General features: G+C 36.6%; 2 protein-coding genes across 2 annotated transcripts in view; one reads left to right on the top strand and one right to left on the bottom strand.

Annotated features, from left to right (window-relative positions):
- The first annotated feature begins 31,735 nt into the window (after positions 1-31,735).
- Positions 31,736-59,232, top strand: LOC140144482 (pentatricopeptide repeat-containing protein 1, mitochondrial-like). Its single transcript, XM_072166293.1, has 9 exons — positions 31,736-31,819; positions 46,834-47,431; positions 47,818-47,952; positions 51,311-51,451; positions 51,836-52,159; positions 53,223-54,005; positions 54,557-54,673; positions 55,867-56,049; positions 57,970-59,232. Exons 2-9 carry the CDS (start codon positions 47,354-47,356, stop codon positions 58,144-58,146), a joined length of 1,938 nt encoding a protein of 645 aa, XP_072022394.1. The 5' UTR covers positions 31,736-31,819; positions 46,834-47,353; the 3' UTR covers positions 58,147-59,232.
- Positions 59,233-64,374: 5,142 nt separating this feature from the next.
- The window catches only part of LOC140144481 (N-sulphoglucosamine sulphohydrolase-like), a 21,692-nt gene continuing 13,977 nt past the window's right edge, over positions 64,375-72,089 (bottom strand). The window contains exons 4-5 of the mRNA XM_072166292.1: positions 70,849-71,087; positions 64,375-68,798 (exon numbers count right to left, since the gene is read on the bottom strand). Of these exons, the coding sequence (XP_072022393.1) occupies positions 68,020-68,798; positions 70,849-71,087 (1,018 nt within the window). The 3' untranslated portion in view covers positions 64,375-68,019. The remainder of the gene's footprint in view (positions 68,799-70,848; positions 71,088-72,089) is intronic.

Here is a 72,089-nt window from a genome sequence, read left to right as displayed (position 1 = left end):
GACTGGTTATCATTAAAATTCTCAGAAAGCGCCGAAAAGGCCTCAAAACGAATAAATAAAACTGGTGTTTTTACACGTATTTCAATGGGACGATTATTTAGTGGTGTGCGCCCTTCGAAGGGCCTAGGAGTAAAACAGTGCTTTTCAGAGATTCAGCCCAAATTGAAATGGCTGTTGATTAAATTGCAGTTTTTTCGATTTGAATAGATGGTTTACATGTTAGTGAACATATTTAATGCGTTTTAGATGCAAGTCGCGTTAAGATTATTCCCTCAGAGGCCTTCAAAGTTCAAGAAATTGCCACAAATTACTCAAATTGTGTGAAAACGAGATTTCTTGGATTTTAAACAATTTGGGCTTAAGGTGACAAATCGGTGCGTGCCTTTTAAAGCTTCTAAATATTGGTTTTATATGGCGGGGGGGTGATTGTTATAAATCATTAAGAGTAGACCCTTGCAATTGTGAAACGTGATTTACTCTCATTTAAAACCGAATTTCATCTGGTAGAAGGTCAAAAACTATCGAGAGAATTGGAATTTAATGCAAAATATAGAAGAGTAAGCATGAATGGTCAAAAAGTTGAAAATTTGCCCATTTTCGGAATCCACCATATAACTTTGAAAGGACATTTCTCTTGATGTGAATGTCACAGAGCACTTAAATTTCGAGTGTTTTACTCAAAACATTTTATATTTCAAGAAAAAGATAAAAGAACTCAATTTTATGAACATCAGAAACCCCTTGAAGGGAGCACACCACTAAATCAATGCGCCATTTGTGCAACCCTACTAAGTTCCGGTAAAATACAGAAAGTTTTTGAGGTATTATGGACTGCTGTTTGGACTAATAATCAGAAAGAGTAGCGAATTATAGCTTAAATAAAAGTGTAAAGCCTGTGCATGAATTTGAATCACTAAAAAGTCGCATTTTATAATTATCGAGAAAATAGGTCCGCGTATTAAAAAATGGACAGAAACGGGTTTACAGTCATGAGAGCATGTCAAAAACAGTGAGGGCGCTGTTTAGCGGCTCCTACCGGGAAAACGAGGTGGAAGACTACCCATACATTGAAACATATGTTAAACTTTCATCGATTTGCAATCGACTGGTTATCATTAAAATTCTCAGAAAGCGCCGAAAAGGCCTCAAAACGAATAAATAAAACTGGTGTTTTTACACGTATTTCAATGGGACGATTATTTAGTGGTGTGCGCCCTTCGAAGGGCCTAGGAGTAAAACAGTGCTTTTCAGAGATTCAGCCCAAATTGAAATGGCTGTTGATTAAATTGCAGTTTTTTCGAGTTGAATAGATGGTTTACATGTTAGTGAACATATTTAATGCGTTTTAGATGCAAGTCGCGTTAAGATTATTCCCTCAGAGGCCTTCAAAGTTCAAGAAATTGCCACAAATTACTCAAATTGTGTGAAAACGAGATTTCTTGGATTTTAAACAATTTGGGCTTAAGGTGACAAATCGGTGCGTGCCTTTTAAAGCTTCTAAATATTGGTTTATATGGCGGGGGGTGATTGTTATAAATCATTAAGAGTAGACCCCTTGCAATTGTGAAACGTGATTTACTCTCATTTAAAACCGAATTTCATCTGATAGAAAATAAAAAACTATCGAGAGAATTGGAATTTAATGCAAAATATAGAAGAGTAAGCATGAATGGTCAAAAAGTTGAAAATTTGCCCATTTTCGGAATCCACCATATAACTTTGAAAGGACATTTCTCTTGATGTGAATGTCACAGAGCACTTAAATTTCGAGTGTTTTACTCAAAACATTTTATATTTCAAGAAAAAGATAAAAGAACTCAATTTTATGAACATCAGAAACCCCTTGAAGGGCCTAGGAGTAAAACAGTGCTTTTCAGAGATTCAGCCCAAATTGAAATGGCTGTTGATTAAATTGCAGTTTTTTCGATTTGAATAGATGGTTTACATGTTAGTGAACATATTTAATGCGTTTTAGATGCAAGTCGCGTTAAGATTATTCCCTCAGAGGCCAAAGTTCAAGAAATTGCCACAAATTACTCAAATTGTGTGAAAACGAGATTTCTTGGATTTTAAACAATTTGGGCTTAAGGTGACAAATCGGTGCGTGCCTTTTAAAGCTTCTAAATATTGGTTTTATATGGCGGGGGGTGATTGTTATAAATCATTAAGAGTAGACCCCTTGCAATTGTGAAACGTGATTTACTCTCATTTAAAACCGAATTTCATCTGGTAGAAGGTCAAAAACTATCGAGAGAATTGGAATTTAATGCAAAATATAGAAGAGTAAGCATGAATGGTCAAAAGTTGAAAATTTGCCCATTTTCGGAATCCACCATATAACTTTGAAAGGACATTTCTCTTGATGTGAATGTCACAGAGCACTTAAATTTCGAGTGTTTTACTCAAAACATTTTATATTTCAAGAAAAAGATAAAAGAACTCAATTTTATGAACATCAGAAACCCCTTGAAGGGAGCACACCACTAAATCAATGCGCCATTTGTGCAACCCTACTAAGTTCCGGTAAAATACAGAAAGTTTTTGAGGTATTATGGACTGCTGTTTGGACTAATAATCAGAAAGAGTAGCGAATTATAGCTTAAATAAAAGTGTAAAGCCTGTGCATGAATTTGAATCACTAAAAAGTCGCATTTTTATAATTATCGAGAAAATAGGTCCGCGTATTAAAAAATGGACAGAAACGGGTTTACAGTCATGAGAGCATGTCAAAAACAGTGAGGGCGCTGTTTAGCGGCTCCTACCGGGAAAACGAGGTGGAAGACTACCCATACATTGAAACATATGTTAAACTTTCATCGATTTGCAATCGACTGGTTATCATTAAAATTCTCAGAAAGCGCCGAAAAGGCCTCAAAACGAATAAATAAAACTGGTGTTTTTACACGTATTTCAATGGGACGATTATTTAGTGGTGTGCGCCCTTCGAAGGGCCTAGGAGTAAAACAGTGCTTTTCAGAGATTCAGCCCAAATTGAAATGGCTGTTGATTAAATTGCAGTTTTTTTTTTTTGAATAGATGGTTTACATGTTAGTGAACATATTTAATGCGTTTTAGATGCAAGTCGCGTTAAGATTATTCCCTCAGAGGCCTTCAAAGTTCAAGAAATTGCCACAAATTACTCAAATTGTGTGAAAACGAGATTTCTTGGATTTTAAACAATTTGGGCTTAAGGTGACAAATCGGTGCGTGCCTTTTAAAGCTTCTAAATATTGGTTTTATATGGCGGGGGGTGATTGTTATAAATCATTAAGAGTAGACCCCTTGCAATTGTGAAACGTGATTTACTCTCATTTAAAACCGAATTTCATCTGGTAGAAGGTCAAAAACTATCGAGAGAATTGGAATTTAATGCAAAATATAGAAGAGTAAGCATGAATGGTCAAAAGTTGAAAATTTGCCCATTTTCGGAATCCACCATATAACTTTGAAAGGACATTTCTCTTGATGTGAATGTCACAGAGCACTTAAATTTCGAGTGTTTTACTCAAAACATTTTATATTTCAAGAAAAAGATAAAAGAACTCAATTTTATGAACATCAGAAACCCCTAGAAGGGAGCACACCACTAAATCAATGCGCCATTTGTGCAACCCTACTAAGTTCCGGTAAAATACAGAAAGTTTTTGAGGTATTATGGACTGCTGTTTGGACTAATAATCAGAAAGAGTAGCGAATTATAGCTTAAATAAAAGTGTAAAGCCTGTGCATGAATTTGAATCACTACAAAAGTCGCATTTTTATAATTATCGAGAAAATAGGTCCGCGTATTAAAAATGGACAGAAACGGGTTTACAGTCATGAGAGCATGTCAAAAACAGTGAGGGCGCTGTTTAGCGGCTCCTACCGGGAAAACGAGGTGGAAGACTACCCATACATTGAAACATATGTTAAACTTTCATCGATTTGCAATCGACTGGTTATCATTAAAATTCTCAGAAAGCGCCGAAAAGGCCTCAAAACGAATAAATAAAACTGGTGTTTTTACACGTATTTCAATGGGACGATTATTTAGTGGTGTGCGCCCTTCGAAGGGCCTAGGAGTAAAACAGTGCTTTTCAGAGATTCAGCCCAAATTGAAATGGCTGTTGATTAAATTGCAGTTTTTTCGATTTGAATAGATGGTTTACATGTTAGTGAACATATTTAATGCGTTTTAGATGCAAGTCGCGTTAAGATTATTCCCTCAGAGGCCTTCAAAGTTCAAGAAATTGCCACAAATTACTCAAATTGTGTGAAAACGAGATTTCTTGGATTTTAAACAATTTGGGCTTAAGGTGACAAATCGGTGCGTGCCTTTTAAAGCTTCTAAATATTGGTTTTATATGGCGGGGGGGTGATTGTTATAAATCATTAAGAGTAGACCCCTTGCAATTGTGAAACGTGATTTACTCTCATTTAAAACCGAATTTCATCTGGTAGAAGGTAAAAAACTATCGAGAGAATTGGAATTTAATGCAAAATATAGAAGAGTAAGCATGAATGGTCAAAAAGTTGAAAATTTGCCCATTTTCGGAATCCACCATATAACTTTGAAAGGACATTTCTCTTGATGTGAATGTCACAGAGCACTTAAATTTCGAGTGTTTTACTCAAAACATTTTATATTTCAAGAAAAGATAAAAGAACTCAATTTTATGAACATCAGAAACCCCTTGAAGGAGCACACCACTAAATCAATGCGCCATTTGTGCAACCCTACTAAGTTCCGGTAAAATACAGAAAGTTTTTGAGGTATTATGGACTGCTGTTTGGACTAATAATCAGAAAGAGTAGCGAATTATAGCTTAAATAAAAGTGTAAAGCCAGTGCATGAATTTGAATCACTAAAAAGTCGCATTTTTATAATTATCGAGAAAATAGGTCAGAGTAAAAAAAAATGGACAGAAACGGGTTTACAGTCATGAGAGCATGTCAAAAACAGTGAGGGCGCTGTTTAGCGGCTCCTACCGGGAAAACGAGGTGGAAGACTACCCATACATTGAAACATATGTTAAACTTTCATCGATTTGCAATCGACTGGTTATCATTAAAATTCTCAGAAAGCGCCGAAAAGGCCTCAAAACGAATAAATAAAACTGGTGTTTTTACACGTATTTCAATGGGACGATTATTTAGTGGTGTGCGCCCTTCGAAGGGCCTAGGAGTAAAACAGTGCTTTTCAGAGATTCAGCCCAAATTGAAATGGCTGTTGATTAAATTGCAGTTTTTCGATTTGAATAGATGGTTTACATGTTAGTGAACATATTTAATGCGTTTTAGATGCAAGTCGCGTTAAGATTATTCCCTCAGAGGCCTTCAAAGTTCAAGAAATTGCCACAAATTACTCAAATTGTGTGAAAACGAGATTTCTTGGATTTTAAACAATTTGGGCTTAAGGTGACAAATCGGTGCGTGCCTTTTAAAGCTTCTAAATATTGGTTTTATATGGCGGGGGGTGATTGTTATAAATCATTAAGAGTAGACCCCTTGCAATTGTGAAACGTGATTTACTCTCATTTAAAACCGAATTTCATCTGGTAGAAGGTCAAAAACTATCGAGAGAATTGGAATTTAATGCAAAATATAGAAGAGTAAGCATGAATGGTCAAAAGTTGAAAATTTGCCCATTTTCGGAATCCACCATATAACTTTGAAAGGACATTTCTCTTGATGTGAATGTCACAGAGCACTTAAATTTCGAGTGTTTTACTCAAAACATTTTATATTTCAAGAAAAAGATAAAAGAACTCAATTTTATGAACATCAGAAACCCCTTGAAGGGAGCACACCACTAAATCAATGCGCCATTTGTGCAACCCTACTAAGTTCCGGTAAAATACAGAAAGTTTTTGAGGTATTATGGACTGCTGTTTGGACTAATAATCAGAAAGAGTAGCGAATTATAGCTTAAATAAAAGTGTAAAGCCTGTGCATGAATTTGAATCACTAAAAAGTCGCATTTTTATAATTATCGAGAAAATAGGTCCGCGTATTAAAAAATGGACAGAAACGGGTTTACAGTCATGAGAGCATGTCAAAAACAGTGAGGGCGCTGTTTAGCGGCTCCTACCGGGAAAACGAGGTGGAAGACTACCCATACATTGAAACATATGTTAAACTTTCATCGATTTGCAATCGACTGGTTATCATTAAAATTCTCAGAAAGCGCCGAAAAGGCCTCAAAACGAATAAATAAAACTGGTGTTTTTACACGTATTTCAATGGGACGATTATTTAGTGGTGTGCGCCCTTCGAAGGGCCTAGGAGTAAAACAGTGCTTTTCAGAGATTCAGCCCAAATTGAAATGGCTGTTGATTAAATTGCAGTTTTTTCGATTTGATTAGATGGTTTACATGTTAGTGAACATATTTAATGCGTTTTAGATGCAAGTCGCGTTAAGATTATTCCCTCAGAGGCCTTCAAAGTTCAAGAAATTGCCACAAATTACTCAAATTGTGTGAAAACGAGATTTCTTGGATTTTAAACAATTTGGGCTTAAGGTGACAAATCGGTGCGTGCCTTTTAAAGCTTCTAAATATTGGTTTTATATGGCGGGGGGTGATTGTTATAAATCATTAAGAGTAGACCCTTGCAATTGTGAAACGTGATTTACTCTCATTTAAAACCGAATTTCATCTGGTAGAAGGTCAAAAACTATCGAGAGAATTGGAATTTAATGCAAAATATAGAAGAGTAAGCATGAATGGTCAAAAAGTTGAAAATTTGCCCATTTTCGGAATCCACCATATAACTTTGAAAGGACATTTCTCTTGATGTGAATGTCACAGAGCACTTAAATTTCGAGTGTTTTACTCAAAACATTTTATATTTCAAGAAAAAGATAAAAGAACTCAATTTTATGAACATCAGAAACCCCTTGAAGGGAGCACACCACTAAATCAATGCGCCATTTGTGCAACCCTACTAAGTTCCGGTAAAATACAGAAAGTTTTTGAGGTATTATGGACTGCTGTTTGGACTAATAATCAGAAAGAGTAGCGAATTATAGCTTAAATAAAAGTGTAAAGCCTGTGCATGAATTTGAATCACTAAAAAGTCGCATTTTTATAATTATCGAGAAAATAGGTCCGCGTATTAAAAAATGGACAGAAACGGGTTTACAGTCATGAGAGCATGTCAAAAACAGTGAGGGCGCTGTTTAGCGGCTCCTACCGGGAAAACGAGGTGGAAGACTACCCATACATTGAAACATATGTTAAACTTTCATCGATTTGCAATCGACTGGTTATCATTAAAATTCTCAGAAAGCGCCGAAAAGGCCTCAAAACGAATAAATAAAACTGGTGTTTTTACACGTATTTCAATGGGACGATTATTTAGTGGTGTGCGCCCTTCGAAGGGCCTAGGAGTAAAACAGTGCTTTTCAGAGATTCAGCCCAAATTGAAATGGCTGTTGATTAAATTGCAGTTTTTTCGATTTGAATAGATGGTTTACATGTTAGTGAACATATTTAATGCGTTTTAGATGCAAGTCGCGTTAAGATTATTCCCTCAGAGGCCTTCAAAGTTCAAGAAATTGCCACAAATTACTCAAATTGTGTGAAAACGAGATTTCTTGGATTTTAAACAATTTGGGCTTAAGGTGACAAATCGGTGCGTGCCTTTTAAAGCTTCTAAATATTGGTTTTATATGGCGGGGGGGGTGATTGTTATAAATCATTAAGAGTAGACCCCTTGCAATTGTGAAACGTGATTTACTCTCATTTAAAACCGAATTTCATCTGGTAGAAGGTCAAAAACTATCGAGAGAATTGGAATTTAATGCAAAATATAGAAGAGTAAGCATGAATGGTCAAAAAGTTGAAAATTTGCCCATTTTCGGAATCCACCATATAACTTTGAAAGGACATTTCTCTTGATGTGAATGTCACAGAGCACTTAAATTTCGAGTGTTTTACTCAAAACATTTTATATTTCAAGAAAAAGATAAAAGAACTCAATTTTATGAACATCAGAAACCCCTTCGAAGGGCCTAGGAGTAAAACAGTGCTTTTCAGAGATTCAGCCCAAATTGAAATGGCTGTTGATTAAATTGCAGTTTTTTCGATTTGAATAGATGGTTTACATGTTAGTGAACATATTTAATGCGTTTTAGATGCAAGTCGCGTTAAGATTATTCCCTCAGAGGCCTTCAAAGTTCAAGAAATTGCCACAAATTACTCAAATTGTGTGAAAACGAGATTTCTTGGATTTTAAACAATTTGGGCTTAAGGTGACAAATCGGTGCGTGCCTTTTAAAGCTTCTAAATATTGGTTTTATATGGCGGGGGGTGATTGTTATAAATCATTAAGAGTAGACCCCTTGCAATTGTGAAACGTGATTTACTCTCATTTAAAACCGAATTTCATCTGGTAGAAGGTCAAAAACTATCGAGAGAATTGGAATTTAATGCAAAATATAGAAGAGTAAGCATGAATGGTCAAAATGTGGAAAATTTGCCCATTTTCGGAATCCACCATATAACTTTGAAAGGACATTTCTCTTGATGTGAATGTCACAGAGCACTTAAATTTCGAGTGTTTTACTCAAAACATTTTATATTTCAAGAAAAAGATAAAAGAACTCAATTTTATGAACATCAGAAACCCCTTGAAGGGAGCACACCACTAAATCAATGCGCCATTTGTGCAACCCTACTAAGTTCCGGTAAAATACAGAAAGTTTTTGAGGTATTATGGACTGCTGTTTGGACTAATAATCAGAAAGAGTAGCGAATTATAGCTTAAATAAAAGTGTAAAGCCTGTGCATGAATTTGAATCACTAAAAAAGTCGCATTTTATAATTATCGAGAAAATAGGTCCGCGTATTAAAAATGGACAGAAACGGGTTTACAGTCATGAGAGCATGTCAAAAACAGTGAGGGCGCTGTTTAGCGGCTCCTACCGGGAAAACGAGGTGGAAGACTACCCATACATTGAAACATATGTTAAACTTTCATCGATTTGCAATCGACTGGTTATCATTAAAATTCTCAGAAAGCGCCGAAAAGGCCTCAAAACGAATAAATAAAACTGGTGTTTTTACACGTATTTCAATGGGACGATTATTTAGTGGTGTGCGCCCTTCGAAGGGCCTAGGAGTAAAACAGTGCTTTTCAGAGATTCAGCCCAAATTGAAATGGCTGTTGATTAAATTGCAGTTTTTTTTTTTTATTTAGATGGTTTACATGTTAGTGAACATATTTAATGCGTTTTAGATGCAAGTCGCGTTAAGATTATTCCCTCAGAGGCCTTCAAAGTTCAAGAAATTGCCACAAATTACTCAAATTGTGTGAAAACGAGATTTCTTGGATTTTAAACAATTTGGGCTTAAGGTGACAAATCGGTGCGTGCCTTTTAAAGCTTCTAAATATTGGTTTTATATGGCGGGGGGGTGATTGTTATAAATCATTAAGAGTAGACCCCTTGCAATTGTGAAACGTGATTTACTCTCATTTAAAACCGAATTTCATCTGGTAGAAGGTCAAAAACTATCGAGAGAATTGGAATTTAATGCAAAATATAGAAGAGTAAGCATGAATGGTCAAAAGTTGAAAATTTGCCCATTTTCGGAATCCACCATATAACTTTGAAAGGACATTTCTCTTGATGTGAATGTCACAGAGCACTTAAATTTCGAGTGTTTTACTCAAAACATTTTATATTTCAAGAAAAAGATAAAAGAACTCAATTTTATGAACATCAGAAACCCCTTGAAGGGAGCACACCACTAAATCAATGCGCCATTTGTGCAACCCTACTAAGTTCCGGTAAAATACAGAAAGTTTTTGAGGTATTATGGACTGCTGTTTGGACTAATAATCAGAAAGAGTAGCGAATTATAGCTTAAATAAAAGTGTAAAGCCTGTGCATGAATTTGAATCACTAAAAAGTCGCATTTTATAATTATCGAGAAAATAGGTCCGCGTATTAAAAAATGGACAGAAACGGGTTTACAGTCATGAGAGCATGTCAAAAACAGTGAGGGCGCTGTTTAGCGGCTCCTACCGGGAAAACGAGGTGGAAGACTACCCATACATTGAAACATATGTTAAACTTTCATCGATTTGCAATCGACTGGTTATCATTAAAATTCTCAGAAAGCGCCGAAAAGGCCTCAAAACGAATAAATAAAACTGGTGTTTTTACACGTATTTCAATGGGACGATTATTTAGTGGTGTGCGCCCTTCGAAGGGCCTAGGAGTAAAACAGTGCTTTTCAGAGATTCAGCCCAAATTGAAATGGCTGTTGATTAAATTGCAGTTTTTCGATTTGAATAGATGGTTTACATGTTAGTGAACATATTTAATGCGTTTTAGATGCAAGTCGCGTTAAGATTATTCCCTCAGAGGCCTTCAAAGTTCAAGAAATTGCCACAAATTACTCAAATTGTGTGAAAACGAGATTTCTTGGATTTTAAACAATTTGGGCTTAAGGTGACAAATCGGTGCGTGCCTTTTAAAGCTTCTAAATATTGGTTTTATATGGCGGGGGGGGGGGTGATTGTTATAAATCATTAAGAGTAGACCCCTTGCAATTGTGAAACGTGATTTACTCTCATTTAAAACCGAATTTCATCTGGTAGAAGGTCAAAAACTATCGAGAGAATTGGAATTTAATGCAAAATATAGAAGAGTAAGCATGAATGGTCAAAAAGTTGAAAATTTGCCCATTTTCGGAATCCACCATATAACTTTGAAAGGACATTTCTCTTGATGTGAATGTCACAGAGCACTTAAATTTCGAGTGTTTTACTCAAAACATTTTATATTTCAAGAAAAGATAAAAGAACTCAATTTTATGAACATCAGAAACCCCTTGAAGGGAGCACACCACTAAATCAATGCGCCATTTGTGCAACCCTACTAAGTTCCGGTAAAATACAGAAAGTTTTTGAGGTATTATGGACTGCTGTTTGGACTAATAATCAGAAAGAGTAGCGAATTATAGCTTAAATAAAAGTGTAAAGCCTGTGCATGAATTTGAATCACTAAAAAAGTCGCATTTTTATAATTATCGAGAAAATAGGTCCGCGTATTAAAAAATGGACAGAAACGGGTTTACAGTCATGAGAGCATGTCAAAAACAGTGAGGGCGCTGTTTAGCGGCTCCTACCGGGAAAACGAGGTGGAAGACTACCCATACATTGAAACATATGTTAAACTTTCATCGATTTGCAATCGACTGGTTATCATTAAAATTCTCAGAAAGCGCCGAAAAGGCCTCAAAACGAATAAATAAAACTGGTGTTTTTACACGTATTTCAATGGGACGATTATTTAGTGGTGTGCGCCCTTCGAAGGGCCTAGGAGTAAAACAGTGCTTTTCAGAGATTCAGCCCAAATTGAAATGGCTGTTGATTAAATTGCAGTTTTTTCGATTTGAATAGATGGTTTACATGTTAGTGAACATATTTAATGCGTTTTAGATGCAAGTCGCGTTAAGATTATTCCCTCAGAGGCCTTCAAAGTTCAAGAAATTGCCACAAATTACTCAAATTGTGTGAAAACGAGATTTCTTGGATTTTAAACAATTTGGGCTTAAGGTGACAAATCGGTGCGTGCCTTTTAAAGCTTCTAAATATTGGTTTTATATGGCGGGGGGGTGATTGTTATAAATCATTAAGAGTAGACCCTTGCAATTGTGAAACGTGATTTACTCTCATTTAAAACCGAATTTCATCTGGTAGAAGGTCAAAAACTATCGAGAGAATTGGAATTTAATGCAAAATATAGAAGAGTAAGCATGAATGGTCAAAAGTTGAAAATTTGCCCATTTTCGGAATCCACCATATAACTTTGAAAGGACATTTCTCTTGATGTGAATGTCACAGAGCACTTAAATTTCGAGTGTTTTACTCAAAACATTTTATATTTCAAGAAAAAGATAAAAGAACTCAATTTTATGAACATCAGAAACCCCTTGAAGGGCCTAGGAGTAAAACAGTGCTTTTCAGAGATTCAGCCCAAATTGAAATGGCTGTTGATTAAATTGCAGTTTTTTTCGATTTGAATAGATGGTTTACATGTTAGTGAACATATTTAATGCGTTTTAGATGCAAGTCGCGTTAAGATTATTCCCTCAGAGGCCTTCAAAGTTCAAGAAATTGCCACAAATTACTCAAATTGTGTGAAAACGAGATTTCTTGGATTTTAAACAATTTGGGCTTAAGGTGACAAATCGGTGCGTGCCTTTTAAAGCTTCTAAATATTGGTTTTATATGGCGGGGGGTGATTGTTATAAATCATTAAGAGTAGACCCCTTGCAATTGTGAAACGTGATTTACTCTCATTTAAAACCGAATTTCATCTGGTAGAAGGTCAAAACTATCGAGAGAATTGGAATTTAATGCAAAATATAGAAGAGTAAGCATGAATGGTCAAAAAGTTGAAAATTTGCCCATTTTCGGAATCCACCATATAACTTTGAAAGGACATTTCTCTTGATGTGAATGTCACAGAGCACTTAAATTTCGAGTGTTTTACTCAAAACATTTTATATTTCAAGAAAAAGATAAAGGAACTCAATTTTATGAACATCAGAAACCCCTTGAAGGGAGCACACCACTAAATCAATGCGCCATTTGTGCAACCCTACTAAGTTCCGGTAAAATACAGAAAGTTTTTGAGGTATTATGGACTGCTGTTTGGACTAATAATCAGAAAGAGTAGCGAATTATAGCTTAAATAAAAGTGTAAAGCCTGTGCATGAATTTGAATCACTAAAAAGTCGCATTTTTATAATTATCGAGAAAATAGGTCCGCGTATTAAAAATGGACAGAAACGGGTTTACAGTCATGAGAGCATGTCAAAAACAGTGAGGGCGCTGTTTAGCGGCTCCTACCGGGAAAACGAGGTGGAAGACTACCCATACATTGAAACATATGTTAAACTTTCATCGATTTGCAATCGACTGGTTATCATTAAAATTCTCAGAAAGCGCCGAAAAGGCCTCAAAACGAATAAATAAAACTGGTGTTTTTACACGTATTTCAATGGGACGATTATTTAGTGGTGTGCGCCCTTCGAAGGGCCTAGGAGTAAAACAGTGCTTTTCAGAGATTCAGCCCAAATTGAAATGGCTGTTGATTAAATTGCAGTTTTTTCGATTTGAATAGATGGTTTACATGTTAGTGAACATATTTAATGCGTTTTAGATGCAAGTCGCGTTAAGATTATTCCCTCAGAGGCCTTCAAAGTTCAAGAAATTGCCACAAATTACTCAAATTGTGTGAAAACGAGATTTCTTGGATTTTAAACAATTTGGGCTTAAGGTGACAAATCGGTGCGTGCCTTTTAAAGCTTCTAAATATTGGTTTTATATGGCGGGGGGTGATTGTTATAAATCATTAAGAGTAGACCCATGTAATTGTGAAACGTGATTTACTCTCATTTAAAACCGAATTTCATCTGGTAGAAGGTCAAAAACTATCGAGAGAATTGGAATTTAATGCAAAATATAGAAGAGTAAGCATGAATGGTCAAAAAGTTGAAAATTTGCCCATTTTCGGAATCCACCATATAACTTTGAAAGGACATTTCTCTTGATGTGAATGTCACAGAGCACTTAAATTTCGAGTGTTTTACTCAAAACATTTTATATTTCAAGAAAAGATAAAAGAACTCAATTTTATGAACATCAGAAACCCCTTGAAGGAGCACACCACTAAATCAATGCGCCATTTGTGCAACCCTACTAAGTTCCGGTAAAATACAGAAAGTTTTTGAGGTATTATGGACTGCTGTTTGGACTAATAATCAGAAAGAGTAGCGAATTATAGCTTAAATAAAAGTGTAAAGCCTGTGCATGAATTTGAATCACTAAAAAGTCGCATTTTTATAATTATCGAGAAAACAGGTCCGCGCATTAAAAAATGGACAGAAACGGGTTTACAGTCATGAGAGCATGTCAAAAACAGTGAGGGCGCTGTTTAGCGGCTCCTACCGGGAAAACGAGGTGGAAGACTACCCATACATTGAAACATATGTTAAACTTTCATCGATTTGCAATCGACTGGTTATCATTAAAATTCTCAGAAAGCGCCGAAAAGGCCTCAAAACGAATAAATAAAACTGGTGTTTTTACACGTATTTCAATGGGACGATTATTTAGTGGTGTGCGCCCTTCGAAGGGCCTAGGAGTAAAACAGTGCTTTTCAGAGATTCAGCCCAAATTGAAATGGCTGTTGATTAAATTGCAGTTTTTTTTTTTTTATTAGATGGTTTACATGTTAGTGAACATATTTAATGCGTTTTAGATGCAAGTCGCGTTAAGATTATTCCCTCAGAGGCCTTCAAAGTTCAAGAAATTGCCACAAATTACTCAAATTGTGTGAAAACGAGATTTCTTGGATTTTAAACAATTTGGGCTTAAGGTGACAAATCGGTGCGTGCCTTTTAAAGCTTCTAAAGATTGGTTTTATATGGCGGGGGGTGATTGTTATAAATCATTAAGAGTAGACCCCTTGCAATTGTGAAACGTGATTTACTCTCATTTAAAACCGAATTTCATCTGGTAGAAGGTCAAAAACTATCGAGAGAATTGGAATTTAATGCAAAATATAGAAGAGTAAGCATGAATGGTCAAAAAGTTGAAAATTTGCCCATTTTCGGAATCCACCATATAACTTTGAAAGGACATTTCTCTTGATGTGAATGTCACAGAGCACTTAAATTTCGAGTGTTTTACTCAAAACATTTTATATTTCAAGAAAAAGATAAAAGAACTCAATTTTATGAACATCAGAAACCCCTTGAAGGGAGCACACCACTAAATCAATGCGCCATTTGTGCAACCCTACTAAGTTCCGGTAAAATACAGAAAGTTTTTGAGGTATTATGGACTGCTGTTTGGACTAATAATCAGAAAGAGTAGCGAATTATAGCTTAAATAAAAGTGTAAAGCCTGTGCATGAATTTGAATCACTAAAAAGTCGCATTTTATAATTATCGAGAAAATAGGTCCGCGTATTAAAAATGGACAGAAACGGGTTTACAGTCATGAGAGCATGTCAAAAACAGTGAGGGCGCTGTTTAGCGGCTCCTACCGGGAAAACGAGGTGGAAGACTACCCATACATTGAAACATATGTTAAACTTTCATCGATTTGCAATCGACTGGTTATCATTAAAATTCTCAGAAAGCGCCGAAAAGGCCTCAAAACGAATAAATAAAACTGGTGTTTTTACACGTATTTCAATGGGACGATTATTTAGTGGTGTGCGCCCTTCGAAGGGCCTAGGAGTAAAACAGTGCTTTTCAGAGATTCAGCCCAAATTGAAATGGCTGTTGATTAAATTGCAGTTTTTTCGATTTGAATAGATGGTTTACATGTTAGTGAACATATTTAATGCGTTTTAGATGCAAGTCGCGTTAAGATTATTCCCTCAGAGGCCTTCAAAGTTCAAGAAATTGCCACAAATTACTCAAATTGTGTGAAAACGAGATTTCTTGGATTTTAAACAATTTGGGCTTAAGGTGACAAATCGGTGCGTGCCTTTTAAAGCTTCTAAATATTGGTTTTATATGGCGGGGGGGGTGATTGTTATAAATCATTAAGAGTAGACCCCTTGCAATTGTGAAACGTGATTTACTCTCATTTAAAACCGAATTTCATCTGGTAGAAGGTCAAAAACTATCGAGAGAATTGGAATTTAATGCAAAATATAGAAGAGTAAGCATGAATGGTCAAAAGTTGAAAATTTGCCCATTTTCGGAATCCACCATATAACTTTGAAAGGACATTTCTCTTGATGTGAATGTCACAGAGCACTTAAATTTCGAGTGTTTTACTCAAAACATTTTATATTTCAAGAAAAAGATAAAAGAACTCAATTTTATGAACATCAGAAACCCCTTGAAGGGAGCACACCACTAAATCAATGCGCCATTTGTGCAACCCTACTAAGTTCCGGTAAAATACAGAAAGTTTTTGAGGTATTATGGACTGCTGTTTGGACTAATAATCAGAAAGAGTAGCGAATTATAGCTTAAATAAAAGTGTAAAGCCTGTGCATGAATTTGAATCACTAAAAAGTCGCATTTTATAATTATCGAGAAAATAGGTCCGCGTATTAAAAATGGACAGAAACGGGTTTACAGTCATGAGAGCATGTCAAAAACAGTGAGGGCGCTGTTTAGCGGCTCCTACCGGGAAAACGAGGTGGAAGACTACCCATACATTGAAACATATGTTAAACTTTCATCGATTTGCAATCGACTGGTTATCATTAAAATTCTCAGAAAGCGCCGAAAAGGCCTCAAAACGAATAAATAAAACTGGTGTTTTTACACGTATTTCAATGGGACGATTATTTAGTGGTGTGCGCCCTTCGAAGGGCCTAGGAGTAAAACAGTGCTTTTCAGAGATTCAGCCCAAATTGAAATGGCTGTTGATTAAATTGCAGTTTTTTCGATTTGAATAGATGGTTTACATGTTAGTGAACATATTTAATGCGTTTTAGATGCAAGTCGCGTTAAGATTATTCCCTCAGAGGCCTTCAAAGTTCAAGAAATTGCCACAAATTACTCAAATTGTGTGAAAACGAGATTTCTTGGATTTTAAACAATTTGGGCTTAAGGTGACAAATCGGTGCGTGCCTTTTAAAGCTTCTAAATATTGGTTTTATATGGCGGGGGGGTGATTGTTATAAATCATTAAGAGTAGCCCCCTTGCAATTGTGAAGCGTGATTTACTCTCATTTAAAACCGAATTTCATCTGGTAGAAGGTCAAAAACTATCGAGAGAATTGGAATTTAATGCAAAATATAGAAGAGTAAGCATGAATGGTCAAAAGTTGAAAATTTGCCCATTTTCGGAATCCACCATATAACTTTGAAAGGACATTTCTCTTGATGTGAATGTCACAGAGCACTTAAATTTCGAGTGTTTTACTCAAAACATTTTATATTTCAAGAAAAAGATAAAAGAACTCAATTTTATGAACATCAGAAACCCCTTGAAGGGAGCACACCACTAAATCAATGCGCCATTTGTGCAACCCTACTAAGTTCCGGTAAAATACAGAAAGTTTTTGAGGTATTATGGACTGCTGTTTGGACTAATAATCAGAAAGAGTAGCGAATTATAGCTTAAATAAAAGTGTAAAGCCTGTGCATGAATTTGAATCACTAAAAAGTCGCATTTTATAATTATCGAGAAAATAGGTCCGCGTATTAAAAATGGACAGAAACGGGTTTACAGTCATGAGAGCATGTCAAAAACAGTGAGGGCGCTGTTTAGCGGCTCCTACCGGGAAAACGAGGTGGAAGACTACCCATACATTGAAACATATGTTAAACTTTCATCGATTTGCAATCGACTGGTTATCATTAAAATTCTCAGAAAGCGCCGAAAAGGCCTCAAAACGAATAAATAAAACTGGTGTTTTTACACGTATTTCAATGGGACGATTATTTAGTGGTGTGCGCCCTTCGAAGGGCCTAGGAGTAAAACAGTGCTTTTCAGAGATTCAGCCCAAATTGAAATGGCTGTTGATTAAATTGCAGTTTTTTTGATTTGAATAGATGGTTTACATGTTAGTGAACATATTTAATGCGTTTTAGATGCAAGTCGCGTTAAGATTATTCCCTCAGAGGCCTTCAAAGTTCAAGAAATTGCCACAAATTACTCAAATTGTGTGAAAACGAGATTTCTTGGATTTTAAACAATTTGGGCTTAAGGTGACAAATCGGTGCGTGCCTTTTAAAGCTTCTAAATATTGGTTTTATATGGCGGGGGGGTGATTGTTATAAATCATTAAGAGTAGACCCTTGCAATTGTGAAACGTGATTTACACTCATTTAAAACCGAATTTCATCTTGTAGAAGGTCAAAAACTATCGAGAGAATTGGAATTTAATGCAAAATATAGAAGAGTAAGCATGAATGGTCAAAAGTTGAAAATTTGCCCATTTTCGGAATCCACCATATAACTTTGAAAGGACATTTCTCTTGATGTGAATGTCACAGAGCACTTAAATTTCGAGTGTTTTACTCAAAACATTTTATATTTCAAGAAAAAGATAAAAGAACTCAATTTTATGAACATCAGAAACCCCTTGAAGGGAGCACACCACTAAATCAATGCGCCATTTGTGCAACCCTACTAAGTTCCGGTAAAATACAGAAAGTTTTTGAGGTATTATGGACTGCTGTTTGGACTAATAATCAGAAAGAGTAGCGAATTATAGCTTAAATAAAAGTGTAAAGCCTGTGCATGAATTTGAATCACTAAAAAGTCGCATTTTATAATTATCGAGAAAATAGGTCCGCGTATTAAAAAATGGACAGAAACGGGTTTACAGTCATGAGAGCATGTCAAAAACAGTGAGGGCGCTGTTTAGCGGCTCCTACCGGGAAAACGAGGTGGAAGACTACCCATACATTGAAACATATGTTAAACTTTCATCGATTTGCAATCGACTGGTTATCATTAAAATTCTCAGAAAGCGCCGAAAAGGCCTCAAAACGAATAAATAAAACTGGTGTTTTTACACGTATTTCAATGGGACGATTATTTAGTGGTGTGCGCCCTTCGAAGGGCCTAGGAGTAAAACAGTGCTTTTCAGAGATTCAGCCCAAATTGAAATGGCTGTTGATTAAATTGCAGTTTTTTCGATTTGAATAGATGGTTTACATGTTAGTGAACATATTTAATGCGTTTTAGATGCAAGTCGCGTTAAGATTATTCCTCAGAGGCCTTCAAAGTTCAAGAAATTGCCACAAATTACTCAAATTGTGTGAAAACGAGATTTCTTGGATTTTAAACAATTTGGGCTTAAGGTGACAAATCGGTGCGTGCCTTTTAAAGCTTCTAAATATTGGTTTTATATGGCGGGGGGGTGATTGTTATAAATCATTAAGAGTAGACCCCTTGCAATTGTGAAACGTGATTTACTCTCATTTAAAACCGAATTTCATCTGGTAGAAGGTCAAAAACTATCGAGAGAATTGGAATTTAATGCAAAATATAGAAGAGTAAGCATGAATGGTCAAAAAGTTGAAAATTTGCCCATTTTCGGAATCCACCATATTACTTTGAAAGGACATTTCTCTTGATGTGAATGTCACAGAGCACTTAAATTTCGAGTGTTTTACTCAAAACATTTTATATTTCAAGAAAAAGATAAAAGAACTCAATTTTATGAACATCAGAAACCCCTTGAAGGGAGCACACCACTAAATCAATGCGCCATTTGTGCAACCCTACTAAGTTCCGGTAAAATACAGAAAGTTTTTGAGGTATTATGGACTGCTGTTTGGACTAATAATCAGAAAGAGTAGCGAATTATAGCTTAAATAAAAGTGTAAAGCCTGTGCATGAATTTGAATCACTAAAAAAGTCGCATTTTATAATTATCGAGAAAATAGGTCCGCGTATTAAAAATGGACAGAAACGGGTTTACAGTCATGAGAGCATGTCAAAAACAGTGAGGGCGCTGTTTAGCGGCTCCTACCGGGAAAACGAGGTGGAAGACTACCCATACATTGAAACATATGTTAAACTTTCATCGATTTGCAATCGACTGGTTATCATTAAAATTCTCAGAAAGCGCCGAAAAGGCCTCAAAACGAATAAATAAAACTGGTGTTTTTACACGTATTTCAATGGGACGATTATTTAGTGGTGTGCGCCCTTCGAAGAGCCTAGGAGTAAAACAGTGCTTTTCAGAGATTCAGCCCAAATTGAAATGGCTGTTGATTAAATTGCAGTTTTTCGATTTGAATAGATGGTTTACATGTTAGTGAACATATTTAATGCGTTTTAGATGCAAGTCGCGTTAAGATTATTCCCTCAGAGGCCTTCAAAGTTCAAGAAATTGCCACAAATTACTCAAATTGTGTGAAAACGAGATTTCTTGGATTTTAAACAATTTGGGCTTAAGGTGACAAATCGGTGCGTGCCTTTTAAAGCTTCTAAATATTGGTTTTATATGGCGGGGGGGTGATTGTTATAAATCATTAAGAGTAGACCCCTTGCAATTGTGAAACGTGATTTACTCTCATTTAAGACCGAATTTCATCTGGTAGAAGGTCAAAAACTATCGAGAGAATTGGAATTTAATGCAAAATATAGAAGAGTAAGCATGAATGGTCAAAAAGTTGAAAATTTGCCCATTTTCGGAATCCACCATATAACTTTGAAAGGACATTTCTCTTGATGTGAATGTCACAGAGCACTTAAATTTCGAGTGTTTTACTCAAAACATTTTATATTTCAAGAAAAAGATAAAAGAACTCAATTTTATGAACATCAGAAACCCCTTGAAGGGAGCACACCACTAAATCAATGCGCCATTTGTGCAACCCTACTAAGTTCCGGTAAAATACAGAAAGTTTTTGAGGTATTATGGACTGCTGTTTGGACTAATAATCAGAAAGAGTAGCGAATTATAGCTTAAATAAAAGTGTAAAGCCTGTGCATGAATTTGAATCACTAAAAAGTCGCATTTTATAATTATCGAGAAAATAGGTCCGCGTATTAAAAATGGACAGAAACGGGTTTACAGTCATGAGAGCATGTCAAAAACAGTGAGGGCGCTGTTTAGCGGCTCCTACCGGGAAAACGAGGTGGAAGACTACCCATACATTGAAACATATGTTAAACTTTCATCGATTTGCAATCGACTGGTTATCATTAAAATTCTCAGAAAGCGCCGAAAAGGCCTCAAAACGAATAAATAAAACTGGTGTTTTTACACGTATTTCAATGGGACGATTATTTAGTGGTGTGCGCCCTTCGAAGGGCCTAGGAGTAAAACAGTGCTTTTCAGAGATTCAGCCCAAATTGAAATGGCTGTTGATTAAATTGCAGTTTTTTCGATTTGAATAGATGGTTTACATGTTAGTGAACATATTTAATGCGTTTTAGATGCAAGTCGCGTTAAGATTATTCCCTCAGAGGCCTTCAAAGTTCAAGAAATTGCCACAAATTACTCAAATTGTGTGAAAACGAGATTTCTTGGATTTTAAACAATTTGGGCTTAAGGTGACAAATCGGTGCGTGCCTTTTAAGCTTCTAAATAAAAGTTTCTAAATATTGGTTTTATATGGCGGGGGGGTGATTGTTATAAATCATTAAGAGTAGACCCCTTGCAATTGTGAAACGTGATTTACTCTCATTTAAAACCGAATTTCATCTGGTAGAAGGTCAAAAACTATCGAGAGAATTGGAATTTAATGCAAAATATAGAAGAGTAAGCATGAATGGTCAAAAAGTTGAAAATTTGCCCATTTTCGGAATCCACCATATAACTTTGAAAGGACATTTCTCTTGATGTGAATGTCACAGAGCACTTAAATTTCGAGTGTTTTACTCAAAACATTTTATATTTCAAGAAAAAGATAAAAGAACTCAATTTTATGAACATCAGAAACCCCTTGAGGGAGCACACCACTAAATCAATGCGCCATTTGTGCAACCCTACTAAGTTCCGGTAAAATACAGAAAGTTTTTGAGGTATTATGGACTGCTGTTTGGACTAATAATCAGAAAGAGTAGCGAATTATAGCTTAAATAAAAGTGTAAAGCCTGTGCATGAATTTGAATCACTAAAAAGTCGCATTTTATAATTATCGAGAAAATAGGTCCGCGTATTAAAAATGGACAGAAACGGGTTTACAGTCATGAGAGCATGTCAAAAACAGTGAGGGCGCTGTTTAGCGGCTCCTACCGGGAAAACGAGGTGGAAGACTACCCATACATTGAAACATATGTTAAACTTTCATCGATTTGCAATCGACTGGTTATCATTAAAATTCTCAGAAAGCGCCGAAAAGGCCTCAAAACGAATAAATAAAACTGGTGTTTTTACACGTATTTCAATGGGACGATTATTTAGTGGTGTGCGCCCTTCGAAGGGCCTAGGAGTAAAACAGTGCTTTTCAGAGATTCAGCCCAAATTGAAATGGCTGTTGATTAAATTGCAGTTTTTTCGATTTGAATAGATGGTTTACATGTTAGTGAACATATTTAATGCGTTTTAGATGCAAGTCGCGTTAAGATTATTCCCTCAGAGGCCTTCAAAGTTCAAGAAATTGCCACAAATTACTCAAATTGTGTGAAAACGAGATTTCTTGGATTTTAAACAATTTGGGCTTAAGGTGACAAATCGGTGCGTGCCTTTTAAAGCTTCTAAATATTGGTTTTATATGGCGGGGGGGGTGATTGTTATAAATCATTAAGAGTAGACCCCTTGCAATTGTGAAACGTGATTTACTCTCATTTAAAACCGAATTTCATCTGGTAGAAGGTCAAAAACTATCGAGAGAATTGGAATTTAATGCAAAATATAGAAGAGTAAGCATGAATGGTCAAAAAGTTGAAAATTTGCCCATTTTCGGAATCCACCATATAACTTTGAAAGGACATTTCTCTTGATGTGAATGTCACAGAGCACTTAAATTTCGAGTGTTTTACTCAAAACATTTTATATTTCAAGACAAAGATAAAAGAACTCAATTTTATGAACATCAGAAACCCCTTGAAGGGAGCACACCACTAAATCAATGCGCCATTTGTGCAACCCTACTAAGTTCCGGTAAAATACAGAAAGTTTTTGAGGTATTATGGACTGCTGTTTGGACTAATAATCAGAAAGAGTAGCGAATTATAGCTTAAATAAAAGTGTAAAGCCTGTGCATGAATTTGAATCACTAAAAAGTCGCATTTTATAATTATCGAGAAAATAGGTCCGCGTATTAAAAATGGACAGAAACGGGTTTACAGTCATGAGAGCATGTCAAAAACAGTGAGGGCGCTGTTTAGCGGCTCCTACCGGGAAAACGAGGTGGAAGACTACCCATACATTGAAACATATGTTAAACTTTCATCGATTTGCAATCGACTGGTTATCATTAAAATTCTCAGAAAGCGCCGAAAAGGCCTCAAAACGAATAAATAAAACTGGTGTTTTTACACGTATTTCAATGCGCCAGTTGTGATTCAGCCCTGTACAAGTTGACAGGCTTCAATAGTGTTGTTGGGAGACAGGCTCCTTCTAGCCTCTGTTGCTACCTGCTATTCTCCATTCTGCAAGTTGCTCTGCATGGCAAGGTTAGTGCATGATTGTCGTGACATAATTACCACACAGTAACTTTAGTGGCGTGGTGGCAGCACTGGAAAAGGATTCCACGCACCTGTGAAACCTACTCTACTGCATCCTAGCACCCTGTGACACTGTCTGGAACTATCTGAATTTAAGCTTACCTAAATTTAAGCTTAAGCATACTTTCTACAGTTAAGCTTACATCACATGTCAAGTCACACACTTCCCAGTGGACAATCAGTCAGTTAGTATTGAACTGTCATAACACTGCCTTGGTTTATTGCAGAGCCCTCACCAGTCTTACAATATGGCTACTAATCGTGCCCCCAAACAGTGGAGTCTCACGACGATTGAGACAGTTAACTCTTTTGAGAATTGGAAACAGAACTTACTGTACACATTGTCCCTAGATCAAAACTTCACCCCCTACCTTACTGAAGGACTACAGTGGGGCAACAAGACTAAAACAGCCCCCAACGTGGCATGATAGATGATGGAGAAGATGTTGATGCACCGTTACGGAAAACAGCGCAACAGAAGTGTGCCACCCTGGATCTCATGCTAGGACAAATCGCTAATTATTGCCCAATCATCGCGCGTAACACCATCATCAAAAACTCCAAATCATTAAACAATATTTGGCAGACAATTAGATTGCACTACGGTTTTCAAAGCACCGGGGTCACTTTCTTGACTTCAGCACCATACAGCTAGAACCAAATGAGCGTCATGAAGATCTCTATCAGCGGCTCATGGCCTTTGTGGAGGACAACCTACTTGTACCAGATGGAGGATAACACACCATGGTCAGGCTATTGACGAGGATGAAGAGCTTACCCCATCCTTGGAGAACTTTATCGTGCTTACATGGCTACGTTTAATCCACAATGATCTACCTCGTTTGGTGAAACAGCGATACGGTACCGAACTCCGTTCAAGAACTTTGGCCTCAATCAAACCAGAGATATCTCAAGCCCTGGACTCCCTTCTTGACGAATTACAGACATCAGAGAATGCAAGATCAATGCGTGCTACAGTACCCCGTCCTCAACAGTTTCCCCGCCAGGGCGCCTTTGGCGGAAGATCACGCACAGCACCCCAACGACCAAGACCAACTAAGACATGCCCCATATGCAAACAGGTTGGACGCTCGGAGTACCAACACTTCCTTAGCGAGTGCTCTTATCTACCTGACAAAGATAAAAAGTTTATCTTACGTGCCCGCCAAGTAGCCAACATTTTTGAAGATGATGATGAAGAAGAAGCCTCTGATGTCACATGTGCGTACGTGGAACAAAACATCCAAGATCAACCACTCTCAGAAATACCAAATACTCATCGTGTCCAAGTTCGCCAGTCACCATACTTTAATGCCTTCCACAAGCATCATTCAGTCAGAGTTACCCTTGATAGTGGAGCAGAAGGCAACCTCATTCGTGAAAGTACAACAAAATCCTTGAATGCCAACATTCGTAAAAGCACTCAATCAGCACACCAAGCAGATGGATCGTCACCGTTAACTGTTGTTGGTGAAACTACGGTGACCTTCACCCGGGATGGACATGACTTCCATTTCGAGGGTTTGGTAGTTGAGAACTTAGATGTTGATGTATTGGCTGGCATTCCTTTCATGGAGGTTAATGACATCACAATCAGACCTGCTAAACACGAGATCATTCTCGCCGATGGAACTACATGGTTATATGGATCTCGGCTCGCTACTGACAAGCCTAATCACCAGAGTGTGCGACGTGCCCATGTGTTACGAGCCCCTTCAGGAACCACAACCATTTGGCCAGGCGACTTTGTTGAGATTGAGCTACCACAAGAAGTGTCACCTCATGACGGTACCTATGCCCTGGAGCCACGCACCGACACCCACATTGCCAAGACCCTCGCAGCAAACCGGATATGGCCCAATCCTACTATAGTGCAAAGCATTGCAGGGAAAATCCGTGTCCCTAATCTCACCAATGAGCCCCTAACCCTCAAACGCCAAGAACACTTTGGTCAAATCCGTTCCGTTTACATCCCAGAAGCCAGAGAAACCTTACCTGTAAGACAAAGTGGTGCTACAAAGATCCAACCAACTCAGCCCTTTTCTGTATCTGTCTCGGTGGATCCGGACAACACACTCAGTTCCGAAGATCAGATGAAGTTCCGCACCCTTTTAGAGGAGTATGATGAGGTCTTCAATCCTTTATTTCCTGGCTACAATGGCTCAGCAGGTCCCTTCAAAGCTGTTGTCAATATGGGGCCGGTCCAGCCACCACAGCGAAAGGGTAGACTCCCACAGTATGCACCGGACAAGCTCCAAGCACTCCAACACAAATTTGACGACCTGGAGAAACAAGGTGTGTTTGCTCGTCCAGAGGACATCGGCGTAACGGTGGAGTACCTCAACCCTCATTCTTAATAAAGAAACCCAGCGGCGGTTTTCGGCTGGTAACCGCTTTTGCAGAGGTTGGCTGTTATAGCAAGCCGCAGCCATCTCTCATGCCAGACGTCGACTCTACTCTCCGCAACATTGCGAGATGGAGGTATCTCATTGCAACTGACCTCACAAGTGCATTCTATCAGATCCCTTTGTCACGGGCATCAATGAAGTACTGCGGGGTAGCTACACCCTACCGCGGAATACGTGTGTACACCAGATCAGCTATGGGAATGCCTGGTTCGGAAACGGCACTGGAAGAGCTCATGTGTCGTGTACTTGGTGATCTTCTTGAAAAGGGAGTTGTTACCAAGCTCGCCGACGACCTGTACTGTGGAGGCAACACAGTCGAAGAGCTACTCCATAACTGGCGGTTAGTACTCCATGCCCTGTACAAATGCAGCCTCCGTCTTTCTGCCTCCAAGACTATCATTTGTCCTAAAAGTACGATGATCCTGGGGTGGATATGGTCCAGTGGCACTCTTCGGGCTAGTCCCCACAAAGTGGCGACCCTCAGCACATGTTCCACTCCAAGCAATGTACGTGGTCTTCGATCCTTCATAGGTGCTTTTAAAGTACTGGCTCGCGTGATCCCCAACTGTACCCAGCTCCTCAGCCCACTTGATAATGCCATCGCTGGTCTCCAGTCAAAGGACAAGATACCATGGACAGATGAACTCAATACAGCTTTCAGAACTGCCCAGACAGCTCTCACCTCATCCCATACCATCACCCTTCCACGCCCAGATGACCAATTGTGGATTGTTACAGATGGTTCTGTCAAGAAACACAGTATTGGATCAACTCTGTATGTTACTCGCAATGATAAACCACTCCTCGCTGGATTCTTCAGTGCCAAGCTTCGTGGTCGTCAACCTACATGGCTACCCTGTGAAGTTGAAGCCCTTTCAATAGCAGCCTCTACCAAGCACTTCAGCCCTTTGCTCATTCAGTCTCATCACCATGCGTGTATCCTCACAGACAGCAAACCATGTGTTCAAGCCTACAGGAAGCTTTGTCGTGGAGAATTCTCCACAAGCCCACGGGTTTCAACCTTTCTGTCTACCGTCAGTCGCTATCAAGCATCTGTACGCCACCTTGCTGGGTCTGCCAACATTCCCTCCGATTTTGCAAGCCGCAATGCCCCTGATTGCACCGAACCAGTGTGTCAGATCTGTAACTTTGTGAAACGTGAGGAAGAATCCACAGTTCTCCGTATATCTACCCAAGACATTATGTCTGGGCATGCCCGCCTCCCGTTTACCAGTAGACCAGCCTGGACAAGTATCCAGCAGGAGTGCTCCGATATGCGACGATGTCATGCACATCTCACACAGGGCACAAGACCGTCTAAGAAAGCAACCAATGTGAAAGATGTTAAACGATATCTTCAGGTAGCTTCAGTCGCCAAGGATGGTTTACTAGTTGTTCACCGTGATCAGCCATTGTCACCTACGCGTGAGTGCATCATTGTCCCCCGCCAAGTTCTCAGTGGCTTATTAACAACACTTCATATTCAACTTGATCATCCCACACGACACCAACTTCGCTCAGTCACACAGCGCCACTTTTATGCCCTGGATCTGGATAAAACCATTGACCAAGTCACATCAGGCTGTCACCATTGTGCATCCCTCAGCAACATACCCCAGTCACTCCTGACCCAGTCGACAGGTGACCCTCCAGAAACTGTTGGTGTATCCTTCGCTGCTGATGTCATACGACGCAGTCGTCAGTGCATCCTTGTACTCCGTGAAACCTCCACATCTTTCACCACGTCTTGTATTATTGATAATGAACGTCATGACACTCTCCGGGATGCTTTAATTCGCTTGTGCATTGAACTGCGCCCACTAGATGGTCCCCCAGCTGTTATTCGCACAGATCCAGCCCCTGGCTTTGTACGCCTTGCTCAGGACAAGCTCCTCAAACAGCACCGACTGACCATTGAGATAGGCCGCATCAAGAATGTCAATAAAAACCCAGTTGCTGAGAAGGCTATTCGGGAACTAGAAGATGAGTTGATTCGCCTCGACCCATTGGGTGGCCCCCATAACGGACCTCACCCTTTCAATCGCCATTGCCAACTTAAATGCCCGCATTAGGTCACGTGGTCTTTCTGCACGAGAGATGTGGTACCAACGTGATCAGTTCAGCAATCAACAAATCCCCATTTGTGACCAGCAGCTCATTCAGTCACAACATCAGCTCCGCAAGTCTAATCACCCATACAGCGAGCGCTCGAAGACTCCCCACAAACAGCCTGTCGTTTCCTCACCAATCGATGTTGGTGATCTTGTGTACCTTAAAACTGACCATGATAAATCACGTGCCAGAAATCGGTATTTGGTTACTTCAGTTGACAGTACCTGGTGTAATGTGCGCAAGTTCATAGGCTCACAGTTAAGGAATGCCTCATATCGCGTTAAGAAGTCTGAATGCTACACAGTTCCATATCAGCAAGAGCACACACCACATCCTCGACCAGGTCGCCTTTATTCATATGGTACTGGTAGCGATGATGATGACCCTGTGGACAAGAGTCCACAGCCACCGGTTCCTCCTCTCATCCCACTTGAGCTTTCTACCCCTGCATCTAATGATATAAACAGCGAGCAGAGCAGTCAGCCTGCAGAGTCTAGCACAGACATGCATGAGCTTCATTCCCAGAGTCCTCCCATAGCATCAGCAGATAGTCCTTCGACAACTTTAGCAGATGCTGATCCTCCCTCAACGCCAACAGATACCGGTCTTGCAATCAATGGCCCCAGACGTTCTGAGCGTCACCGCAAGCCACCACCACACCTCCAGGACTTTGTGGTGGATTATTAAAGCAGTCCACAGCAATTATTTGAACTCTATGAGTATGAGAGTCAGCTTGTAAATATTTTACCTTTCGAAGTGTTCCAGTACTTTACACACAGCTACACACAGTTGTGTTCTGCTGATTGCGTTATTTTTGAATTTGATAATTGGAAGTTTCCATCGTGTTATGAACTATTCTGAACTGTTATCGCGTTAGTTCTTCATTAACTTTTATCATGGTCACCATGATGAACTCAAGACAAGACAAGGGAAGAAGAAATCAAGAAGAAAAGTGGCCACGCCAGTTGTGATTCAGCCCTGTACAAGTTGACAGGCTTCAATAGTGTTGTTGGGAGACAGGCTCCTTCTAGCCTCTGTTGCTACCTGCTATTCTCCATTCTGCAAGTTGCTCTGCATGGCAAGGTTAGTGCATGATTGTCGTGACATAATTACCACACAGTAACTATAGTGGCGATGGGACGATTATTTAGTGGTGTGCGCCCTTCGAAGGGCCTAGGAGTAAAACAGTGCTTTTCAGAGATTCAGCCCAAATTGAAATGGCTGTTGATTAAATTGCAGTTTTTTCGATTTGAATAGATGGTTTACATGTTAGTGAACATATTTAATGCGTTTTAGATGCAAGTCGCGTTAAGATTATTCCCTCAGAGGCCTTCAAAGTTCAAGAAATTGCCACAAATTACTCAAATTGTGTGAAAACGAGATTTCTTGGATTTTAAACAATTTGGGCTTAAGGTGACAAATCGGTGCGTGCCTTTTAAAGCTTCTAAATATTGGTTTTATATGGCGGGGGGTGATTGTTATAAATCATTAAGAGTAGACCCCTTGCAATTGTGAAACGTGATTTACTCTCATTTAAAACCGAATTTCATCTGGTAGAAGGTCACAAACTATCGAGAGAATTGGAATTTAATGCAAAATATAGAAGAGTAAGCATGAATGGTCAAAAAGTTGAAAATTTGCCCATTTTCGGAATCCACCATATAACTTTGAAAGGACATTTCTCTTGATGTGAATGTCACAGAGCACTTAAATTTCGAGTGTTTTACTCAAAACATTTTATATTTCAAGAAAAGATAAAAGAACTCAATTTTATGAACATCAGAAACCCCTTGAAGGGAGCACACCACTAAATCAATGCGCCATTTGTGCAACCCTACTAAGTTCCGGTAAAATACAGAAAGTTTTTGAGGTATTATGGACTGCTGTTTGGACTAATAATCAGAAAGAGTAGCGAATTATAGCTTAAATAAAAGTGTAAAGCCTGTGCATGAATTTGAATCACTAAAAAGTCGCATTTTATAATTATCGAGAAAATAGGTCCGCGTATTAAAAAATGGACAGAAACGGGTTTACAGTCATGAGAGCATGTCAAAAACAGTGAGGGCGCTGTTTAGCGGCTCCTACCGGGAAAACGAGGTGGAAGACTACCCATACATTGAAACATATGTTAAACTTTCATCGATTTGCAATCGACTGGTTATCATTAAAATTCTCAGAAAGCGCCGAAAAGGCCTCAAAACGAATAAATAAAACTGGTGTTTTTACACGTATTTCAATGGGACGATTATTTAGTGGTGTGCGCCCATAACAAATGCACTATAGGATCAAATAGGTTGACGACAACGTTTGATTGAATGCACTGCATTGCGCCATGATTACGGTGAAGGACACCGGTTCAAATTCTTTGTATGGAGCTCATCAATAATTCCACGCACATCCTCTATTATTGCCCAATTATTGCCCGGGATGATTGCACACTGTAAAAGAGCTATTGTTATAATGTTTGATGAAATCGTGTTTAACTATTTGCTTAAGAAAGGCACAATACAGATAAAGCAGACAGATTTACTACATGTGGTAGGCCTACATGTATATACATATAGGGAATGTGTTCGAGTATTACCTAATTATAATAGGGGCGTATCCAAAAATGAATTCACACCCCTTTCAAATGTCGAGCCAAAGTGCAGGCCCTATGGAGCCATAAGTTTACGTGGTGAACTAGAGGTAGGCCTATATGTATACCTCCATGGTTAAAGGAATGATAATTGCGAGAGAGAGCATGTATGGATAGCGATAACCCAAATAGGCCTACACATAGGCCTAGAGTTGGAATGGTCGGGACTTGAAGCCAGGTGGTGCAAGGCGAGGGAACTGCTGCACCAACTCAATCCCCAGAAGGTTTCATATGAGTTTCAATGAAAATTCTTTATTGTATGAAAGAGTATGCCTAAATCAAAGAATTTTAATTATTTTTTTGGGGGGGAGGGTGGAAAGCATGGTAGGGGCTGTGAAATAATTATGACCCCCCCGCGGCCTCGGAGGTGAAATTTCGCGGCAAACAGCGTCCCCCCCATCATGGTCGATCACCCCCCCCCCCCATGATGACTCATGCAGGAAATATTTGGTGCAGGATTACACCACATTTCGCCATAATTCATTCTAGAAACGCTTGCTGTTAGAATAAGAAAAATTTTAATGCTAAATTATTGCACATTCTAGGGAAGCGTGGTTACTGTTTTGAAATAACCGAGTGAGAGGGTTTTCAAGAAAATATTTTTCCTGTCAAAACTGAAGCATCCTCTGTATAAAAGAAAATATGAATATTAACTGCACAACATATATAACGATTCGTGATACCCAATTATGGCATATTTGAGGTCGTTTATGAGGCAGAGAATTTTATTTCAATTTTATATACGCCAAAATGTTTTTTTAATTGAGCAAGAATAAGGATAGAAAAAACGTTACAAATTCTATGTATAAATAACATTAGACCCGGCAAAAGATTACTGTTTCGTTTTTATGGTATTCTAATCTTTTATTTCCCGAAGAAACATTTGGGGTCTAAAATGGATTTTTTATGTAATTGATAAAAACATCGAACGTGTATACATGAAAAATGGTAGGTTCCTCTATAGTATTTTACTGACCATGCTAATGTACTGACACCGTGCGAGCACATGTCAAAATCGATATAATGTATTGTCCATATAGACGCGAATTTATCATTATTATTGTCGGATTAACAACAATTGAGCGCTATTAATACACATTAATGTTTTTAGGCAAATAAAATTCCAAAATATGGTACGTTTTCTGCTTTTGCTTGTCACGTGGTAGGCCTATTTTGAAGTTGCGATTATATCTTCAAATAAGTTTCAAATGGATTCCATGAAGACAAGTGGCCGAGTGGTCTAAGGCGCTAGGCTCATAGAGCATATCCAAAGCGGCGTGATGCGCCGTGAGTTCGAACCCCGCCTCGGCCAAACTTTAAAAGAAGTAAAATTAAAATTTAACTTTTTTTAAATTTCATATTGGGGAAATGTGACTGGGAGAATTTATGTATGGCGTGGAGTGGTGTGGTGCAGGATCTGGCGGTGTGCGCCCTTAATCTTCATTGATAGACTACGGGCTTTCGATAGCAATGTAGACGCATGGTGGAGTACAAATTGTGAATTTAGTGGTGAAAAACCTCGAAAACAACCTGTGAAAAGAAGAACGAGAAGGTAAATTACGATTACGCTTACGTTATTATCAACCGTTATGTATATAGTATGTTTGCATTTAATATTTGGAACACAGATACTTAAGCATGTCGTCTATTATTCCACATTTGTCATGATCAATTTTAAGCTTACCTCCGTTCTAGTTCCAGTAACTGTAACTCGTCGTACCTAGAACAGGTCAGTAGATGGCATTATGTTTATGATAAAGACTGAAGTCTTGCTGGCAGGACTAACCTCCGTTCATGACATCAGTGGCACATGACTGCAAGCCGCACATGTACTGATGTAGCTGTGCAGCTCAGTTCCTGTAGTATTAGAGCACCGTGCCAGTGTGTACTATGCTACAGCAGTGCGAGTGGTTTATTAAAAAACTGGGTTTCAGCCTTTTGCTTTGTCTTTAATCGAGTACCGGTAGCGGTAGTCTATCTGATCCAGGCCAGGCCGGCCCCTAGCTTTAGCATGCCTAGTGCACGAGTGACTGATAACCGACGATGGATATGATTATGAGGCTAGAGGACTTTGGAGCTATCATATATCACATCAGAAGCAGTATTTTAAAAGCATTACACCACATGACCATAAGCAACATGGATGGAAATTCAGCACCACAACATTTGGGTATACATGTAGTGCCTGAATTGTTAGCAACTATTAGTAGCATGGTTATAATAATTTACCAACTTTGCTCTTATCTAAAGATAGCTGTGCAATTATGAGCCCTGGGAAGGGTAATTTTTTTTTGAGGGGGCAAGCAATTTTTGGCAAGCCAAGTGGGGTGGGGGCCGGGGCCAAGTGATTTTTGGCTCACATTCATAGGGCGCCTTTAACATTTCGTGATCCACAGCCTCATGCATCCCCCCATTTTTCTCAAAAAAAGTTGAGATTTTTATATCACTGGAAACCTCTGGCTACATATAATGTTTATGTACAAAAAATTTCTTGCAGATTAATTCGTTTAGCAAAGATATTGTGAAATTTGAATTTTGTTCTGGTACTATACCAGAACGAAATTACAACACATTGTCTATGGAGCAGTGTAATATATCATGCATAAGGCTATTGAAATTTGATGTTGAGTTTAGCATCCCATTTTTTTCAGCTCATAATGAGGTATTTCATTATTCATTATTCATTATTTTCAAGGTTTCATTATCAGCGGCCTTTTACCAATGCTTATGGGTGTTTCCACAGTAATGAGACCCCCCTAGGTTTTATTGCCCTAATTTTTGTTCCTTATTTATTTTCATAGTTTAATTTAGGCCATTGTTAATCTTTATAAGTAAGGAGATAGCGAGCAAAAATTCAATGCCCTACCTACATTTTGATCAATTTGTCCACATAAACCCTATGGGGAAAAATAACGGTTGTAACACAATAACGGTTGTAACATGTGACTTTTGACGCACAACAGATAAAAGGTTGTATTTTGAAAAGTTGACCCTGTATGGTCTGTGCTATGGTTTTCCTAGGTTAACATTATTGATTCATTCAATACAAACCAAGTGTAGGTACTCTGTGATCCATATCTGGGTTAGGATGTGGGTACAAAGTCATAAGGTTGCAATGTGCGTCAATGTTACAACCGTTAAAATGTTACAACTGTTACAACATTAAATGTTATGAAACATTAACAATGAATGATATTTCATCGTTTTAAGGTTAAATACAATTGATTTTCAAGGCTTGATTCCAGAGGGGCGTAAGTTAATAATGGAAACAGCCATGCAGAAAAGAATGAACTCACGCGTACAATAGTGTATCAATCTGAACTAGGGCCACGGACAAACCGCGGCTCGTGAGTCATCCTATGTTGCAGCACAGATTATATCCTTCTATAATCTGTGGTTGCAGGGATAGGGAGGGGGCGACCATGATAGGACCATATGGGCTGATGGGGAGGGGTTGATTGTGGGCAGCCGTTTTCGGCAATTTTCCTTTGGATTTTCTAAATTTTCAATTTTTAAAAGTATCCTGGATGATATCTGTCGTGAAATAAATCAATGCTTCTATAGGCTATAATAGGCCTATTAGTAGGCCTATTTATATTATGCAATATATAGGCCTACAATAATAGCTACAACAACAATAACAAAACCAACAACCAATATTTTGTTAAATCTAATTTGAAAAAATATATTCATAGGCCCCGCCTATTAGACTAGTAGGCCTATAGCCTCAAAATTCCTGAATTATATAATGAAAAAAAAAGGGCAAAAAAAATCAATCGCTGCAGTCAGAAAGAAAGAAACAAACAAGAAAAAAGAAAAAAGTGACAGAAAAATAAAATAAAATAGGCCTAAATGGAATGGACCTCATAGGGACTCGAACACGTACCAAAGTTTTCCAGCTCAAAACTATAGTATTATAGAGTAGAACGTGGGTCCGGCGCGCTAACCGATTGCGCCACTGAGGGACACATGAAATTGATTGATCTCAAACTGACTATTATGGAATAGTGCTCTTATGATAAACAAGCTCATCACCGCTGTAAATGTCGGAGGTATCGATGGCGAAAAACCTCGTTTTTTGCAAAAGTAGCTTAAATTTGGAGTGAAATTCAAATGGTAAAGTAAGCGACATACATTTGAGAAATAATGTAGGCAGTTAGAAATCAAAATTAACGTTCCACAATCCAGATATCGATAATGTAACATAACAGTGTTTTGTGGTACAAGATTCTCGAAAATTGTTCCCAAAAACGGGCTAATAAAATTTAATCGGTACTGTATTTGGTTCTTCCCCATGGCAACATTATTTCTTTGGTCGATTTGTAGTACAATACAAAAAAGGAGAAAACAATCACTCGTCGTGGTTTTATACGGAGCGAACATTTGAAAAAAACTGCATGGAACGCGTTTTTGATCTTGTGAACATGGTGCGTAAAAATGATTTAAACAAAGGATTTTCAAACGGATTCTAAAAATTTGTATAAACACACAAAAATAATGTAAAGTTCCATCCATGCACCAACATTTGACTCACTGCGATATTTGATTGCTGAGAAAACGCGGTTTTAGAGAACAACTTTATACGTCTTTTATACGTTTTTTATATGTTTCTTCGTGTAACCTTAACCAGGTTTGTTATAATAAGAGGAACTATGACAATCATAAGACAAAACCTTACTGTGATTATTTGGTTCATTTTGCAAGTTATACAAAAATGTATGTCATTTTGACATGTGCGTCAACCATTGACGCACAGAAATATGCCACTTTTGTGCGTCAAGAGATCTCCTGAACTATATATTAACATAGAAGTGAGTATTTCATAATTTTCATAAACAACTTTATTATGACACCTTGGATAATATGAAAAAAAAAAGAAATATTGTTAATTTTTTAGTTTCATGACATTTTGTCTTAAATTGTAACAGTTGTAACATTGGCCTTGCGTTACAACCGTTACGACATTGTAACCCATCTCCTAGCCATGGTATGGATCAAACAGTGCCTGCACCAGGTTTATTATGAAGCAATCAATGGTGTTAACCTAAGAAAATTAAACAAAGACCATACATAGTCAATTTTTCAATGCTCAGTTTTTCAATGCCAATACAACAAATATGTTACAACTGTTACTAATTTTCCCCATAGGGTTTACATGGACAAATTTGTGGATATTAGGATATTGAATTTTTGCTCGCTATCTCCTTACTCATGAAGATATAACAATGGCCATAATTATAAAATCTGAAAGTAAATAGGAAAAAAAGATTATGGCAAAATAACCAACAAGAATTTGTCTTTAAAAAAGACAAGTTCACGGATCAGGTGTATAGTACATGTACTTTGAGCTACTTTGGTCTAACATTCAATACCGGTATTCATATCTAACCTACTCTGCACTTATTCGACAATACATAAGTGATATGAGGCTTAATAATGATACCTGCGTCTTGACTCTGAAAACAATATTTTTAAAAACCTCATTTTGCATTTAGTTTTTAAGCCACCTCGGGAGCCACCTACAGGATCTCGTTTTGCATTTAGGTCTTTATGCGTTGCAAAGTAGCAAAACTTTCTTTATATATGGCCCAATTCGTGCCTGGAAAAGGCTATCCCCTCTTACAACCTATCGACAGGTCTGATTTCTATAATGAGGTGTCACCGGGTTTGCAAGAGATAATAATACCAAATCTATCCACCATGAAATTTACCACATCACGACCAAGCTCACATTGGGCACCCATTCCTTTTAAAGGAATTTTATTAAGTCCCCACGGTACTAAGAAACAAATTTGGCTATAACTACGAAGAAAATTGTATCTTATCACAAGTAAACAAAATAATTACACAGCTTGCTCTTGCTAGCTTTTGTCAGGGTCATATGTATATAGGCCTACACATGGGTACAAGAGTCAATAAACATTAGCTAACATTCAATTAACTATAGAGTATAGATAATGGACTTAGTTTTGTGCAATGTAGTAATTTTCTGAAGTAAATCGCTTGCTGCACAGTTTTCTATACAGAATTTGTTTACTTTGTAATCAGGCATGGCCATGGACCCTGCTAGTTTTGATTAACCAATCAGTTATGTGTATTGTCATCATGTGATGGCTATAAGCCAATTGAAAACATGTTTCTAAAAAAGGCTAATAAATTCCTATTCCTGGACAGACTCTTTTCCGGGTTAGGGCTAATTAGTAAGTTGTCATGTGTGGCAAGATTAATAGATAAAGGCATACAAACTGGGGTATGAGATATTAGGAATTATTTCCTAGACTCTTAACCATGTGGGCTGGTGGGCTACATACCTATTCATGACACAGGATATGTAAGGGATAAACTGTGCATATATATGAGATGTGGGGGAAAGTGGCATCATTTCACTGCCGTGAAAAAAGGGTCTCATTACTGTGGAAACACCCTTATGCGCTTTTGTTAATTCTAATTGGGTATCGCCAGTCGCATAATAAGGCCAAGTAATAAAAATTACATATGTATATCGTCCGGACTTTTTCAAAAATTGGTGAGGGAGGTCCTTATTATTTGTTATTGTGTTATTTTTTACCATTCATTTCTGTGTCAAATTGCAATTGCAAAGTGTTTGTCAACACATCAAATCGGGGAAGCCCCCAGATATTTTTGTTATTAAGTATAATTATCTTGCTTTTTGTTTTTCAAGTTTTAAAACAAACTAAATGTATTCCGAAGTATACCATGCCAGTCTTCTTCACTCCAATTTGTACTAACCTCTGCGTATACATTTGAGGATAGGGGAAATTGGGGGGGGGGAATTGACTCATTTATGGTCACGCGTTTTAAACTCGCCACCCAAAAAGGGTGGAGATGTTACGCTTTTTGGTATCAAGCTGCAGTTAATCTCATATATTTTCATAATTACAAAAGCTAGATCAATGCATGTGGTCTCATTTGAAAGCTGTATTATTATGTCATATTCCTGCAAAGTGGCATTGTCATAGTCCATCCAGAAGTGAAGATATACCTTTTTGTAGCTTGAAGTACGCCGCCTGTACAAACTATATGGGTAATTGACAACTTTAGAACAATTTTTGCAGAAACGTTGATATTTTTGTCAAATCTTTGTGTATGGCTATAAATTTGGTACCAAAAGAAAGCTAACATATTCTACTTTATTATTTTATGATTGACAAGTAGGTAAATGAATGTATAGTATGGACAAACTGGGTGATAATAAAGAAAATAATAATAACATCGTGATTTTGTGACAATTATAAACTTGCAAATCGGTAGGAAAATTATTTTTAAAATAATATTTCATGTCCATTGATTTATTTTATTTTAAAAAGCCAAATAATGTTAACTGTTGGGCCTATATATACTTTCCAGTAATTAAGAGTGTGCTTTTTTGTTTATTTTAAGTCAATTAATGTCAGCATGATGCTAAAGACCTTTTTGCATCCAATAAATCGGTAAATCCATGAAAATGAAGATGAATTTGGACTTCAAGATCAGTATTCTCCATGAACTAAAGGTCATCAATGGATTCTATTAAAAAGTACTATCTGCAGCAGCACAACATTCAGGCAATCCACATCACTACAAAGCCAATCCAATTGATGCTATCATACCTAAAGACTGTGTATCATATTTTGGCATCAAAACATGCCATCGGACACAACCTGCATGGACTATGTGGATGTAATGTGTGCAATTGCACTCTTTAGATACTTTTTACACAGTCTATGAAGTTAAAATCCTAATATTTGTGTATGTATGTTTGAAAGAATCAGCCTGTTTTCATGGGACATAGATAAATTTCATGTACAATGTACTATCTTTAAGATGCATTGCCATCGACATATTTAATTACTCGGTAAACGCAAGTTGTTTATCAGGTATGTTAATGTTTTTTAAGTCAACTATGATGACTTGTTTCAGTGATTCTTCCTGCCACAAAAGCATGTTGGAATGTGTAATAGTTAGTCTGATATAAATAGATAGGTTTTTGGGGTGATAATGGGCAATTAAGACACTTACATGTACATGGACTCTGTGAGAAGATTAAATTTCCGATTATAATTTTGCACCAAATTGGGATGGAAATATTTATTTTGAATTAATCATGAACCCCATGCAATTTTATATTGTTGTAAAGGCCAAAGTGTGCTCTGCAAGAAAATAGCATTATTTTTGCTATAGGGTTACCACAGAAAATGTTATTGTAAAAAACATTGAATGACTAAAAATATATAAAAAATCATATTTCAGTCTATGTTACCTTTTTATCTTACACCTAGTGTCAATTCTGAGTGCATATTTGGATTCTTTGGGCAATTTCCTTTCAGAAAATGTATACTTTTACTACCATAGGGGGTATACTTCAGCAAATATGAATTTGTAAAGGTAAAATCATGTCGCGAAAGCAAAAATCACCATGTAACGCGAAAGGAGGCGACCTTAAAACGCACGACCTTATACAAAAATAACAATCATGCAGACCATTATGAAATAAATTTTTGGTACCAATTTGTCTACCCTGGTATCCCAAAGGTATAATTGAAATAATTGGATAGAGCAAGGGTCAAAAACGTGTATATTTTTAATGCTAAAATATTTAGATGGATTCATCTAATAGTTCTCAAGGCTTTCTATAGTTTTTGAAGGGTTCAAATACCAAAAAATTTTGTAAAACAAATTTTCTTTCTGGTTTAGTAGTAATTTGCAAAATAATGAATTATTTTCAGATTTTACATCTCAAACGCGGCACAAAATTCATAACGCGGGCGGTGGACGCTAAACTCAGAATCAAGTTTCAAGTGCCTAACTCGCAAGTTACGCAAAATCGGATTCAACTGAAATTTCAGGAATAAGCTTTTTCGTGGATATCTACTGAAAAATTCCACAAAGAGGATGCTAGGATCACAAAATACTCCTTAAGGCTTACGAAAACAGTACAAAAATGCTTAAATATGAATATTTTCCTGCTCGCTGCGCTTGCAATATATAATAGACCATTTAAAGGAGTATTTTGTGATCCTAGCATCCTCTTTTTATGACATTTTTTTAGTTGATCCACAAAAAAAGCTTATTCTCAAAATTTCAGTTGATTCCAATTTTGCGTTTGCAAGTTATGCATGATTGGTATAACACAGAAGGTCGGTAAACGTTTAAAATGAAGCACACATGGTATGTGAATTACACTGCTCCATAGACAATGTGTTGTAATTTCAAATTCAAATTTCACGATATCTTTGCTTAACTTAATTAAGGGCTGGGGTATGAGCGTTTGGACAGTATTTATTTTGGGACATCAGAGCACATCAGACATATCGAATTGCATTCTGAATACGAAGAATGTCATTCTGATATCAAATAATTTTCATTTTTGAAATTCGCAATTTAATACACATTTTATGGCAAATCATTAAAAATTGATATTTTTGATATTTAACAGTACTTGAAGTAAACTTTATAAATCTGATGATTTATACTTAAAGTGTATGTATCAATTGAAAATTTTGACCTTTCAGTATTGAAGATATGGATTTTTTCCCCAAAACACCAAAAAAAAAGGTCTTTTTGGGAAAAAATCCATATCTTCAATATGAAAGGTCAAAATTTTCAATTGACCGTCGGCTTTTTCCTCCTGCTACATACACTTTAAGAATATATCATTAGATTTATATAATTTACTTCGAGGACTGTTATATATCAAAATTTGAAAAATATCAAATTTTTATAATTTGTCATAAAATTTGTATTATATTGTGATTTTCAAAAATGAAAATTATTTGATATCAGAAAGACATGCTTCAGATTCAGAATGCAATTCGATAGGTCTGAGGTGTTCTCATGTCCTACAAAAAATACTGTCGAAACGCAATAAACGCTCATTTTAGATCCCTTAATCTGCAAGAAATTGTTTGTATTATGTAGCCACTAGCCAGAGGTTTCCAGTGATATAAAAATCTCAACTTTTTTGAGAAAAGTGGGGATGATGCTGTGGATCATGAAATGCCCTTTTAAGGTTTGCAAATTGGGATCCAAAAAATGCAATTTTGGGCAGACCGAGAGTGGGGGGCAGTTATTTTTTTCAAAATGGTCATGAAGCATGCGAAAATTTAAAACATTAATGCTTTTAAGCCTTAATGTACGATCTTTTTTACTTTTTAGATTTTTCTTTTTTTCTTCCAAAATGATAAAATACATTATGCAATCATTATGAAAGTTTCCAATACATTTGGACGCGAAAAACATTGGAAATTTGCAAAGAAACAACATCATAAACTTCACCTCTATCTATCACTCGAAATATCTCGCACTTTTTGGATTAGGACGGCGAGTGCGGCCTCAGAGTTAGTCTCCTACACAGTCAGTTTGGTTACGCTCCCTCCACACGTGTGGAGGGAGCGTAACCAAATTGGCTTCGTAGGAGACTGATTTGCGATCCCGTTTTACTACAAATAGGACGAATTTGACAGTTTGCTCATGATATATTTAAGTTGGAACATGTGTAAGTACCACAAATATGCAAAAAAAATCGGTTTAAACAAAAATAAAGGTATATTCTGAAAAAAGATCGTACATTAAGGCTATAAATGGGTCAAAATGGGGTTATGTGGCCAATACGATGGTAGCCTGCACTTTAATCAACAGAGATCCGGCAAGTTCCACAACCCTAAATACTGGAAGAGTCTGTGACCCTCAAGAGGGTCGCAACCCACGTTTTGTGAATGTGAACGGCCGATTTTAAGCCTGGTTTAGATGCGACAGTTTCAGCCCCAGTAGACTATTCTCTAAATGTTAGCATGATGATTTTCTGCAATAACATACCTGCCAACTACTCCGATTTTCGCGGAGTTACTCCGATTTCCCGAGTTTTAAACCCCCGAAAATCGGAGTACTCCGATTTTCTGGGAAAAAAAAAAAAAAAAAGTTTTCAGCGACTTTGGAGAACCACTGGACCTATTCTGAAGTGCTAGGATCATTCACAGTTAATTTGAAAAAAATTGGAAAAAAACATTACGAAAAATTGTAGCGTGCTTTTTTGAGCCCACCAGTCAGATTCACATGGGACTTAAACAATCACTGGTGGGTCAAAGCAGGTTGCCCCTACTGTCACACTCAAATAAAGTAGAATTACTACCATGGGTAAATAGCAGTGACTTTGTAGTACTCCCAGACTTGAATTCAGGGTGAAGGTCAGCTCCCGGGTCAGCTGCAGTTTATACATTCCATTTGTGAATTGTGAATTGGGTTATTCAACTTGCAGTTGGCAGGTCTTTTATTAAATAGTGAAGTTTCCAAAGAAAGAATTTTGTTTCAAAAATCTTCATTTGAACAAATAATTTAAACTTATTAAGTTGCACCAGAGATATGAGACAAAGGCAATTATTGTATATTGTTCCACATTTTAAATACTTTAATTATATCTGGGTTGTATGGATAATACAGCATACATTTTAGTTTGTGTCTTGGGTCTTGTTTATATTACTTAAATATTTTTTTACAAATATTATTTGTCTACAACATACTGAGGATATATACATATGCATGCATGGCGTCTTTTGATCATCCATGTATCATAAGAAATCACACATTGTCCATTTTATTTTCATTGTAACTTTTTAAGAACACATCTGCTACAAAAAGTTGTAAACACTTGTGAAACATCACTCCTCTCCCAACCACATGATGTATGGTCAATTCTTAAAGTTAAATCCTGGGAGTTAAATACTATTTTGATTACATAAAATCTGCACAAAAAGTAACACAGCTGTTATAAATACGCCTATAGCTTATAGAACTAATAATTGTTTTCACAATATTTCAACATAGAAAGAAGGGCGATTTATTTGCATGCATTTTGATACCCCATTTGTCAAATTTCGTTCAATATTAGGAACACAGTAGAGCTTTTAAAGAAAAATACCCGAATTTAAAAGTTGCCGTTCACAACGATCAATGGTTATTATGCAGCATTGGGACACGTAAAACCCTCCATTATCTTTGTGCTGAATTCAAATTAATACAAATCTAGCAACTTTTAAATTTGGGGATTTTTCTTTAAAAACACTGCTGTGTTTTTAATATTGAACGAAATTGGATGAATGTGGTATCAAAATGAATCATCCTAGTAGAACTATCTATGTTGCAATATTGTGAAAACAATTATTAGTTCTGAAGCTATAGGCGTATTTATAACAGAGCTGCGTTTTATAACAGAGTACTAGTGTCTGACATTCATTTTACAATGTTGCCGCTTGCTTTTTCATGCATGAGCATCACATTCACTACAAGGAGTTTTAAAGGCCATGTTAAAGTTTTAATTGATTCTTCTTAGTTCTTTGCATTCATTCTTTTGCCAGTTTTCCTAAATTGGGTGATGTGCACAGCTTGGTTTGAATATTTTTTTAATGTGCTCTGTATACTTTTAAAATGTTGACTGACGTCCTGACTTTGGCAAATTGGCCTCAAACACATGCTCACAGTCACAGATTGTACATATATGTCATCTTTACATAACAGTAACTTGTTCATATCATAAAGACATTGTACAAAAACATTTGGGAACCATTCAAATTCTCATTCTAAAAAAAGCCATCATAATGATGATGAACTTGTTGAACTATGATGAAAGAGAAGACAAGCCAACTGAAAAAGTTGTAACTGATGGACTATACACAAAACAATTAAGTGCTATATATTTATGATTCTAGTACTGACATAATTCAAATATTTTCATTTATCTTTATTCATATAGCTAGCTCTAATGCACAAATACTGCTGTATTAAGGTTTGTGAATAATTTACCAATGCGACGCATGGCCAATTTCAAGACTTGTTACACATTATGTACACTTGTTAAACATAGACTTCTTATATACAACAAAGAGACATGTCTTTTAAATTTTGTCTAATAAAGATCCATCCACAAAGTGTGACATGTCATTTCAAAAACAGACACTTTTGGGCAGGTTACCAATTTTGAGGTTTTTACATAGGCCTATCTTAAATTTAGAGATATTTTGCTCCACAACGTCATTTTCCCTAATGAAATCAGACATTCCTTAGCAAAGATATTGAGTTTGTAAGTTATGGTATTATAAAATTAGAAATTGAGATATCAGCCTTTAAAAATATCATTGACAATGTTGAGAGTAGGAATAACCTTGAAAAATGTCTCAAAAAATACAGGATGCCAGTTATATTCCGGTCTGAAACTATCAGACAATATTTGAAACATTAATAACATCACAAATTCGCAACAAACCCAAATTGTGAAAAAAATCACCCCAGGCAGATTTTTGGCTATTCCTCCATTTATGATCCTGCCCAAGAGTGTCTGCTTTCGATATACCACATCACAAATAATCTTAATTTTTAGAATAATTTTAACCAAACAGACGATTTCAGTAATACCACACTGATAATTTAAATAAAGATGCTTAATTACACCCTGGGGAGATCCATATTGAAAATTCTAAAAATACATCTCATAGGCCCTATTCATATCGTCACATGCAATATAATCCTTGCATTTTGATGGCTTTTAAACAGGCTAATCCAGATGATGCAGTTTACGAACAAGTGAAAAATATAAGAGGCACTCTCTCACGCCACTGTTCCACGATATAATTGTCGTCTTCAATGTATTCCTTAAAATAACCTGGATGGTTCTTTAATGTTATGTACCTCTACACTTCCATAGCACATATTTCCATGTCCATTGATAATTTGCCTATTCCATTTGGTTTATGGCATGCAGATCTGTATTACAAGATGGATGGAGTGATAAGCGTCAGCTTTGCAGTTACACAATTCTGAAAATAATTCTGGTGCATGTACAATCAAGTTTGATGACAACGTCACTAGACTGTTTGATGTGACACAAAGGTCTTTCCTTCGTTTCTATATTTCAAATTGTTCTGTAAAGTGTGTGGAGGCTTGTGGATCAACGTCTAGGCGTTGTGCCTGTGGGTAGCGCACTATAAATCACTGCGCTTTTTTTTTATATATTCCACAGTGAATGGAAGTGGATGATGAGATAATTATGTTGATTATTGCACATTGTTGAATCCAAGTCAAAGGTTGATGAGTAGGTTTTTTTCACAAACATTCTATCTTCCTCTTCTTTGAAAACCTGCAAAATATAATTAAAAAAAACATAAGAGTCTATCCCATTTTAGGCCAGTAGGCCTAAATGAGGTCAGTTCATAGTCATGCATATCATTAATAATCTACCCATATGCAAACTCCCAGCACTCTTGCTCTGTTAATATGGTTTATGTGTGTCAAGTTCACAAGCATATTTGCCTGTTATAAGTTTGTAATGGTGACAGTCAGGGGCATATAGCCAGTTTTCTTGGTCAAGGATAGAAAAAATTTCTTTTCCTTTGACTTCCCAAATTTCTTTCATTTTTTGTCAGGGAAATACTTTTCTCTTTAATTGTTTTTTTGTCAGGTGGGAGGGGGGGGGGCACTCTGATTCCTGCCCACTGCTGGCTACACTATTGTAGAGGATGTTTTGAACTTGCAGTTTCCATTGCAACCATTGCTATAGGCCTACTTTAAGGTGAATATTTTCCCTGATTTGGTTCACATTCATATTACATGCAAAATTTGTCTTACATTCTATTAATTAAAGTAGTTTAACATAAGTATTAAAATAAATGTTCATGATGATTTCAAATATTTGTAGGCCTAATATTAATCCCGATAGTTTTCATTTACATCAGGTTAATATTGCGCCAACACCACCAATGGTATCACATTTGAATTCCTGAAGCATTTCAAAGTACATCACAAGCAAAAATAAGGGTTATGCACTGTAAATGGTAAAAAGATCGAATAGGCCTAGATATCCTAATATTCTGAATTTTGGCAGTTACAATTATTTGCATTGTGTGAGGTTTTATATGACAATTAAAGGTTCAAGAACTTGCTCCCATTTGACTGACAAAGGTGTGAAACAAATATTTTAGGTTGAAAATATCAACAAAACATGTGCTAATCTAGGTCATTTCTAATGTAAAATTTTCTGTCTACAGCTATTACTTAAAACCTATCTAGTATAGTCAAAACAAAAATGATTTTGGATTATTTTTCTGAATTTGGGCAGTTGCATTGTTTGCAATTTTATTATGTGACAGTAACATGCAGTTAAAGTTTGAAGTCAGTAAAGGTCTTTTTAATCTCTCTCATATTATGATTTTGTTTTACCCTTTACAATACTATGGCAATTTTTCTTACTTCACACATGGATAACAATTATTCACATATTGAACATTAAAAAAAAATATAATATACTGAAATTATGTACTCACCATATCTCGACGAGCATGTTTTTATACGCACTCTCTGTTTATACTACCGAAGATTAAATGATGATCGAATCCAATCCAAGAAACTTTACGTCATATTGATTTTCATCATCAGTGTGGATGGTGCAGTAAGGTTCTCATCTGCCAATGTGGTCTATAGCTATTCCCAACCTTAAACACATTATATAATGTATAGCCTGACATAGCAAGTGCAGTGCTGCTGTGCTAGTCCGAACAAAAACTTCAAGCATCTGACAGAACTCAAGCAGTCCTCAACATACATCACTAGGATCCACAACATGTTCATCTATCAGGGCACAGTTCTTTAACCCCAATACATTTGTACATTCATTGAATGACCTTTGAAAATTTGAGTACACAAACTCATACTCTGCAATTAGAGGTTATTTTGCAATATGAGTGTTTAATTGAGGTTATTGAACTATGCCATTGGGATGAGGCCACTGTGGTCCATAGTGCATGTATCAGTTTGGTATTAAATTTCAGCCTCTCTGACCTGTTCAAGTTCAAGTTCAGGTTGTAATTGGACCAACAGATGTGTTATGAATGAAACTTGATAAACAATACACTTGACCTCCATGACCTATCCAATTACTGATTTCACCCACTACAAGATTTCTGATCAACAAGAGTCCCCAAGGCCTGTCAAAATTTGAATTATGGATTGCAGTCTTGCACAGGGTTAGTGCAAGCCAGAATTCAACCCAGCACGCTAAACTTTTCGTAATGATTACAAAAAAATTACAGTTTGTTATCCTTAATATGGAAACCACTAACTAATGTTTACCTCTTCATTCTCGCACATATTATAAATGCATGGAAAACCAATGCATGTATAATTATTGTTGTTTTTCTATAAAATGTGTCTTCTGTGAAGGGGCTTATAAGGATTTTTACAGTGTAGAAACCCTCTAGCTTTGGGGGCTTTGCCCCTCATTCCCACGATCGGGCTTTGCCCCTGACCCCACCAGGGGCCCTTGAGCTGCCCCTGGACCCCCCGCCGTCAGAGGCGATACTACTGGCGCCAGCCCTCGTTCGCCATGTACTCTGTTTTCTAGGTTTTCAATGTTGGCAGGTATGCAATAAGTTGACAATACTGGTATCTTCAAATTTGACAGTAGGCATGCTGCATGTATGGTGACAAAATTACCATGTTGTAAATAGTGAACCATAATTTTAAGTTCTTTGTATTTTAATAGTATAATGATTTAATTAATTTGTGTTTGTCTTTAAAAAACAGGAACAAATCCTTCAACAACCAAGGACTCTCAACTACCAATTATTGACAGTTAGGTTGAGACTTGAATCATGCATCGACTCTGGACTAGTAATCTTCTGAAGACATCTCTATTTAGTTGTTCATCAAATCCGGGATCAAATCTTTATCATGCCCGACATTATTCTGTATTAACATGTCAATTTCACCATAACTTCCGAGCTACAGTCTTAGCTGTGAATTTGAAATTCAGAGAAATTGAAACAAGTGCTGCCAGCTTGAACTCGGATGGCCCTAGAAACAAAGCAGAGCAGTACGTAAAGAAACCCGAAAGAAACCAAAACTTTGTTAATGGTGTACATCAGTCGAGATTACATCGCAGGGGGACCGAAGAGGGAGATTCTTACATGCTGAGAGAACTCGTAAGAAATTCATTGACAGGGATATTGAAGAAAGGTATCAACAAGATTATGAGAGGAGTAAACGATATACAAAGCGCCCTCAAAGGTTTGATGATGAAGTAGAGACATTGGCGCAGGATGACATGGATTTTGGAAGGACTGATAGAGGAATGGATGATGGAGATCAGTTTGGCAATCTGACGGACAAATTTGTCAGCAAGGTACATAAAGTTTAATCAAGCTAGCTTAGTACTGAATTTGTGTAATGTACACTATTTTCCCAGCATAAATTTGTTTTTCAAATTATATTAAATGATTTTGTGTGTGGAATTAATACATTTCCACAGGCATTTTCACAACACAGGATATTGAGAAACTCTGTTGTTGGATTAGTTTAAGGGTTTCCTACAAATGTATGTGATCTTTTTGTGTCAACCAAGGCGTCAATCTGAAGTTGATCCGGGGGACACATACATCTTGTTTTATTATAAATCTGTGATAAAAATGTACAGGAATAAGAATGTAACATTTTAGTCATTTTTCTGGAATTTATTCCAAGCAAAGGGTTTGTTTTTTTATATTGTACTTGCTATTTGAATTATTACAGAATCAGATGGACTTGGGAAGCAAATATGATGATGAACCCGACAGTGATGAGGAGGACTGGGTACGCCCAAGAGGAAGGCGTAATAAACCCTATTGGTTTGGTACACAAATGAAGAATCTGTGCAAAGAAGGAAAGGTAAGGAGTAGGGGTCAGTGTGATCTGGAAGGGGGTGAACCCCAAATGAGGGGGGGAGGCAGGGGATGAACCCCAAATGAGTTAGTTTGCTACATTGTAGTTAACTCACCCCATGAAAATTTCCCCCTTTTAAATCAAACCCCTACCCAGCTAAAGAAAATTTCAACACCCACCCCCAAATAGGCTAAAATTGAAAACTGGCATGGCAAACACAACATTTTACCTTTATTTGGGGGACAAAAATAGAGTAAATTGAAAAAAATGTTTGTGCTTTGCATGCAATTATCAAGGTAACATAGACCAAAATGATGCCCGGGGGATTTCCACTTTCAGACAACTGACCCGGATACACCAATGTAACGCCATGTGAAATACTTGCCCCCACCCCCAAAGATTTTTGCTGAACCATGAAATGGTATCAGCCTATAAGAGTGAATGTTACTAGCTTACTAGCTTACTTACTAGCTTACTTACTAGCTTTATACTAAGTTACTAACTGACTAACCATTTGGTCTGAAATGGACATATCTCTAAATGCCACGAAGGAGAAATGTACATTAGCATATCGGCTAGCACATGATCATCGCGGACATCGCCTTTAAACCATGCCTCGGTAATTGCTAAGATATCTAAATTGTGATCAACAATATAGTCGCATATATCCGCAGATTTGGTCGACATAGATTGTGCGTTCCATGCTGCAATTTTGCTCTTTAAAATAACTTAATCGGTAGAAGCGTCTTTATGAAGTTTGATATTAATCAAGTTTTTTGAAAGTTTTTGTTTTTCAGTCACAATGTTGGATTGACTACGATTTGATACACAAACTTGTATAGGCCGGCGTTTGTTTTTGCCAGCTCTACATCCTCTACGAGTCTTTTTTGCTATACTTAATTCTTTCAACTGCTGATGTTTTGACGGCTGTAACTTATAGTTTTTGTTCTTAATCACTTTGTTACGCAACAGATATAACGATTCTCTTCCATATAGAAAAGGTCGCATGATAGCAATTGACGACTAATGGTTCGATATAGCGGATTATAGGTTTACATGGGCACCAATTGCCGTTATACAGTACGTGATGCATAGAGTCTAGTACGAAGAGATTTATTCCGGAAAAATCACCAAAACAGCTAACGAATACAAATTATTCTCAGTTCATCAGCTTCTGTGTGTACTTACAGTTCATGTACAAAGCAGTTCAAACAAGTATAAATATCCAGAACACATAAAATTAATGACGAAAAGATAGACGATGTAAACAAGCCTGCAGCACTTTATGAGGGCGCTTCTCTATGAGTGGTGTCATATGAAAGAGGAAAACATAAAGAATATAATAAAAATATTTCCAAACGTCGGAGGTCATCCAGGGGTCACAGAGGTCAAAAAAGGTCATTTTAACTGAAAATGCTCGATTGAGCTTAAATTTAAATGCAATGATCCTTGTGACATTCTAAACATGTTTTAAACATTTAAAAATTTATTTAAGGTCATTAAGGGGTCATAAAGGGGTCAAAGGTCAAGGTTCTCAAAATGCTCCAATTGAGCTGAAATTTAAATGCAATGATCCTTATGACATTCTAAACATTTAAAAAATATTTTAAGATTCATTTAAGGCCATTAAGGGGTCATAAAGGGGTCAAAGGTCAAGTTTTCCAAAATGCTCCGATTGAGCTGAAATTTAAACGCAATGATCCTTATGACATTCTAAACATGTTGAAAATCTTTTAAAATTCATTTAAAGTCATTAAGGGGCAATAAAGGGGTCAAAGGTCAAGTTTTCAAAATGCTTCAATTGACCTGAAATTTAAATGCAATCATCCTTATGACATTCTTAACATGTTTTAAATATTTTAAAATTCATTTAAGGTCATTAAGGGGTCATACAGAGGTCAAAAGTCAAGTTTTCAAAATGCCAGCTTCTCACGATCAAGGTATATTAAAATGGCAATTAATGAAACAGTCTTATTAAAATTAATACTATCCTGCACAGTATTGCTGCTTGATCAGATCGTCACAGTCATCTGCCTAACTTACCTTGTGCCGTTGCAAACCTAACTTACCTCGTGCCGTTGCAAAGGGCACAGTTGCTCTAGTTTATTTTAAATTCTTTACTTTTCCTCTTTCATTAACACCACTCGGGTGGTCATACCTTCTTAGCATTTCGAGATTACCATTACAGACTCCGGGTGACAGTGGTATAGGCCTACCACAATATACTGCCGAAGCCACATGGTTCAGCTATGGTGCGGTTATCGCTCTAGTTTACAAAAAAAAATTGAAAATTTCTAAGATTTTATAAAAAGATAATACTGTTCAATTAAACCAGGCTAGCGGTACTCTGTACAAATTGCCTATACCGATCCCGAGGACAAGACCTGTGGCACAGTCGCATTCCCTGCTTTGTACGCGTCGACCCAGGTCACGGTCTGTGTACGTGACATACATACATGTACAGGGTCAGAGGACAGTTGCAATCTGTCTGCTGCCAACCCGTAATAGATCTATCAGTCACCTTTTTGTACCGTTCGCAGAGCGTGACGTCTGCACAACAACAGCCTAATATGGGCATAATGGCTCCGCCCAATGAACCATATACGGCGCTGTCAAGTCATATGCAGACTCCGAGTATTAGACGTATAATATTGTATGTAACATATCTACGTTATTTAATCTATTGCCATTCTATTTCCAGTAATGTTTAAGTTCTAACGAATGTTTGATGACAAAAAATCGATAATATGTTACATATAATATCTAGCAGAAATATATTATCGATTTTACGTCATCAAACATTCGTTAGAACTTAGACATTACTTGAAATACATGTAGAATGGCAATAGATTAAATAACGTAGATATGTTACATACAATATTTTACGTATAATAAAAAGTCTGCATACTGCTTCAATCATCCTTTTCGTAGCTACGTCACATTATAGCTCATTCATATCATTACATATTCACAATCTCCTTTGTCGAACAGACTCTTATGCAGGTACCGAGCTCACGCTGTCCTCACTTTAGCGATCGAAGTAGCGCCTCTCTTAATTTAGTACTCTCAGATTAAACTCACAGTATTAGTTTAGAACCATCTTACTTTTTCAGTTGTGCCAATTCATCCTTGGTGCTACCAGAAATGCTGTATTTCAACATTTCTAAGGAGCATATATTTTTATGGAAGGAAATTACATGTATCTTCATTTATATAAAGGATATAAATAAAGGTGTTGAAAATAAGATGTAAAAACAAACAAAACACAATAAAACTTCTTTGCATGTATGTATATATTATATATGTTGCTGTGCAGTGTGCATATGTGAATTTTGTTTAAATTATTAACAATTTTATCCCCCAGCTTAAAGAAGCTATTGAGATGCTTCAGATTCGGATGTTGAAGGAGGAACGAGTCAAACCCATTGCCTATAACTACAACATCCTGATAGGAGCATGTGGCCGTGCAGGATATACCAAGATGGCCTTTAAATTGTACAATGATGTAAGTACATAAATGATTTGAAATCTCTAGTGTAAAACACCTTATTGGCAGGGGTGTACTGCGACCACTGAGCCAGTGTGGGGCAAAATTTCCAAATTGTCTTGCTGAACCATGGAAATATGCTTAATTACCCTAAAATTTTTTCTAGATGTTGTCTTGTTCGATTTCCAACCAACAATAATTTGATCACCAGGATCATGCCCCAAAACCAGCGACATGCGACGACTCTCATTGGTTCCCGGTCAATCACCAGCAACGCTGGCATGACAACATGACCTCTGACCCGGTAAACAATTGGAGACGTCAATTTCTCAGCAAGGGCAAATTGAGTGTAACTTGCTGCACATCGTTAAACTTTATTTTGATTGTTTTCTTTTTCCATAGATGAAAAAACGTGGTATTCTTCCAGTAGATGTCACATATACTGCACTCATCAACGCATGTGCAGAATCTCCATGGCCAACAGAAGATGGCATCCAACGTCTGCGCAAACTCCATGGACAAATGCAGGAAAAAAACGTCAACATCAACCTCATCACACACCATGCATTAATGAAAGCTTATGCCAAGTGCGGGGATGTCCAGATGACCTTTGACCTTTTCCGCTACCTTTTGGCATCTACCCCACATGTAACAGCAGAAAGTTGTAATTTCTTTTTCTTTGCTTGTGCAAGTCAGAAAGAAGCTGGATTAACATATGCTATACAAGTAAGTTCATTCTCACATTGTACAATCCCATATGGTATAAATAGTTGTGGATTAGGCAATTTTGTAATTCAAGATTCCTTAAGTTATAGTTTGATCAGCATGTAATCGGCGGGAATTGTTAGGCAAGCTTTTACCACTACGTGGAAAAGTAGTCCCACGTTAAGAGTGAATTTGTGATATAGCTGGCCCCTCTGATGTGCGTGTTATATAATGTAGATAGAGTATAGGACTTCAAATTAATAATTTGTGATACTTCTGGCAAGATGACACAAGACAACTCTCAAAATAATACATATTGATATTAATCCGCGATGTTATAAGGCCTACTGATTACGAGCTGATCAAACTATAAGCTTTTTCAGGATTTTAAGAAATAAATGTTTATGCAAATTGATATTTGAAACCTTTTAACAAAAGATATTTCCAACTGTAAGTTGACATGTGCTTGGTAACAAAATATCCAAAAGTGATTTAAACAAAATTGTACATTCTACTTACCTTGAACTTTTGATGTGAAACACATACATGTAGTCTTCAGAATGAGTCATCTGATGTTTTGACAGACATTTTAAACTTATCCTGCCAAAAGTGTGACATTAGGTGTGTTTAGACGGTAGCCTACTTTCGAATATAACTTACAAGCGAGCCATTAAATGATGCTACAAGCGAATGTGTGTCCACACGGGACTTACTTGTAAGCCAACTCAAAAGTAAGCTTGACCTTCACTGGTAAATTATGCCATGATTATGCACAATCAGAATAGGATTGGGTCATCAAGGTCATGCTTACAAGCGAGTTAACATGCAAGTCTTGTTCACACTGGCCTTACATTCGAATGAAGCTCGCTACATGTAAGATATCTTACATGTAAAATTGTCACTTGTAACTTCCATGTAGCTACATGCGAGTGTGTTTATACGGGCACTACATGCAAGTTTACATTTGAATGTAGTTACAAGCGACTTTACAAGCAATCGTCTGAACAAGCCTATTATATTCCTTTTTATCAAAGTCAAATTTCAAGATGCATTATAATTTCATGTTCAATTTTGTTCCTTTCAGGGTTGGAGGTACATTAGACAACGCAATATCAAACTGGACAAATATTCATACAACCTACTGCTACGAATCGCAAGGGATTGTGGTATAGGTGATATAGATATGGCCAATCAGGTGCTGTTACAAAGAGGACAATCACAGGATTTACTACAACTCCCACCAAGCCTACCAGCAAGGGCTCGTAAATCTCGCAAGAAATCTAAAGCTGCAGTACCCATCAACCCAGAGTCGCAAAGAATTGAAATCTTCCCAATAAACCCCATTTCTGAAGAAAATGTTGAAAGTGACGATAGTGAATTCCTTGAGAGTGATTGGGAAAATAAGGACACCAGAACTCCAGAAAAGCACACATTTTGGTGGCAAGAGGAAAAAGCAGACAACAAATATCCATCCCAGAATGCATTAGTGTCCACTGTGCAAACTGGCGAAAAAGATACAAATCTTCCAATGTCTTCCCAATACAGTATCGCATCATCAGTGCCAAATTTGTTGAATGCATCACCCAAGGATTTACAAAGCGTTGTATCATTAGGAAGCATAAACACTCCTCAAGATCGTTTGGCTTTGATTGGTGGCTGCGAGGGCGTTCTTCAGAGTATGGAGCAGGATGGAGTCACTCCAGACATCAAGACATTTGGTTTGCTCAGTGGTTTGATCCCACATTCTAAACCTGCTGAGAAGAAATTGATGGTTGCTATGGATGCAGCTGGGGTCAAAGGTGATGTTGATTTCTATAATGGATTGATTGGGGAGAAAGCTTTAAGGAGAGATATTGAAGGAGCTAAGGTAAGGTACACCAGGGGTGGCAACCTCTAAATACCTTGCAAATACTGTGCAAACTCTAGTATTCTATGAGATTGCACAATGTAACAACTGCATGAAAGACACAATGAAGCATGTGGTAATATCCTGTGTAAGAGATTGATGTTTACCTTGTTAATTTGTCAATGCTGTACTGAAAAATGATGAACATTTGCACTTTTCTTTCCATTACTGTCATATTGTAAGGTGTTAGTTCAATGTGTAATATTTTTCAGCTGATGACCCCATGTTGACATTGGCTAAATAACTTGTACTTTTGCCCATGAAGGTATAAGTCAACATTTCTAGTCCGCCATTTTTATTTTCTCAGATGATCATATATATTGCGACATATTAAGAGGTTAAAATTAAGATGCATTATGGAATATGGGCATATACAGAATTGTTGTATTCAGTTTTAAACTGGAGCAAAGGCAAGACTAGAGAGAGTGCAGACTCTGTGTTTTATTACTCATAAAAATGTGATTTTTATGACATTGTTTTGCTAACAAAATAATTTACAATGTATGTTGCAGGAAATTGTGTCAGTGCTTCATAGCCAAGGATTGTTCCCTACTGTCAAGACCTATGGGAATTTAGCCAAAGGATGTTACAGATCTCAAGATGGTGTACAACTCCTTGAAGATATGAAGGTGAGAATTAAATAAGCTTTAAAAAAAGAAGAATGGGCAATTTGGACAAATATGCAAAAAATTACTCTTTGGCTAATTAAGATAAAAACAAATTAAAATTATATTTACAAAGCAGAATAGAAAAAGAATTGAATGAAACAAAGAAAAATATATTTATGAAGGCAGGAAAGTAGGTATCAAATCCAGTTACCTTTTATACATGCCCAGAAATCAAAATTGGATTAGTACAATTCCTAGTACATCATGCAAATAAAAGCAATGAAAAGGAATTACAGCAACTCAATGACTGCAATTGAGATATTTGTAGTTACAGAATATGTTATTACATTCTTTAAAAAAGCAACAATCCCAGACAATGTAATATATATAAGATATGATGAAATATGTAGAAAATATACTTTTTCTCTAATTAGTGTCAGTAAACTGAAAACAAACTATTATGTTTCTTCAATGCTTGTTGCTAGTGAAGCAGAAAAAAAATATGATTTGGAATCCTGAGGCCCATATAATATGCTATTATGTAGCCTTGTACAATGTAGGTCCAAATTGCAAAGAAAAACTTATAAAGGGACTACTTTTCCATGTCAAACTTCAAAATACATGTAGTGCAAAAATCAATTGTAGAGTGGTTAAGTCCATGCAGTTCTTATATGTCACGTGTCATGTCAAAAGGAGACACTTTTGGGCAGGATCTTAAATGGAGACAGCCAAAAATCTGCCGGGATGATTTTTTCACAATTTGGGTTTGTTGCGAATTTGTGATGTTATTAATGTTAAAAATATTGTCTGATAGTTTTAAACCAGAGTATAACTGGCATCTTGTATTTTTTGAGACATTATTCAAGGTGATTCCTACTCTCAACATTGTCAATAATATTTTCAAAAGCCGATATCTCAATTTCCAATTTCATAATACCATAACTTACGAACTCAATATCTTCGCTTTGGAATGTCCGATTTCATTGGGGAAAACGGCGTTGTGCAGCAAAATATCTCTATATTCAGGATATGTAAAAACCTCAAAATTGATAACCTGCCCAAAAGTGTCTCCTTTTGACATGACACGTCACATATAAGCAATTTTTGGGATTCCCATTTTTTTTAGGAGAAAAGGACCACATTTTGCAAATTCCTAAATAACTTGTATTCGCATAATATTTTTCACTGTTTGTGAATATATTTTCTGATTCTAGGCAACAGGAAAGAGACCCAACATATACATCTTTTCATCATTGATTAGCGCAGCCAACAAAGCCAAAGATTACAGCTATTTGGTTAAGGTGCTAAATCTTATGCTGGAACATCAAGTTCAACCTAATGAACAGTTGCTTGAGAAGTTGGAGAATATTGCATCTTTTCACCAAAACAAAGCCAAGGTAAATGTATAGGCCTACAGTTGGTACACCAGTGCCAGAATTTCTTTACATACTGCAAGAACCCAGTTCATTAGATTCTCTACCATTATTAAAGCTAGTGTCTGTACTAGAATCTACTTAGATTTCCGAAATCTATATATAGTAAAGAGACTTTTGAGGAGAAAATGGGTTCTCAGTAACTTCCTGACTCTGCACATGTAAGCTATGTCTCGCCCAAAGATATTGGACTAGGAGAGAGCAGACTTAAAGGAGGATTTTGTGATCCTAGCATCCTCTTTTTATGACATTTTTCAGTAGATATCTATAAAAAAAAAGCTTATTCCCAAAATTTGAGTTGATTCCGATTTTGCATTTGCAAGTTATGCATGATTTATGTGTATTACACTGCTCCAGAGGCCACTGTGTGTACTTTCGTTCTGGTATACCAGAGCGAAATTCAAATTTGACGATATTTGTGCTAAATGAAGTAATCTGCAAGAAATTTTGGTTCATAAACATTATGTAGCCAGAGGTTTCCAGTGCCCAGTGGTATAAAAATCTCAACTTTTTTGAGAAAAGTGGGGGATGAGGCTGTGGATCACGAAATGCCCAGGTTTTAATAACAAGCGGCTAGGGGACGCAGGGGTAACCTTGTCAATCAATGGTTATTCTATTGTCCACCAAAATTAAGCGTTTATATCCATGATCAATCCAATCGATACTGTAGGCAATTATCCCCAGAGGACCACTGTTCGAAATTGACCAAGTTTAACGTGTGCGCATACTCTGCATGGAATAAAAGTGAAATAATTATAAAATATTACAATTTGAAATGAAATAAAAATTTATAATAATAATGAAAAATCATCACAATGTTATAAAAAATGATAATAATAATAACTTTTATGTTAAATCATTGACCAGTTTATAATATAAAGCTACCAAGTAATCTATATTTTAATGTGAAGGTCTGAAAGGCCATCCCGGCAAACACAAAACATTTTGGGTTTTGGTAAAAACGTTTTAATAACATTAAATGTCAGGTTAAATAAAGGTCATGAAAACATTTTAAAACGTTTTTTATGGAAACACACTACAAAAATATTTTTTAAATGTTTTCAAAATGTTATTGAAAAATATTTTCTGCATACTTTTTTTGCCAAATATTTTGTCACCACTTAAATAATGATATGCTTGAGAATATTTGCAGTAAGCTATCAAAAAATGTTTTTGAATGTTATGAAAAAGTTTTATTCCCTTTATATATATATAACCCGACATTTAAACATTTTCTGGCAACCTTTTCTAACCTTTTGCGAATGATGTCGAAAACTCAAAAACATTTTGTGTTTGCTGGGATAATTGAACATAATTCAAAATTGAATAACACAATATATAAATAATAACAAAAATAATATTGCAAAACTATAATACTAATAAATATGTATAAGGCCTATACTCAAAAGATGCATTCCTATTTGTATTAACAATTTGAGAATTATTAAAGCGCTTAGTTTTAACCGAATACCTGGTACCTGGCTGAATCACCTCGTAAAGTATTAAAGTGCGCCGCCGTAGCTTAATTCCATGATCTTGATTCTACTTTTATCGATATACATCGATCACTTATCGGATCAAGTATTGAACACAATAGATGAAGTATCTGATTGACAAGGTTACCCCTGCGTCCCCTAGCAGCTTGTTTTTAATAGCCATGTTTGTTAATGTGTGCTCGTAGTGTATCTGTGACTTTGCATTCATTTGGAAAACTTCTAGTGTGTGCTTGCGTTTTACACACATTAAGCAGTACATGCCAAAAGAAATCTCAAGAAATGTTCTGGTGTTTGGCTGGTTACAGATAACTGTCAATAAAACAACAACTGGATAAAATAAGAAAGGAATAAACTATTTATTAACCACTTTCATGTTATTTTGTTACAGGTAGAGGAAAGCACCGGTAAGCGTTGGTCAGAGAAAGATGAGAAGCAGCTGAATTACTTCCGTAAAAACTACATCCCTTGGCTAGACAAAATCAAGATGGCTGCCAAAGATCATCCTTGGGATAAATACAGACCTGCAAAATATCAAAGACCTGTCCTGAATGATAGAGATATATAGATGAAATATTGGACTGAATGGGCTCATTTTGATCAGAAGGAAATAACAGAAACACTAACAGCAGAATAAAAAGTAGTTATGCCTCTATGGCTACATGTAAAAACACATCATTTTAATGATCTCTTGCTGTTGTCTAGAGAAAACCATCCTGTTTTGGCTTCATTCAATCTTTTCACCCATAGATGATATCTATGATGATCTGCTGCCACTTGACCACCCACCGGGTGGTCAGGTGACCGGAGGAGTGTAATCACTACGCTGAATGAAGCGCCGTGATGGCGTCGCAAGCTAAATCTTTTCTCAACTCAGACTCTGAAAAGGTAACTTTTTAAGCTAACATTCATATCGTTGGCCATGACGTATTCAACATTTTTGAGAAAATTGGTATGGTAGCCATTTTTTACAGTTACGATAACTTTTTTTAAGCGCCCCGGGGGAAGCAATCATGGATCCGCCCTTGGGTGCCAGAATAGAAAAAGTGGGTCTTGAGGGCGACACTTACCCATAGTGCATATGGAGTACCCGTGGTGTGATCATGCAAAATCAGTTTGAAGTCAGGCATATTCAATTTTCATTTTTCTACTTTGATGTATAAAGCATTTGCAAAGTTACATTTTGCAGAAAACCCCTATGAAATTGGAAGATATGAGCAGTTGAAGGGTTTCCAAAACAGTAGGAAAGAGAAGAAATTATTTCCTTTTTTTGACTATATCTCAAAATCAATATTTCCAATTCGACGGATTTTGCTTGATCACATCACATATTATGGTGTCGGAAATATTTACCCCACTTTAATTACACATATGTGACTGGACACCTCGAATCAGCCGTAAAGTCGGCCCCGGTCAATTTTGTTTTATTTTGTGTTAGAAAATATATATCATAAGCTTTAAAATGGTATATCATTTGACTTCAAACGATATCCAGAAGCAGGGTTATGGTTTGTTGAACTCTGTTCCTTCAACAAAATTGTAGCTTTTTCGGTTCTACATGTGTCTCTTTTTCCACATTTCTGGTAATAAATATCAAACAGTCATAATTGGCAGTCATTTCAAATCATCCCCAAGTCAGTGAGGTTCAGGAATGTCATCTTACATACAATGCTTTGTTATCCACCACTTGAACAGGATTTAGCCAAAGCAAACAAAGACAAGAACTATTCTATAGAAATAGGTAGAAGCTTATCCTCTTCAGCAACAGGATTATTGATTGGTTTAAACAGTGTTTGATGAGATACTTGTCGCACCTTATTAAGATACCTGTGAATACGACATTCACATACATTTTACACTGTAACTCAGAATGCCAGTTGCCGAGTTTACGGCTCATTCGTAGTGTCCACTCACATATACTTTTATCAGTATGTGTCACTTGTTCGTATCAAAATGTCTATACTCTTTTATCTATTAAAGTAAAATTAATCTTTTTTTTAAAGATAATTCACAGTAATGGCTGTGAAAAAGATTAAAGTCATGTTGTAACATTTTCATAAAAATAGATTTGTATTTCTTATTACTGTATTACTGTCATAATTTTAACGCTATGAATAGATATCAATAGTACCGTATTCGTCCGAGTATAGTCCCACGTTCGAGTATAGTCCCACCCCCGCATTTTTCGAAAAATTCCAGAAATTGTAAAAAATCTAGACCTAGATGCTAGGATCATTCATGGTTGACTAAAAAAAAAAAAAAAAAATTCAAGATGTTTTGTATTTTAATATGAAAATTGATAATTTGTATTCATGTCATATTCTATTAATGATTTCAGGTTTTTTTTAGGTCAACCATGAATGATCCTAGCATCTAGGTCTAGGTCCAGGGACACTCCAAAACCAAAAAAAAAACTTTAAAAAAGCCAAGCTGCAGCCTACATGTATATGCTTAAGCTCCTATTGAATGGGGATTTCCCAGCCAAACTGGGGAAAACTGCTCAGTGCTCACTGGTAATTGGGTATGAGCGTATGAGCTCTTAGGGGCTTTGCAATGATTACATGTACCCTGGGGTGATTTCACAAAATTGCCTGCTCCTGTCACTTTTGATGTGCCCACAAATCTTTTCACTTCTCTTTAGATGTGTCACAACATCTCTGCACTTCCCTTTATACATGCCAAAACATCTTTGTCCCCTTTATATATGCCATATTTTGGGGACCATAACTTAAAAACCTTTAAATTGTTTAATCATGTGGTGCGAATGCAGCCCAGCGTTCGAAATAGGGCCGGTCAGCCAGCCATTGGCCTGTAACTTTTTGGCCTGGCCGGTAACTTTTCTGACTGGCATCTAGTTGCTGGCCGGTAACTTTTTAAGGTCAAGCCCGGCTGGCCTGTAACTTTTTGAGGCATATTTCGAACACTGATGCAGCCTAGGGAATTTTGCATCTCTTGCTTTCTATGCATTTGAAGGGCATTATATCAAAAAAAGAACTTCAAAGATCTGTGCCATTGAAAAATCATTTGACCACCCTTTTGACCTGCCAAAAATGCTTGCCCCCTTCTGAGGCTTTCCACTACAACTCGTCCTCATACACATAATAGTTGCACCCTAAACAGGGGGCATACCAGGGCCACCGGATCAGAGGGGGCATAATTTCCAAATCATCCCACTTACTTGCTACTAAAATGTGCCAAGTGCTGGAATATGTGCTAAAATGGGCTTAAATCTGGACAGTAATGTGTGGTCTAAAGCTGGGCCAAAGGAAGATCATGCACATTTTGCATCAGTATTTCGGATACTGGTTACGCACACTGGTTGTCATGCATGAATACGTTCACACACAGCAGCAGCAGCAGGAGACATGCTCACAAGTCTGTAAATGAAAGGTGCTAATTAAGATTAAGTACAGAGCTGCTGAGTACAGGACAAATGAGTGTTTGGCATGAAATAGGATAGAAAGTCTCACTCGTCAACTCAGTGATGAAAACAGTATTTTGGACATGTTGCCAGGCGAGAAGGAATCAATTAGAGAAAGTGATAATGTTCGGAAAAGTTGAAGGGAAAAGAAGCAGAGGAAGACAGAGACTCAGGTGGACAGATGGGATTATTTTGTTAACCAAAATGTCTTACAGCTGTTACACCAAAGCACAAGATCGACATGAGTGGAGAAACTTCATCAGAAAGGTCACGAATACTAAGATATGAGTAGAACAACGACGACCGACAGAGCTGCTTGCAAGTGAGGAACATTATGGTGTGCATCTTGCTTTTGTATAAATTATGCAATTGGGAACCGTTTGATTTTTGGATTGAGCATTGTTGATGCTGCTTAATTAATTAATAAATCAAAATTAATGGAATATTTGTATTGGTCATTATCATTACATGCAAATATTCTTATTTAATCACAAAGTCAAATACCGTATTGGTCCGAGTATAGTCCCACCCGTTTTTTATGTGAAAATTTTTCACAATTGGGGGTGGGATTATACTCAATTTCAAAAAAAAAATAATAATTTTTTTTTTTTTAAAGTTTTTTTTTTCGGTTTTGGGAGTGTCCCTGGACCTAGACCTAGATGCTAGGATCATTCATGGTTGACCTAAAAAAAAAAAAAAAAAATTTTGAAATCATTAATAGAGTATGACATGAATACAAATTATCAATTTTCATATTAAAAATACAAAATATCTTGAAATTTTTATTTTTTTATTTTTTAGGTCAACCATGAATGATCCTAGCATCTAGGTCTAGGTCCAGGGACACTCCAAAACCGGAAAAAAAATAAACTTAAAAAAAAAATTATTTTTAAAAAAATTTTTTTTTTACAATTTCTGAAATTTTTCGAAAAATGGGGGGTGGGATTATACTCGAACATGGGACTATACTCGGACCAATACGGTAATTGATTTCATAAATAATCTGTATGGCCAAGCATATCAATGGTCGATCCAAAGATCAAACTAATTTGGTCCTATGGCCTTTTATGGGACTGTTTTACAAAAAGAAATGTCAAATTACTGTTAAAAGAATAAAACTAAAGAAACAACCAAGTATATATGTCACAAATATGATAAAACATCTTTATTTTAAAAGATTAAGACATGTAATTTCCAATGTACATTTTGCTGATACATTAAAAAAAAAATTAATTTGGCAAATATATAAATGGTGGGTTGAAGATGTCCATATTAGGTAAAGTACAGTGAAGATGTCCATAAGGTAAAGCACACAGCCATAGGATGTTACTAATAAAGTTCTATACATAAATCTCCCATGTGGTCACTTGTATTTCAAGTTGTATATCACCCGTAAAAAGGGTATTTTTTTTCACATTATGTTACACCAAAAGGGTAGCTTCTTGGCATAAGATGCTACTTGGCATCATGATGCAGACAAAAATCAGTTGAAGGTAAAATTCTGGGTGAAATTGTACCCAAAACACTTCAAAACATGCATGTACTTTTTCTTTGAAATTTTTCTGGCCATCTCTTGACTGATTGCTACTGGCAGTTTTAGGTATTTTCATAACAACACTAAAATACTTGCTTTAGGTAGGAAAACAACTGCATCATATTTGCTTTGGGTCTATTTTACACCCTTGAAAAAATACTTGCTTTGGGACTTTTTGAAAGTCCTTGAATGTGGGTGATTATACATTCTTGCAACTTGAAATACAAGTGCCCCCGATCAAAGCATTAGCCAGAGAGGTGTCTTTAGGGTGTCCAAAATGGTCAAAAATACCTTGCCCCGGATAAATTTTTGTATTATTGTTTAAATTATATAATTACAATGCCGTTTTACAGGTAAAAAATGGTCAAATTACAGTAAAAGAATAAAACCAACAAGCTGATGAAACAAACATAGTACAAGTATAGTAATCACAGTCATTGATCAATATAAATGCTTATTATCTTTATCTTAAAAGATGAAAGCAATAATGTGGGATTTGCATTAAAGAGAGATTGCTGTCTGTTCAATAACATGTAGGCCTAAAAACTTGTTTGATTGGTGTAACATAAGATGTAAAGCACACAGCCACACGGATAAATTTCAATACATACATCTTGTTAAATACTAAGTAATTTTAATTAAAATGTCTTCATTATCTAAATCAATATATTATTGAAAAATAACACTTTGATGTTTTGCAAATGTTCATTCTACAAATCATATACTTTGAAAACTTGCTTGATTTATTATTGTTAATGAGTTATGTACGTTTTACAAAGGTGTTGTTGTTTCAGCCCTCTGTACAACATAACTCAAGAACCACAGGACCTACATGTACAAAAGTATATCTGTGATATTTGAATTCTTCTACACACTCATTATGAAATGATCAATGCAATTTTTGCTAAAGCTCACTACCATTCACAAGATGCTGTGAACTACCAAATCACAACAATTTAAAATAGTTGCTAACCTTAAGGGACGGGGTATGAACGTTTGGACAGTATTTATTTTGGGACATTCGAGCACATCAGACATATCGAATTGCATTCTGAATAGCTTCAAATATCAAAAGGGCAACCCCGGAAAGGCACGCAAGCCCACTTAATGGGGTCTGTTATACACACACCAAATAAAAGAACTAAAATTACACAGTACATAATTATAGACACATTTAAAAAACACTATAAACTACATTAGAAATACAATATTATAGTAAAATTGAGTTGCCAAATTACTTCAGAATTCAAATAAGCACTAGTGAAATTGCACAAAGTAGGTATACTGACAAGTACAAGTTAATTTGAGATGTAGTGGTTAGTGGTGTACCTGTCTTATTGATTGTAGATATTTGTTAGTGTACTTAAGTTGGTGCTGTTGACAGCTTTTTGGCTGGTTGCATTGGGCAGGCAATGTAGATTTATATTATTAACTTTGAGGACTGTTATATATCAAAAATTTGAAAAATATCAAATTTTATAATTTGTCATAAAATTTGTATTATATTGTGATTTTCAAAAATGAAAATTATTTGATATCAGAAAGACATGCTTCAGTATTCAGAATGCAATTCGATAGGTCTGAGGTGCTCTCATGTCCCACAAAAATACTGTCGAAACGCAATAAACGCTCATTCTAGATCCCTTAAATAACTTAAAATATTAAACTTAATGTCAACACGGAGGCCAAAACCAACAAAAGTTGTTCTTCCTTAGGGCCATGAATAAACTGTCAAACATAAATAATAACAAAAACAATTCCAAAATATAAGATTATTATCTACAATGCTAGACAAAATAGGTTGGAATGAAAAATAGAATGTGCACCTTGTAATGACCATATTTTTATGTGATGAAATGGCGCTTTTTTAGTGTCGAGTCTAAACATAACCCTACCCCAATACCTCCACCTGCCCCACCAATCAATGTTAGGTACTACAGTGCAACAGAGCATAAATGCCCAAAACTGAATTTTGGACAGATTGACACATAATTTAAAATTTTGATTAAAGTGAAAGATGTCACTTACAACATTTTTTGATCAAACTCTGATCTTTAATAAGGTTGCAAAATTTGACATGTTTTCGTTCATTTTCATATAATTAGCATAATAAAAAGAAATGTATGAAAAAAATGAATTTATTATTTTTTCGTCAAAAGTAATTATGTTATAAAAATCAAACTTACAAGAAAGATTCACTCTTGTCAAATCCTACAATTCTGTCAGAGAAAATTAGAATATTTGTATTTATTTTTTTAAATAATGGACATAATATTGATTAATTAATTTGCGATAATAACTATTTTTTTATGATTTGCCATAATTCCAAACATGTCAAGCAATATGTCAAATTAAAGCTAATGAAATGCTTAATAGATTTGTCAGAGCACATTTTACAAAATGCATTTAGTATTTTAGTTACAAAATTCCAAACATTCTAGTCCAATTTTTTGCTATACACGCACAGGAGCTGTTCTTTTAAAATCCGCGCCCAATCAATAAGGAGTCTTTTATTCTATTGTCAAAGTACTGTGTTCCCTGTAGCATTATAGACTGACCAGGTCCTTGAGTGTGATGGTTTTGTAGCAGATGACAGTGCTCATTCAAGCCTATCAAGGTCAGTTAGTAGCCACTTGATGAATGGCTGGGCATTATCAGCTATCAAAGAGGTGCCTTATGCAGCTGCCAATCACAGTAGAGGTTTGATAACATTTTGTTAAAAACCCAAAAGTGATATAAGGACAAAACTGTGCATGTTGGTACTTGACTGTTAGGATTCTTATATGTTGAAAATCCCTTGTAGTACTATTTTTTACGTGTAGAGTATATTGTTCATAAATTATATAGCTTTTAAATTTGGGGCATTAATGCTCTGTTGCACTGTACTGAGCGCACATGAACAAAATGTCAGGATTCAACATTGATCAGGGGAACAGGGGCTCATTTGCAATACTGTACTAATTTCATTCCAACCCTTTTGTCCAGGGTTGTAGGCTTAAACATAATACAAAATCAGGGGTCGAAATACAAAATAAAACTTACATGCATAACTCTGATTTTTTCCTAGAAATTGGCTGATTTTCACAAAATTTTACTTGCACAGGCAAAATTCTACATGCACAGAGTCAAAGTTACATGCATCTGTGCATGTCTGCATGTGGTATTTCAAACACTGTGCAAAATTCATAGATAAGTAATACAAGCCTTACTTTTTCTTTAGATTATTTTTGAAAGTACATAATGTTACAGAGTTTTGGACATTATTTTCTAGTTTATTCTACCTTACAGCACCTCTACATGATAGACTGCACTTTTTGTACTCTGTTCTTGGCAAGGGAATAGTTATATCACTTTGACTTTGACAAAAACTATTGCTGTTTATTTACTCAAATTTTCAAACTCCAAACAGTAAAATTCTCAGCATCACCCGATAATGAGGGCCGATTGTTCCATGAAATGCGACAGACAAAACTGCTACGCATGTACCGCATATTTTTAGTCTTTGGTGTAACGTGAAGACATGCAAAGCTCTTCTATCGCGTAGGCACGCAATGCTGGCATGATTGTTAGACACAGCACAATCGAACAATCGGCCCTCATGAATATGCGAGAATTCACAGCATACAACACACGAGGACTTAGACTGTTGATAAGTAGGCTGTGGCATATCACATATTCAAAACACTGAATTGATAATAACAAACCTTTGAATAAAATGTCTTGGTAACATTGTGACAGGCTTCCACACTATTACAAAACATGATAAAATCAGACCATCCAGCCTTTAGACCAATCATTTTAATGAAGTGGCTTGTATACCATATTTCTTCAAATAGTCGCCCTGGGGTATTTCATTTTCCAAAAGGGGGCGTTTATTAGAGGTCATTTTTAGAATGATAATTCCTGTTAAAATCATTAGGTAAGCTTAAAACTCGCCTTGAAATGACTAACTATGAACTTAGGAACAATGACTTCCGGTTCACTTCCTTTTTTACGCAACCAGATATTCGCTTACATGTATTACCGACGCCATTACCGGCCATGTGTGCACCTTGGTAAGCTTATACACAAGGCAGCATGGAAATATTAGCATTTTTGAAACATTTTGGTTGGGGGAGCGAGTTGGCGCAGCGGTAGTTCCCTCGCCTTGCACCACTGAGGTCCCGGGTTCAAGCCCCGGCGCGGCCCAAGGACTCATGTGCACTTGGTTTATCCCGATTCCTATATCGCAAAAATCGGTGATTAAGTTGTTTGGTTATCAAAAATTTACTTCACCCAATGGAATTTGGGGAGCTGCACAGATAGATGATAGGTGTGCGCCGTTCGGCAGCAACTGGCCTAGTTGATGCGATCTGATTGTGATGATTCACCATTGCAGTGAAATGACAGCGCTTTGAGTCCTCTAAGATCTGGAGAAAGGCGCTTTATAAATCCAAAATTTATTTTATTTATTTATTTATTTAAAAAAGTGGTGGGGTGTTTAATTGAAGGGGTGCAACTATTCGAGGAAATATGGTATATCATAAAAATAGCACCATTAATCTATTGAGAATCACATTCTAGGGCTCATACAGGGTGTATCAAAATGATTGGTACCGAGACATGTGACATTTTCAAAAATATATCAAAAATATAAGATTGCTAATTAATATAGCTTTTGTACTATAAATAGAAAGGGGTATATGTTAACTTATTGATCTAATAATCTGATGATGAAAGGTTGATGCATCTGGGAGCTATTGTCAATTAAACGAAGATCGGCGTAATCATGGTTTTACTATACACAACAAGAAGATGAATATGTTCACTGCTTGAAATGTTTATTGCATACATGCTCTTAATTCAAGTCAATAAGGTATTACGGCTTTGACATTACTCTCAACCAATAAATATTGATTAGAACACATCGTGCATGAAGAAATAGGCAAGGAAAAAATAAAACATTTCCAAGATCTTCAACATAAATATCATTCTCGACAGGTATTTGTAATAAAATAGAGCGCAACAGCTTGGAAATGGTGGGCTACAGATCCAGCGTTACGATGAAAAGTGTAAAACACCTACTTTCCTTTAGAATCATGTAACTTCTGAACCGAATGTGCTATCTTTAAGATCTAAAATTCTTAGAGAAGATAAAACTACTATCATTTCAAATATGTAAACAATTAACCCCAAACTGGTACAAAACATAGTAAAAAAAATCTGCAAAAATGAAAAGTCGCCGGTACCAATCATTTTGATACACCCTGTATTGAAATACCCTTCCACGTTTTCAAGAAGGCAGGATTCCCCTCGCTAAGCGCGCGCCTCGAGAAAGCTCGGTCATAAAACAGATGAATTATATGCATCAGTGATACACCCTGCCCAGGATTTTAACAAAAGAAGGCTAGCACAGGAAAGCTGCAGGATGGCGCACACCTTCCTGTGTATAAAAGGAAATTTCAATATGAGCCCTTAATCATTTACATTCATCATGTGAATCACTTTCACAGTCCATTATCAAATGACATACATGTAGGTGACTGCTGATATGGTCCGCTATTTTCAAGTATGCCCCAAGGAGAACAAATCCAAGGGTCATTTGTTATATTTTGCCATGACAATAAATCTTTCTTTAAATCGGCTAAAATGGAAGAAAATTTTGAATCTAATGCTAGATTTTTAATTTCCTTTGGATCGTGCTGAACATCGAAGAGTTCCCACTGAGGCCTGTAGTAATATGATTGAAGATCTTTGTACCAATGTGTGACTTCATGAGCTCTTGTTCGATTCAGTAGATCTTGGAAGGTATGCGAGATGTAGAAATCCTGATCGATGAAGAATGGCATACGAAAGTGTAAATTGTGAATAAGTTTGTAATTACGGTTACGAATGACTCTCATGGGGTAGTACATAGTGGATTCGTGAAGATTGTGGCTTGCATAGACTTTGTCCCAACCGCTTGTAGGTTCAGCTTCTAATATTGGTAGCAAGGATTTACCTGTTAGTGTTACATATTCCCCGTTAAGTTTATAAGATTTGTGGCTGATGTTCCACCAGTCTAGTATTGTAGGCGTGATGTCGACTGTACTGATGAGGGCGTTGCTCTCCTGTCCCCATCGTTGTTTATGAAGCGGCGAAGATACGACGAAGGGCTCCGACATACCAGCGTCGTATAGATTTGTGCGGCCACTTGGGAATGGAATCCCGTTGTCAGATGTGTAGATGATCAGGGTGTCGTCTGCGTAACCTGCTGATTCTAATTCAGCAAGAAATATACCAATTCCTGCAAATAATATTCCAATACTTTTGTTAAATTTGATACAGTTAGGCATTTTTAATAAAATTATATATACCTATTTTGATTTTGCAGACTACAGAACAAAATGTCACAGAATTATTTTTTTCCCTGAACTTACATTATTTAATTTAATTTAATGCTTTAACGAAAGGGAACCTTTAAATAGATATATGCAAGTTAGAAAAGTTCACAGAGGACATAAGTAGGACAATGGGCTTTTTCAGTTGATACACCCCTATATGGGAGATATAACCTTAATCTTCCACACAGCGTCTTTATACATGTAGCTATATAGCCAGCCGTTATTTTAGGTGCAACCCTCAATTTCTTCCACACAAGGAGTGTAGGAGTGTGTCCACGCAAGGAGTGTGTCCACGCAAGGAGTGTGTCCACGCAAGGAGTGTGTCCACGCAAGGAGTGTGTCCACACAAGGAGTGTGTCCACACAAGGGATGTGTCTAGGAGTGTGTCCACACAAGGAGTGTGTCCACACAAGGGGTGTGTCCACACAAGGAGTGTGAATTTCAAATGGGATTACCTGAATGGGTGATTCTGTTTGAATGAGTTTACACCCCCTGGGCTAGTTCTATAGTGTGTGTAAGCTTGAGTGTCAGTTTATGGATGGGGTGTACATATACTACATGCATGTCATATGGCTTATGGTAGTGGTGTGTGCATATTTACCTGTAACAGAGGACACACACAAGACTTTTTTGCTATTAAATCATGAACATGTACAAACGAGCACCATTTCTTGAACCCAAATTGCAAACCTTAAATCCTATATATAATGTGAGTGTAGCAAGCAGGAAATGTTGCATACAGGGTGTCCCAGAATGATCTATACCGTGTTTGAAAAAATCTTTAAAATATATAGTCAACAGTGTATCTAATTTTGATGAGTGCAATACAATGACACACATGACTCCTACTTATTCTGTGATTTTCATGGAAATAGCTTGATGCATTTTGGCATGACATTGATATTACTGAAAATGGACGAAAACTACAGTTGTGTGATTTACAGTGCAAAGGCATCATAACACAGATGCTTTATCACCATCGTCCAGCCGTTGTTGAAATCCTACATTCCATTATAGGAAGTACATCAAATTTGACACAGATGTAGAGCATACAACGCTGAACAATTCTTGATATGGAATTAAGTGAAACATTTCAATATGACATAATTTTTACCACAATTTTTACCCAAAAATGTCATTATTACAGAGAATATAACTTCCTCAAGGATCCCTACAGTCAATTTAATCTTCTCCATTACGTAGCTGTCGGTTTGCCAATATACTGTGGACATAAATAAATTCTACGACAATAAGGACAAACATTCCCCATACTTTCATGACAAATCCATGTTCGCCGGCATTTAAAATGATAAAACTCAGACACTGCAATTTATCTTCAAAACTGCCAACAAAGAAACAATATAGTATAAGGTCGCTTACGCGTAACAAATCCTTTATTCCATACAAGGAATTCTTCGTAACATCATAAAGGATTCGATAGATATCGACTATTCAGGCAATTTAGGACAAAAGTACCTGTATAACATTTTACAAATGCATTTTGCTGAACAGTTAGTAATTTTACAGATTTTTAAAATAGGTTGTTTTGTGAAAACCCTAAATTCACAAATTTTACACAATGTCCTGTAACTTCTATGAGAAACATCCAATTTCAAAAATCTAAAATTGCTAAGAAAGCTAAATATTTGTAGATTTTAGAATGTAAAACAATACCACCATTAATAATGCCCTTCATACCTAGAAAAATTCAACTTTTCCGGTATAGATCATTCTGGGACACCCTGTATTACCATACTGTTTTCCTAAGCCTTTTTAGAGCATTTTATTTCAAAGGTGCCAACTTGCTAAAAATCGTGTGGCCCCCTGTGACCTACTGAAAATTGCTATAACCCTTTCGGCTTGCCAAAAAAATCTTGCCCACCCCCCTAATTTTACCCTCCTCCAGTGCTCATAACTATTACACAGCCCTTAAGAGCTCTTAAGTCAACTCACCTTGGTCAAGTCTACTATATGTTGTATACTGTGCTGCTATATCAGCTCTTGCAACTGGTGTGTCCTGCACATGGTATGGCACTATGACATCTTTGGGGTCATAGAGAACAGGTTTCCAGTCAGGAATTATTCCCATTCCTGGTTCACCATTGCCAAACTTCTCACAGAATTGGCCATACTCGGGTTGGGTATGTCCACAACGATGAGGGTCATGAAAGGCGATGTACAGGAAAAAAGGTCTGAAACCGAGAAGCAAAACAAGAGATAATTTCAATAATTTGTTAAAAACTGTTTAATATGTACAACATCCAAAATTTAGGTTTAGGTTGAATTATGCGGTTCGTAATTAAGGTGGCCCCACACATATAGGTGTTTGTAAATACAAATAATATACATTATGCAAATAAGCTCATTAAGGGGGTACTACACCCCTGCACAATTTTATGCCTATTTTTGCATTTTTCTCTAAAATTATAGCGCATCGATGACAAGTAAGATATGTATATTATAGGGGCAAGGACTACAACTACCGCACTGAAAATTTTATTTCAGCACAGACAACAGTTGTGGAGTTACAGTCAAAAATGAGGGAAAACCACTATTTGATCAATAAATCAATAACTACTTGCCTTGAGTTGCTGAATTTTCAGTGCAGTAGTTGTAGTCCTTGCCCCTATAATATACATATTTTACTTGTCACCAATATTAATGCGCTATAATTTTGAGAAAAATGCAAAAATAGGCACAAAATTGGCCAGGGGTGTAGTACCCTTAATATTCATAAATTTACAAATACACAAAACTATACAGCACATCAGGCCACCATTTCCAATCCACATACCAAGTTTGATATAAAATTGGACGGATTGTGCGTGATACCTGAATTTATCGGTCAAGCTATAGTTTTCAAAGACTGATAAATTCAGGTATCATGCAAAAGTATCCGTCCAATTTTATCATTATTATGGCAGAATCTTTTTGGTCAAAACATGATTTTTAGTAAAAACATGATTTTTGGTCAAAACATGATTTTGTTTAAAATGTGATTTCTTTTCAAAAATGTGCTTGATCAAATGTGTGATTTTTGGTCGAAAATGGGATTTTTGGTCGAAAATGTGATTTTTTGGTCGAAAATGTGATTTTTGGTTGAAAATGTGATTTTTGGTCAAAAATGTGGTTTTTGGTCATGGCATGTCACATTTGCAAAAAAAATCACACCAAGAGAGACTTTGGCACATAAA

This window comes from Amphiura filiformis, unplaced genomic scaffold (assembly GCF_039555335.1).
Source record: "Amphiura filiformis unplaced genomic scaffold, Afil_fr2py scaffold_58, whole genome shotgun sequence".
NCBI classification, from domain to species: Eukaryota; Metazoa; Echinodermata; class Ophiuroidea; order Amphilepidida; family Amphiuridae; genus Amphiura; species Amphiura filiformis.
Note: the sequence above shows the minus strand (reverse complement) of the source record. Positions and strands in the feature narration are given on the sequence as shown.

Coding starts and splice junctions, on each gene's coding strand:
- LOC140144482 (XM_072166293.1), top strand. CDS start 47,354: ATGGATTTTGGAAGGACTGATAGAGGAATGGATGATGGAGATCAGTTT. Junction 51,452..51,835: donor CCTTTAAATTGTACAATGAT/GTAAGTACATAA, acceptor CTTTTTCCATAG/ATGAAAAAACGTGGTATTCT. Junction 54,674..55,866: donor AACTCCTTGAAGATATGAAG/GTGAGAATTAAA, acceptor TTCTGATTCTAG/GCAACAGGAAAGAGACCCAA.